The 60,948-nt window shown below is 33.2% G+C and overlaps 3 protein-coding genes across 17 annotated transcripts; 1 reads left to right on the plus strand and 2 right to left on the minus strand.

Moving 5' to 3' along the window:
* Nucleotides 1-18,077: 18,077 nt before the first annotated feature.
* LOC148599197 (choline/ethanolaminephosphotransferase 1-like) lies at nucleotides 18,078-49,097 on the plus strand. Of its 15 annotated transcripts, none has more exons than XR_015918106.1 (12): nucleotides 23,268-23,936; nucleotides 26,484-26,580; nucleotides 28,547-28,761; nucleotides 33,578-33,810; nucleotides 34,900-35,047; nucleotides 42,935-43,076; nucleotides 44,440-44,530; nucleotides 45,752-45,871; nucleotides 46,507-46,662; nucleotides 47,456-47,539; nucleotides 47,934-48,056; nucleotides 48,898-48,913. XR_015918106.1 is itself a non-coding variant. In XM_088559050.1 (12 exons), the coding sequence occupies exons 5-12, from the start codon at nucleotides 33,589-33,591 to the stop codon at nucleotides 49,036-49,038; spliced, it is 1,143 nt and encodes a 380-aa protein (XP_088415176.1). In that variant the 5' UTR covers nucleotides 23,269-23,936; nucleotides 25,534-25,602; nucleotides 26,484-26,580; nucleotides 28,547-28,761; nucleotides 33,578-33,588; the 3' UTR covers nucleotides 49,039-49,097. The 15 variants fall into 15 exon arrangements, 14 of the variants coding, with proteins under 14 accessions (XP_088415175.1, XP_088415179.1, XP_088415180.1 ...); XM_088559050.1 differs by lacking the exon at nucleotides 47,456-47,539 and adding an exon at nucleotides 25,534-25,602 and having other exon boundaries at nucleotides 23,269-23,936; nucleotides 48,898-49,097; XM_088559052.1 differs by lacking the exon at nucleotides 47,456-47,539 and adding an exon at nucleotides 25,534-25,602 and having other exon boundaries at nucleotides 23,269-23,936; nucleotides 28,664-28,761; nucleotides 48,898-49,097.
* Nucleotides 19,219-19,563, minus strand: LOC148599198 (uncharacterized). The gene has a single exon (XM_088557169.1). The coding sequence runs from the start codon at nucleotides 19,561-19,563 to the stop codon at nucleotides 19,219-19,221; it is 345 nt and encodes a 114-aa protein (XP_088413295.1).
* Nucleotides 49,098-54,524: 5,427 nt separating the features above from the next.
* LOC148599199 (uncharacterized) lies at nucleotides 54,525-60,434 on the minus strand. The gene has a single exon (XM_088557170.1). It carries the CDS (start codon nucleotides 60,432-60,434, stop codon nucleotides 54,525-54,527), a length of 5,910 nt encoding a protein of 1,969 aa, XP_088413296.1.
* Nucleotides 60,435-60,948: the final 514 nt, after the last annotated feature.

Raw genomic sequence — 60,948 nt, forward strand, 5'->3', positions numbered from 1 at the left:
CATACTGAAAATTCAGAATATCATTGCCCTGCTACAAACATGAGTTTTCTATTAAAATTCTTATATAGGTACCCTATTCCAGGCATAAGACTAATATCTCAATGTTAGCCAGAAAAGATTACTTTTGATCAAAACCTGCTGCATTGGTCAACCTAAGCAACTTCGTGGTTTATTCTGACATGGTAGATACATCAGCTGTACTATGAGTTCCAAATCATGATTTAATCCCCACTTGTGAGTTCCATATATGGAAATATTAATATCCGAACCTACTTTTTTTGTCTTTAACTCAAGGGAGCCTCTTGTTTAAAGTAAAGTATAATGACCGGTACAACCAACTGTTTTAAACTATAGATATGGTCATTTCAATTATAATAAATCCAGAAAAAAATATACCAATATCATAGTTTTAAAAAATATAGCTTTTCATATGCAGAAAATACTGATTTTAAGCCATTTTGGTACCCCAGGCAGATACAAATGGACCGCAATATGACAGGAAAAGGACTTTTTTCTTTAAAACAGATAGCTATGATGCAAGAAAAATAGTTTACTGGTATAAATATTATAATAACAATTGTCTACTTTAGGTACTTTTTGAAAAAATTCAGTTTTTATATGAAAAAAATACCATTATTTTTCTTGCCGCATTAGAATCTGTCAATTTGAACCACTAAAAAAAGTCCACTACAAAATTGGCTGATGACTTTTGTGACATTTCTGTGTTTAAATCAACCACACAGTTATATGGCAACTCATTTTAGCTATTTATTTAAAAGAAAAACAAAAAATTAAAAAAATATTCATTTTTTCATATATAAGAGGCAATGTATGAAAAATGACTATTTTCAAGTCCTAACCACATACTTAAAATGTGTTGTAACTTGAAAACTATCCTTTATGCAGGAGTATTACTTGCTTTAGGTTACCAGAATATAGATATGCTCATCATAAATAGTCAAGATAATAATTTTATTGAACTGATATCCTACAAATTCATGAAAACAAAATGCATTTCCAAATTTGGTAAAGATTAACCATAAATGCAAAAAACCAGAGCTACCATACAAAATCAGGTTCAAAAGTTGGCTAATTCATCTTAAAAGTGTTACCTGCATTGGGGTACTACTTTTTCAGCTGGTAAAGACCACTTGCTGAATATCCAACTTTACTTGAAAAACTGGCTTACTACTAATAAACATTTCAATATAATCATAAAAGTTGTTGTTTTTCTGCTAGAGTATTCATTTTCATACTGAAAATTCAGAATATCATTGCCCTGCTACAAACATGAGTTTTCTATTAAAATTCTTATATAGGTACCCTATTCCAGGCATAAGACTAATATCTCAATGTTAGCCAGAAAAGATTACTTTTGATCAAAACCTGCTGCATTGGTCAACCTAAGCAACTTCGTGGTTTATTCTGACATGGTAGATACATCAGCTGTACTATGAGTTCCAAATCATGATTTAATCCCCACTTGTGAGTTCCATATATGGAAATATTAATATCCGAACCTACTTTTTTTGTCTTTAACTCAAGGGAGCCTCTTGTTTAAAGTAAAGTATAATGACCGGTACAACCAACTGTTTTAAACTATAGATATGGTCATTTCAATTATAATAAATCCAGAAAAAAATATACCAATATCATAGTTTTAAAAAATATAGCTTTTCATATGCAGAAAATACTGATTTTAAGCCATTTTGGTACCCCAGGCAGATACAAATGGACCTCAATATGACAGGAAAAGGACTTTTTTCTTTAAAACAGATAGCTATGATGCAAGAAAAATAGTTTACTGGTATAAATATTATAATAACAATTGTCTACTTTAGGTACTTTTTGAAAAAATTCAGTTTTTATATGAAAAAAATACCATTATTTTTCTTGCCGCATTAGAATCTGTCCATTTGAACCACTAAAAAAAGTCCACTAAAAAATTGGCTGATGACTTTTGTGACATTTCTGTGTTTAAATCAACCACACAGTTATATGGCAACTCATTTTAGCTAATTATTTAAAAGAAAAACAAAAAATAAAAAAAATATTCATTTTTTCATATATAAGAGGCAATGTATGAAAAATGACTATTTTCAAGTCCTAACCACATACTTAAAATGTGTTGTAACTTGAAAACTATCCTTTATGCAGGAGTATTACTTGCTTTAGGTTACCTGAATATAGATATGCTCATCATAAATAGTCAAGATAATAATTTTATTGAACTGATATCCTACAAATTCATGAAAACAAAATGCATTTCCAAATTTGGTAAAGATTAACCATAAATGCAAAAAACCAGAGCTACCATACAAAATCAGGTTCAAAAGTTGGCTAATTCATCTTAAAAGTGTTACCTGCATTGGGGTACTACTTTTTCAGCTGGTAAAGACCACTTGCTGAATATCCAACTTTACTTGAAAAACTGGCTTACTACTAATAAACATTTCAATATAATCATAAAAGTTGTTGTTTTTCTGCTAGAGTATTCATTTTCATACTGAAAATTCAGAATATCATTGCCCTGCTACAAACATGAGTTTTCTATTAAAATTCTTATATAGGTACCCTATTCCAGGCATAAGACTAATATCTCAATGTTAGCCAGAAAAGATTACTTTTGATCAAAACCTGCTGCATTGGTCAACCTAAGCAACTTCGTGGTTTATTCTGACATGGTAGATACATCAGCTGTACTATGAGTTCCAAATCATGATTTAATCCCCACTTGTGAGTTCCATATATGGAAATATTAATATCCGAACCTACTTTTTTTGTCTTTAACTCAAGGGAGCCTCTTGTTTAAAGTAAAGTATAATGACCGGTACAACCAACTGTTTTAAACTATAGATATGGTCATTTCAATTATAATAAATCCAGAAAAAAATATACCAATATCATAGTTTTAAAAAATATAGCTTTTATATGCAGAAAATACTGATTTTAAGCCATTTTGGTACCCCAGGCAGATACAAATGGACCTCAATATGACAGGAAAAGGACTTTTTTCTTTAAAACAGATAGCTATGATGCAAGAAAAATAGTTTACTGGTATAAATATTATAATAACAATTGTCTACTTTAGGTACTTTTTTACAAAATTCAGTTTTTATATGAAAAAATACCATTATTTTTCTTGCCGCATTAGAATCTGTCCATTTGAACCACTAAAAAAAGTCCACTAAAAAATTGGCTGATGACTTTTGTGACATTTCTGTGTTTAAATCAACCACACAGTTATATGGCAACTCATTTTAGCTATTTATTTAAAAGAAAAACAAAAAATAAAAAAAATATTCATTTTTTCATATATAAGAGGCAATGTATGAAAAATGACTATTTTCAAGTCCTAACCACATACTTAAAATGTGTTGTAACTTGAAAACTATCCTTTATGCAGGAGTATTACTTGCTTTAGGTTACCAGAATATAGATATGCTCATCATAAATAGTCAAGATAATAATTTTATTGAACTGATATCCTACAAATTCATGAAAACAAAATGCATTTCCAAATTTGGTAAAGATTAACCATAAATGCAAAAAACCAGAGCTACCATACAAAATCAGGTTCAAAAGTTGGCTAATTCATCTTAAAAGTGTTACCTGCATTGGGGTACTACTTTTTCAGCTGGTAAAGACCACTTGCTGAATATCCAACTTTACTTGAAAAACTGGCTTACTACTAATAAACATTTCAATATAATCATAAAAGTTGTTGTTTTTCTGCTAGAATATTCATTTTCATACTGAAAATTCAGAATATCATTGCCCTGCTACAAACATGAGTTTTCTATTAAAATTCTTATATAGGTACCCTATTCCAGGCATAAGACTAATATCTCAATGTTAGCCAGAAAAGATTACTTTTGATCAAAACCTGCTGCATTGGTCAACCTAAGCAACTTCGTGGTTTATTCTGACATGGTAGATACATCAGCTGTACTATGAGTTCCAAATCATGATTTAATCCCCACTTGTGAGTTCCATATATGGAAATATTAATATCCGAACCTACTTTTTTTGTCTTTAACTCAAGGGAGCCTCTTGTTTAAAGTAAAGTATAATGACCGGTACAACCAACTGTTTTAAACTATAGATATGGTCATTTCAATTATAATAAATCCAGAAAAAAATATACCAATATCATAGTTTTAAAACATATAGCTTTTCATATGCAGAAAATACTGATTTTAAGCCATTTTGGTACCCCAGGCAGATACAAATGGACCTCAATATGACAGGAAAAGGACTTTTTTCTTTAAAACAGATAGCTATGATGCAAGAAAAATAGTTTACTGGTATAAGTATTATAATAACAATTGAAATTCAGTTTTTATATGAAAAAAATACCATTATTTTTCTTGCCGCATTAGAATCTGTCCATTTGAACCACTAAAAAAAGTCCACTAAAAAATTGGCTGATGACTTTTGTGACATTTCTGTGTTTAAATCAACCACACAGTTATATGGCAACTCATTTTAGCTATTTATTTGAAAGAAAAACAAAAAATAAAAAAAATATTCATTTTTTCATATATAAGAGGCAATGTATGAAAAATGACTATTTTCAAGTCCTAACCACATACTTAAAATGTGTTGTAACTTGAAAACTATCCTTTATGCAGGAGTATTACTTGCTTTAGGTTACCTGAATATAGATATGCTCATCATAAATAGTCAAGATAATAATTTTATTGAACTGATATCCTACAAATTCATGAAAACAAAATGCATTTCCAAATTTGGTAAAGATTAACCATAAATGCAAAAAACCAGAGCTACCATACAAAATCAGGTTCAAAAGTTGGCTAATTCATCTTAAAAGTGTTACCTGCATTGGGGTACTACTTTTTCAGCTGGTAAAGACCACTTGCTGAATATCCAACTTTACTTGAAAAACTGGCTTACTACTAATAAACATTTCAATATAATCATAAAAGTTGTTGTTTTTCTGCTAGAGTATTCATTTTCATACTGAAAATTCAGAATATCATTGCCCTGCTACAAACATGAGTTTTCTATTAAAATTCTTATATAGGTACCCTATTCCAGGCATAAGACTAATATCTCAATGTTAGCCAGAAAAGATTACTTTTGATCAAAACCTGCTGCATTGGTCAACCTAAGCAACTTCGTGGTTTATTCTGACATGGTAGATACATCAGCTGTACTATGAGTTCCAAATCATGATTTAATCCCCACTTGTGAGTTCCATATATGGAAATATTAATATCCGAACCTACTTTTTTTGTCTTTAACTGAAGGGAGCCTCTTGTTTAAAGTAAAGTATAATGACCGGTACAACCAACTGTTTTAAACTATAGATATGGTCATTTCAATTATAATAAATCCAGAAAAAAATATACCAATATCATAGTTTTAAAAAATATAGCTTTTCATATGCAGAAAATACTGATTTTAAGCCATTTTGGTACCCCAGGCAGATACAAATGGACCGCAATATGACAGGAAAAGGACTTTTTTCTTTAAAACAGATAGCTATGATGCAAGAAAAATAGTTTACTGGTATAAATATTATAATAACAATTGTCTACTTTAGGTACTTTTTGAAAAAATTCAGTTTTTATATGAAAAAAATACCATTATTTTTCTTGCCGCATTAGAATCTGTCAATTTGAACCACTAAAAAAAGTCCACTACAAAATTGGCTGATGACTTTTGTGACATTTCTGTGTTTAAATCAACCACACAGTTATATGGCAACTCATTTTAGCTATTTATTTAAAAGAAAAACAAAAAATTAAAAAAATATTCATTTTTTCATATATAAGAGGCAATGTATGAAAAATGACTATTTTCAAGTCCTAACCACATACTTAAAATGTGTTGTAACTTGAAAACTATCCTTTATGCAGGAGTATTACTTGCTTTAGGTTACCAGAATATAGATATGCTCATCATAAATAGTCAAGATAATAATTTTATTGAACTGATATCCTACAAATTCATGAAAACAAAATGCATTTCCAAATTTGGTAAAGATTAACCATAAATGCAAAAAACCAGAGCTACCATACAAAATCAGGTTCAAAAGTTGGCTAATTCATCTTAAAAGTGTTACCTGCATTGGGGTACTACTTTTTCAGCTGGTAAAGACCACTTGCTGAATATCCAACTTTACTTGAAAAACTGGCTTACTACTAATAAACATTTCAATATAATCATAAAAGTTGTTGTTTTTCTGCTAGAGTATTCATTTTCATACTGAAAATTCAGAATATCATTGCCCTGCTACAAACATGAGTTTTCTATTAAAATTCTTATATAGGTACCCTATTCCAGGCATAAGACTAATATCTCAATGTTAGCCAGAAAAGATTACTTTTGATCAAAACCTGCTGCATTGGTCAACCTAAGCAACTTCGTGGTTTATTCTGACATGGTAGATACATCAGCTGTACTATGAGTTCCAAATCATGATTTAATCCCCACTTGTGAGTTCCATATATGGAAATATTAATATCCGAACCTACTTTTTTTGTCTTTAACTCAAGGGAGCCTCTTGTTTAAAGTAAAGTATAATGACCGGTACAACCAACTGTTTTAAACTATAGATATGGTCATTTCAATTATAATAAATCCAGAAAAAAATATACCAATATCATAGTTTTAAAAAATATAGCTTTTCATATGCAGAAAATACTGATTTTAAGCCATTTTGGTACCCCAGGCAGATACAAATGGACCGCAATATGACAGGAAAAGGACTTTTTTCTTTAAAACAGATAGCTATGATGCAAGAAAAATAGTTTACTGGTATAAATATTATAATAACAATTGTCTACTTTAGGTACTTTTTGAAAAAATTCAGTTTTTATATGAAAAAAATACCATTATTTTTCTTGCCGCATTAGAATCTGTCCATTTGAACCACCAAAAAAAGTCCACTACAAAATTGGCTGATGACTTTTGTGACATTTCTGTGTTTAAATCAACCACACAGTTATATGGCAACTCATTTTAGCTATTTATTTAAAAGAAAAACAAAAAATAAAAAAAAATATTCATTTTTTCATATATAAGAGGCAATGTATGAAAAATGACTATTTTCAAGTCCTAACCACATACTTAAAATGTGTTGTAACTTGAAAACTATCCTTTATGCAGGAGTATTACTTGCTTTAGGTTACCAGAATATAGATATGCTCTTCATAAATAGTCAAGATAATAATTTTATTGAACTGATATCCTACAAATTCATGAAAACAAAATGCATTTCCAAATTTGGTAAAGATTAACCATAAATGCAAAAAACCAGAGCTACCATACAAAATCAGGTTCAAAAGTTGGCTAATTCATCTTAAAAGTGTTACCTGCATTGGGGTACTACTTTTTCAGCTGGTAAAGACCACTTGCTGAATATCCAACTTTACTTGAAAAACTGGCTTACTACTAATAAACATTTCAATATAATCATAAAAGTTGTTGTTTTTCTGCTAGAGTATTCATTTTCATACTGAAAATTCAGAATATCATTGCCCTGCTACAAACATGAGTTTTCTATTAAAATTCTTATATAGGTACCCTATTCCAGGCATAAGACTAATATCTCAATGTTAGCCAGAAAAGATTACTTTTGATCAAAACCTGCTGCATTGGTCAACCTAAGCAACTTCGTGGTTTATTCTGACATGGTAGATACATCAGCTGTACTATGAGTTCCAAATCATGATTTAATCCCCACTTGTGAGTTCCATATATGGAAATATTAATATCCGAACCTACTTTTTTTGTCTTTAACTCAAGGGAGCCTCTTGTTTAAAGTAAAGTATAATGACCGGTACAACCAACTGTTTTAAACTATAGATATGGTCATTTCAATTATAATAAATCCAGAAAAAAATATACCAATATCATAGTTTTAAAAAATATAGCTTTTCATATGCAGAAAATACTGATTTTAAGCCATTTTGGTACCCCAGGCAGATACAAATGGACCGCAATATGACAGGAAAAGGACTTTTTTCTTTAAAACAGATAGCTATGATGCAAGAAAAATAGTTTACTGGTATAAATATTATAATAACAATTGTCTACTTTAGGTACTTTTTGAAAAAATTCAGTTTTTATATGAAAAAAATACCATTATTTTTCTTGCCGCATTACAATCTGTCCATTTGAACCACCAAAAAAAGTCCACTACAAAATTGGCTGATGACTTTTGTGACATTTCTGTGTTTAAATCAACCACACAGTTATATGGCAACTCATTTTAGCTATTTATTTAAAAGAAAAACAAAAAATAAAAAAAAATATTCATTTTTTCATATATAAGAGGCAATGTATGAAAAATGACTATTTTCAAGTCCTAACCACATACTTAAAATGTGTTGTAACTTGAAAACTATCCTTTATGCAGGAGTATTACTTGCTTTAGGTTACCAGAATATAGATATGCTCTTCATAAATAGTCAAGATAATAATTTTATTGAACTGATATCCTACAAATTCATGAAAACAAAATGCATTTCCAAATTTGGTAAAGATTAACCATAAATGCAAAAAACCAGAGCTACCATACAAAATCAGGTTCAAAAGTTGGCTAATTCATCTTAAAAGTGTTACCTGCATTGGGGTACTACTTTTTCAGCTGGTAAAGACCACTTGCTGAATATCCAACTTTACTTGAAAAACTGGCTTACTACTAATAAACATTTCAATATAATCATAAAAGTTGTTGTTTTTCTGCTAGAGTATTCATTTTCATACTGAAAATTCAGAATATCATTGCCCTGCTACAAACATGAGTTTTCTATTAAAATTCTTATATAGGTACCCTATTCCAGGCATAAGACTAATATCTCAATGTTAGCCAGAAAAGATTACTTTTGATCAAAACCTGCTGCATTGGTCAACCTAAGCAACTTCGTGGTTTATTCTGACATGGTAGATACATCAGCTGTACTATGAGTTCCAAATCATGATTTAATCCCCACTTGTGAGTTCCATATATGGAAATATTAATATCCGAACCTACTTTTTTTGTCTTTAACTCAAGGGAGCCTCTTGTTTAAAGTAAAGTATAATGACCGGTACAACCAACTGTTTTAAACTATAGATATGGTCATTTCAATTATAATAAATCCAGAAAAAAATATACCAATATCATAGTTTTAAAAAATATAGCTTTTCATATGCAGAAAATACTGATTTTAAGCCATTTTGGTACCCCAGGCAGATACAAATGGACCGCAATATGACAGGAAAAGGACTTTTTTCTTTAAAACAGATAGCTATGATGCAAGAAAAATAGTTTACTGGTATAAATATTATAATAACAATTGTCTACTTTAGGTACTTTTTGAAAAAATTCAGTTTTTATATGAAAAAAATACCATTATTTTTCTTGCCGCATTAGAATCTGTCAATTTGAACCACTAAAAAAAGTCCACTACAAAATTGGCTGATGACTTTTGTGACATTTCTGTGTTTAAATCAACCACACAGTTATATGGCAACTCATTTTAGCTATTTATTTAAAAGAAAAACAAAAAATAAAAAAAATATTCATTTTTTCATATATAAGAGGCAATGTATGAAAAATGACTATTTTCAAGTCCTAACCACATACTTAAAATGTGTTGTAACTTGAAAACTATCCTTTATGCAGGAGTATTACTTGCTTTAGGTTACCAGAATATAGATATGCTCTTCATAAATAGTCAAGATAATAATTTTATTGAACTGATATCCTACAAATTCATGAAAACAAAATGCATTTCCAAATTTGGTAAAGATTAACCATAAATGCAAAAAACCAGAGCTACCATACAAAATCAGGTTCAAAAGTTGGCTAATTCATCTTAAAAGTGTTACCTGCATTGGGGTACTACTTTTTCAGCTGGTAAAGACCACTTGCTGAATATCCAACTTTACTTGAAAAACTGGCTTACTACTAATAAACATTTCAATATAATCATAAAAGTTGTTGTTTTTCTGCTAGAGTATTCATTTTCATACTGAAAATTCAGAATATCATTGCCCTGCTACAAACATGAGTTTTCTATTAAAATTCTTATATAGGTACCCTATTCCAGGCATAAGACTAATATCTCAATGTTAGCCAGAAAAGATTACTTTTGATCAAAACCTGCTGCATTGGTCAACCTAAGCAACTTCGTGGTTTATTCTGACATGGTAGATACATCAGCTGTACTATGAGTTCCAAATCATGATTTAATCCCCACTTGTGAGTTCCATATATGGAAATATTAATATCCGAACCTACTTTTTTTGTCTTTAACTCAAGGGAGCCTCTTGTTTAAAGTAAAGTATAATGACCGGTACAACCAACTGTTTTAAACTATAGATATGGTCATTTCAATTATAATAAATCCAGAAAAAAATATACCAATATCATAGTTTTAAAAAATATAGCTTTTCATATGCAGAAAATACTGATTTTAAGCCATTTTGGTACCCCAGGCAGATACAAATGGACCGCAATATGACAGGAAAAGGACTTTTTTCTTTAAAACAGATAGCTATGATGCAAGAAAAATAGTTTACTGGTATAAATATTATAATAACAATTGTCTACTTTAGGTACTTTTTGAAAAAATTCAGTTTTTATATGAAAAAAATACCATTATTTTTCTTGCCGCATTAGAATCTGTCCATTTGAACCACTAAAAAAAGTCCACTACAAAATTGGCTGATGACTTTTGTGACATTTCTGTGTTTAAATCAACCACACAGTTATATGGCAACTCATTTTAGCTATTTATTTAAAAGAAAAACAAAAAATTAAAAAAATATTCATTTTTTCATATATAAGAGGCAATGTATGAAAAATGACTATTTTCAAGTCCTAACCACATACTTAAAATGTGTTGTAACTTGAAAACTATCCTTTATGCAGGAGTATTACTTGCTTTAGGTTACCAGAATATAGATATGCTCATCATAAATAGTCAAGATAATAATTTTATTGAACTGATATCCTACAAATTCATGAAAACAAAATGCATTTCCAAATTTGGTAAAGATTAACCATAAATGCAAAAAACCAGAGCTACCATACAAAATCAGGTTCAAAAGTTGGCTAATTCATCTTAAAAGTGTTACCTGCATTGGGGTACTACTTTTTCAGCTGGTAAAGACCACTTGCTGAATATCCAACTTTACTTGAAAAACTGGCTTACTACTAATAAACATTTCAATATAATCATAAAAGTTGTTGTTTTTCTGCTAGAGTATTCATTTTCATACTGAAAATTCAGAATATCATTGCCCTGCTACAAACATGAGTTTTCTATTAAAATTCTTATATAGGTACCCTATTCCAGGCATAAGACTAATATCTCAATGTTAGCCAGAAAAGATTACTTTTGATCAAAACCTGCTGCATTGGTCAACCTAAGCAACTTCGTGGTTTATTCTGACATGGTAGATACATCAGCTGTACTATGAGTTCCAAATCATGATTTAATCCCCACTTGTGAGTTCCATATATGGAAATATTAATATCCGAACCTACTTTTTTTGTCTTTAACTCAAGGGAGCCTCTTGTTTAAAGTAAAGTATAATGACCGGTACAACCAACTGTTTTAAACTATAGATATGGTCATTTCAATTATAATAAATCCAGAAAAAAATATACCAATATCATAGTTTTAAAAAATATAGCTTTTCATATGCAGAAAATACTGATTTTAAGCCATTTTGGTACCCCAGGCAGATACAAATGGACCGCAATATGACAGGAAAAGGACTTTTTTCTTTAAAACAGATAGCTATGATGCAAGAAAAATAGTTTACTGGTATAAATATTATAATAACAATTGTCTACTTTAGGTACTTTTTGAAAAAATTCAGTTTTTATATGAAAAAAATACCATTATTTTTCTTGCCGCATTAGAATCTGTCCATTTGAACCACTAAAAAAAGTCCACTACAAAATTGGCTGATGACTTTTGTGACATTTCTGTGTTTAAATCAACCACACAGTTATATGGCAACTCATTTTAGCTATTTATTTAAAAGAAAAACAAAAAATTAAAAAAATATTCATTTTTTCATATATAAGAGGCAATGTATGAAAAATGACTATTTTCAAGTCCTAACCACATACTTAAAATGTGTTGTAACTTGAAAACTATCCTTTATGCAGGAGTATTACTTGCTTTAGGTTACCAGAATATAGATATGCTCATCATAAATAGTCAAGATAATAATTTTATTGAACTGATATCCTACAAATTCATGAAAACAAAATGCATTTCCAAATTTGGTAAAGATTAACCATAAATGCAAAAAACCAGAGCTACCATACAAAATCAGGTTCAAAAGTTGGCTAATTCATCTTAAAAGTGTTACCTGCATTGGGGTACTACTTTTTCAGCTGGTAAAGACCACTTGCTGAATATCCAACTTTACTTGAAAAACTGGCTTACTACTAATAAACATTTCAATATAATCATAAAAGTTGTTGTTTTTCTGCTAGAGTATTCATTTTCATACTGAAAATTCAGAATATCATTGCCCTGCTACAAACATGAGTTTTCTATTAAAATTCTTATATAGGTACCCTATTCCAGGCATAAGACTAATATCTCAATGTTAGCCAGAAAAGATTACTTTTGATCAAAACCTGCTGCATTGGTCAACCTAAGCAACTTCGTGGTTTATTCTGACATGGTAGATACATCAGCTGTACTATGAGTTCCAAATCATGATTTAATCCCCACTTGTGAGTTCCATATATGGAAATATTAATATCCGAACCTACTTTTTTTGTCTTTAACTCAAGGGAGCCTCTTGTTTAAAGTAAAGTATAATGACCGGTACAACCAACTGTTTTAAACTATAGATATGGTCATTTCAATTATAATAAATCCAGAAAAAAATATACCAATATCATAGTTTTAAAAAATATAGCTTTTCATATGCAGAAAATACCGATTTTCAGCCATTTTGGTACCCCAGGCAGATACAAATGGACCTCAATATGACAGGAAAAGGACTTTTTTCTTTAAAGCAGATAGCTATGATGCAAGAAAAATAGTTTACTGGTATAAATATTATAATAACAATTGTCTACTTTAGGTACTTTTTGAAAAAATTCAGTTTTTATATGAAAAAAATACCATTATTTTTCTTGCCGCATTAGAATCTGTCCATTTGAACCACTAAAAAAAGTCCACTAAAAAATTGGCTGATGACTTTTGTGACATTTCTGTGTTTAAATCAACCACACAGTTATATGGCAACTCATTTTAGCTAATTATTTAAAAGAAAAACAAAAAATAAAAAAAATATTCATTTTTTCATATATAAGAGGCAATGTATGAAAAATGACTATTTTCAAGTCCTAACCACATACTTAAAATGTGTTGTAACTTGAAAACTATCCTTTATGCAGGAGTATTACTTGCTTTAGGTTACCTGAATATAGATATGCTCATCATAAATAGTCAAGATAATAATTTTATTGAACTGATATCCTACAAATTCATGAAAACAAAATGCATTTCCAAATTTGGTAAAGATTAACCATAAATGCAAAAAACCAGAGCTACCATACAAAATCAGGTTCAAAAGTTGGCTAATTCATCTTAAAAGTGTTACCTGCATTGGGGTACTACTTTTTCAGCTGGTAAAGACCACTTGCTGAATATCCAACTTTACTTGAAAAACTGGCTTACTACTAATAAACATTTCAATATAATCATAAAAGTTGTTGTTTTTCTGCTAGAGTATTCATTTTCATACTGAAAATTCAGAATATCATTGCCCTGCTACAAACATGAGTTTTCTATTAAAATTCTTATATAGGTACCCTATTCCAGGCATAAGACTAATATCTCAATGTTAGCCAGAAAAGATTACTTTTGATCAAAACCTGCTGCATTAGTCAACCTAAGCAACTTCGTGGTTTATTCTGACATGGTAGATACATCAGCTGTACTATGAGTTCCAAATCATGATTTAATCCCCACTTGTGAGTTCCATATATGGAAATATTAATATCCGAATCTACTTTTTTTGTCTTTAACTCAAGGGAGCCTCTTGTTTAAAGTAAAGTATAATGACCGGTACAACCAACTGTTTTAAACTATAGATATGGTCATTTCAATTATAATAAATCCAGAAAAAAATATACCAATATCATAGTTTTAAAAAATATAGCTTTTCATATGCAGAAAATACCGATTTTAAGCCATTTTGGTACCCCAGGCAGATACAAATGGACCTCAATATGACAGGAAAAGGACTTTTTTCTTTAAAACAGATAGCTATGATGCAAGAAAAATAGTTCACTGGTATAAATATTATAATAACAATTGTCTACTTTAGGTACTTTTTGAAAAAATTCAGTTTTTATATGAAAAAAATACCATTATTTTTCTTGCCGCATTAGAATCTGTCCATTTGAACCACTAAAAAAAGTCCACTAAAAAATTGGCTGATGACTTTTGTGACATTTCTGTGTTTAAATCAACCACACAGTTATATGGCAACTCATTTTAGCTAATTATTTAAAAGAAAAACAAAAAATAAAAAAAATATTCATTTTTTCATATATAAGAGGCAATGTATGAAAAATGACTATTTTCAAGTCCTAACTACATACTTAAAATGTGTTGTAACTTGAAAACTATCCTTTATGCAGGAGTATTACTTGCTTTAGGTTACCTGAATATAGATATGCTCATCATAAATAGTCAAGATAATAATTTTATTGAACTGATATCCTACAAATTCATGAAAACAAAATGCATTTCCAAATTTGGTAAAGATTAACCATAAATGCAAAAAACCAGAGCTATCATACAAAATCAGGTTCAAAAGTTGGCTAATTCATCTTAAAAGTGTTACCTGCATTGGGGTACTACTTTTTCAGCTGTTACAGAGCACTTGCTGAATATCCAACTTTACTTGAAAAGCTGGCTTACTACTAATAAACATTTCAATATAATCATAAAAGTTGTTGTTTTTCTGCTAGAGTATTCATTTTCATACTGAAAATTCAGAATATCATTGCCCTGCTACAAACATGAGTTTTCTATTAAAATTCTTATATAGGTACCCTATTCCAGGCATAAGACTAATATCTCAATGTTAGCCAGAAAAGATTACTTTTGATCAAAACCAGCTGCATTAGTCAACCTAAGCAACTTCGTGGTTTATTTTAACATGGTAGATACATGAGCTGTACTATGAGTTCCAAATCATGATTTAATCCCCACTTGTGAGTTCCATATATGGAAATATTAATATCCGAACCTACTTTTTTGTCTTTAACTCGAGGGAGCCTCTTGTTTAAAGTAAAGTATAATGACCGGTACAACCAACTGTTTTAAACTATAGATACGGTCATTTCAATTATAATAAATCCAGAAAAAAATATACCAATATCATAGTTTTAAAAAACATAGCTTTTCATATGCAGAAAATACCGATTTTAAGCCATTTTGGTACCACAGGCAGATACAAATGGACCTCAATATGACAGGAAAAGGACTTTTTTCTTTAAAACAGATAGCTATGATGCAAGAAAAATAGTTTACTGGTATAAATATTATAATAACAATTGTCTACTTTAGGTACTTTTTGAAAAAATTCAGTTTTTATATGAAAAAAATACCATTATTTTTCTTGCCGCATTAGAATCTGTCCATTTGAACCACTAAAAAAAGTCCACTAAAAAATTGGCTGATGACTTTTGTGACATTTCTGTGTTTAAATCAACCACACAGTTATATGGCAACTCATTTTAGCTAATTATTTAAAAGAAAAACAAAAAATAAAAAAAATATTCATTTTTTCATATATAAGAGGCAATGTATGAAAAATGACTATTTTCAAGTCCTAACTACATACATAAAATGTGTTGTAACTTGAAAACTATCCTTTATGCAGGAGTATTACTTGCTTTAGGTTACCTGAATATAGATATGCTCATCATAAATAGTCAAGATAATAATTTTATTGAACTGATATCCTACAAATTCATGAAAACAAAATGCATTTCCAAATTTGGTAAAGATTAACCATAAATGCAAAAAACCAGAGCTATCATACAAAATCAGGTTCAAAAGTTGGCTAATTCATCTTAAAAGTGTTACCTGCATTGGGGTACTACTTTTTCAGCTGTTACAGAGCACTTGCTGAATATCCAACTTTACTTGAAAAGCTGGCTTACTACTAATAAACATTTCAATATAATCATAAAAGTTGTTGTTTTTCTGCTAGAGTATTCATTTTCATACTGAAAATTCAGAATATCATTGCCCTGCTACAAACATGAGTTTTCTATTAAAATTCTTATATAGGTACCCTATTCCAGGCATAAGACTAATATCTCAATGTTAGCCAGAAAAGATTACTTTTGATCAAAACCAGCTGCATTAGTCAACCTAAGCAACTTCGTGGTTTATTCTAACATGGTAGATACATGAGCTGTACTATGAGTTCCAAATCATGATTTAATCCCCACTTGTGAGTTCCATATATGGAAATATTAATATCCGAACCTACTTTTTTGTCTTTAACTCGAGGGAGCCTCTTGTTTAAAGTAAAGTATAATGACCGGTACAACCAACTGTTTTAAACTATAGATACGGTCATTTCAATTATAATAAATCCAGAAAAAAATATACCAATATCATAGTTTTAAAAAATATAGCTTTTCATATGCAGAAAATACTGATTTTAAGCCATTTTGGTACCCCAGGCAGATACAAATGGACCGCAATATGACAGGAAAAGGACTTTTTTCTTTAAAACAGATAGCTATGATGCAAGAAAAATAGTTTACTGGTATAAATATTATAATAACAATTGTCTACTTTAGGTACATTTTGAAATAATTCAGTTTTTATATGAAAAAAATACCATTATTTTTCTTGCCGCATTAGAATCTGTCCATTTGAACCACTAAAAAAAGTCCACTAAAAAATTGGCTGATGACTTTTGGGACATTTCTGTGTTTAAATCAACCACACAGTTATATGGCAACTCATTTTAGCTAATTATTTAAAAGAAAAACAAAAAATAAAAAAAATATTCATTTTTTCATATATAAGAGGCAATGTATGAAAAATGACTATTTTCAAGTCCTAACCACATACTTAAAATGTGTTGTAACTTGAAAACTATCCTTTATGCAGGAGTATTACTTGCTTTAGATTACCTGAATATAGATATGCTCATCATAAATAGTCAAGATAATAATTTTATTGAACTGATATCCTACAAATTCATGAAAACAAAATGCATTTCCAAATTTGGTAAAGATTAACCATAAATGCAAAAAACCAGAGCTACCATACAAAATCAGGTTCAAAAGTTGGCTAATTCATCTTAAAAGTGTTACCTGCATTGGGGTACTACTTTTTCAGCTGGTAAAGACCACTTGCTGAATATCCAACTTTACTTGAAAAACTGGCTTACTAGGTCTCAGTATCGTATTAATTTTCCCATAGACTTCTATAGTCAAGTGCATATTTTTAGGATTTTTTAAAAAATATGTTAATTGATTCAATAAAACTTTCACTTATGTAGCATTTCTAAGGACATGTGAAAAAATAATTTTCCGCAAAGAAAATAGGGTGAGTCCACGAAGATTGGACAGAAAATTAGTCTTGGACTATAAATAACCATTTTCCCAACTTTCACTTTCGTTTTGCACTCACCAAACCAACCTTTTGAGGGGAACATTTTTATGATATTATGTTAGATTTTCTTTTAAAAAAGTTCTTCATCTTACAGCGTGATGTTTGCTCTATTCTTTAAGTCATTGTTCATATCTTTTGACAAAATATTAGTTTGTAGAGAGGCAAAAAGAAAATGCTCTATATTTTTATAGCATCTATGTTTTGAAGTACACATGCTCAGGGATATGCAATACGATACTGGTACGAAATTTGATCTTTATCATTCCAGCGCTTGATTAATAAAATTTCTAGTATGTCAAAAAATGTGTCTGATCAAGCGCAGGTGTGATTCAGACTTGAGAATTAATCAATAGATCGATCTAGTAAATACCGGCACGAGACCGCAATTAATTTTCAAGTGCATTTCAATATACACAGTTGAGCAGATTAAGCAGATTAAAAAAAATTCCACCGGCGCAAACTGAATAAAACTTCTCTGATTTGGAGGATTGATGGTAAATATTTCTGTAGGAGTATTACTGTAAAATCTGGAATAAAATCTCATACATTTAATTTAATTTTCTGTGAATGTGCCATTGGCTCTAATATTTCTACTGGTGATAAAATCAACTAATTCATCCAATGTATTAAGTTCCAACCATTGTAACAAGAGGAAAAGAGAACCATTCATTAATTGACACCACTGATTTAAATTCTGCTTATTAAATGATGTTGTATCTTGAGCATGAGGAACTGTGTGAAGATAAGTTAAACTATTTTTACTGCAAGCTTGTGCCTCACATGACCAATACACCGTAGTTGGTGACCAAAACCATGGGACATGTGTCCTAAAAATGTGCCTCTTGATATGCAATTTCTTAGGTATGTCACAAATTGGACAAAACTTCATGTTGCTTGGTAGCAGTTCTTTTGGAATTCTTTCATAAGACGATAAACCTTTAGGTAAACTATTGTCTGAAGGAAATGTGACATGAAATTTAGTCTGGGAGGTAGATGGCGCCTCTTCACGATCTCCAGTTTGCTTTTTCAATGTCTGTAGGGTTTCCGAGTCTAATGTCGGACTTAAGGCGTACAACGTTAACAGTCCTGGTCCACTCATCTTTATTTACTGTAACTTCAAATCCATCGAAATGACTAGCAGACTCATCATCATCCTTCTCATGTGTCTCTGACATACTTTCTCCCACTTCATCAACCACTAGCTAATCTTCACCTTCCATAAAATCCTCTATATCTGAGATTTCATCTGCTGTCGCATTGGCTTCTACTATTAGAAACGGCCCTTTCCAGGGTGCTTTAAGTTTTTGCTATGACCAACTTAAGTCGATGAATCATAAAGATACACTATATCTCCAACATTGTTTCTACGTTCAACAAGTCTCAAATCATAATCCCGCTTTTTCCTCAGCTGTGCTGTTTTCAATTTTTCTCTTGCAAAATGGTGGATTTTACTCATATTTGCAGCTAGTTCAATAACCTAAGGGTCTTTTTCTTTGCCCCTTTTAACATCTGGTGATAAACCAAAGAGTAAATGTATTGGCTGTCTTGTCTCTCTTCCTAACATTAGTTAATTTGCTGTAAACCCAGTATTTCTATTCACTGTCAAATGTATTGCCATTGCATGTACTGGTAAATCTCTATCCCACAATCTATTTTTCTTTTCAATATAACATCGGATCATTGCTAATACCACGGTATTGTATCTTTCAATTTGTCTATTTGATGAAGGTCTATAGGGTGTTGTTTTTGTTTTGGCTATTTCCAAAAGGTCACATAAGGTTGCAAATAATTTGCTTTCAAAGTTCCTAGCTTGGTCAGTGTGTATTTCTAGAGGACATCCAAAGGTAGTGATGAAATGAATTAGTACCTTTTTAGCAGTTAGTAATGCAGACTGTTCCGGAAGTGCAGCCATTTCTATCTATTTTGTAAACTGGTCTATCATCATGAGAACATAGCGATTACCATCTTCACTTTCATTGAACGGGCCAAGTATGTCTAAATGCAATCTTTCCATTGGTGTCCCAGCATGGAAGGAACCTAATCCAAATTTTGGGTTTATATTTGTCTTTTTATTGCTATTACAGATATTACATGTCAGAACATAGTATGTGATGACACTCCCATGCGATGCCAAATAAATGACTGTTTGATGCGTTGTAAGGTTTTTTCTACCCCTAAATGACCTGCTACTTTCATTATGACAGTGGTGTAATATTTCTTTCTTTAAATCTGACGGAACTACTAAACATAAGCTTTTTTTTCTATCTTTTCTAAATATCTGTAATACAGAACATGATTATGGAATTCTAAGCAAAATCTACTTAGCCACATATATCTAGTAGCTGGACTGTTAAGTCTCAGGGTTGCTTGTGTTGGTTGTTCACCTGTTTCTAACCACTGAATCACAGGTGATATGTCATTATCATTTTCTTGCATTTCCCTAAGCTTTGAACTGGAATATTCTAGTGCCCAGTTACTATTTGGTGTTTCTAAGTTTTCTTCTGAGTATGACAAAGTTTCATTAGGGTCAACTGAATGATTTATTTGCAATGGTTCACCATCTATATATGGCAATGTCATATCTAAATCTTGATCACTGGGTGTTGAAAGGGCGTCAAGCCCTACAGGTTTGATTTTGCTATCCTAATTTCTGCTTGTGGTTCTTTAATTTCTTTCTTTGACAAAGCAATGACATCATCCACATCACTTTCAAATCTGCGTCATTGGTTATCTGCTCTTGTACAGTACTTACATCCTCCGCATGGCAAATTTTTTAGCTGTTCACCTGCAATGTAACAATTGCATTCTGAAAGTTCATTTGGAATTCGACTCATCCCATCACCATTTGTGTGGTTTTTACCTGGCCTATGTATAATTTCCAACTGTGCTAGCTCCTCTAACCATCTGTCTAGTTGTCCTTCAATATGTTTAAACCGTAAGAGCCAAACTAAACTGTTGTAATAAGTTCTAAGAGTGAAGCGTCTTCCTAATAAATAATGTCTAAAATGTCTACAAAATTTTACAACAGCTAACAATTCTTTCCTTGTTGTGCAATATTTCCTTTGGGGTTTTAAAAGTACAGGACTTGCATAGCAAATGTCTTTTTCTTGTCTATCCTGTACTTGTAAAAGCACCGCTCCTATGGTGTTATAAGAAGCGTCTGTGTCTAATATCAATTCATCGTTTGGCGTTGGATATGCCAAAACAAGGTGCTGATGTTAATGCCTTCTTTATCTTTTGAAAGCCTCCTCGTGGCGTTTAAGCCATAAAAATCCTTCGGCATGTGCTAGTTCATATAGATAGTATGTTAGATCTGCAAATTTATTGATATCATCTCTATGATAATTTGTAAAACCTAAAAAATGACATTAGGTCTTTTAGGTTTGTTGGTCTAGGCCACTTTATTACTGCTTTTATCTTGAATGGTGCGACAGAAATACCATTTGCATTGACAAATTTGCCTATAAACACTTCTTTTTGGGAAAGCTCACATTTTCGTGGTTTTAATTTCAAGTTATGCTCTCTGAACCTTTCAAATACATTTTTCAGATTTTGTAATGCATCCTCAAAGTTTTTCCCTATTACAACTACATCATCAATATATACCAATACTTCTGTCCATATCAAACCTCTAAGAACTAGTTGCATGGTTCTCTGGAATGTAGCTGGAGCATTGCATAACCCCATACCCATGCGAGTATGCTCAAATAATCCATATTCGGTTATGAATGCTGTTTTCTTACAGTCTTTGTCTGCTATTTTGATCTGATAATAACCCGAGGCTAAGTCCAAAATTCCAAAATACTTGTTCCCTTGCAACGCGTCTAAACATTCTTCTATTATCGACAATGAAAAACAATCTTTGACGGTCTTACTATTTAAAAGACGATAATCTAAGCACCAGCGTACTGAGTTGTCTTTCTTTTTAATTAATACAGGTACTGATGCCCAGTCAGAGATACTTGGTCTTATCATACCTGCCTCTAACATTTTATTAAGTTGTTTTTGTTCTGCCTCGTGGAAGCCTAATGGTGTTCTACGCATGTTAAGCTTTACTGATGACAAATTTCCAGTATCTATCTTGTGTTGAACTATAGTAAAACACCCTAACTCTAAGTCATGTTTAGTGTTTCTTTTAATTTCAATTTTTTGTCCGATCAACAGCTACTTTGGATTGCCGTACTTGCATTGCCTTTTTTTTAATCTTTCTTAACTGTCTCATCAACAGATTCTGCTTGCCCTATACATTTACCTCGATGTAACTTTGCTGAGAAGTTGGAATCATTAATAACATTTACTCTGCCTATTTCACCATTGCAAAGTGCAGCTGATATTAAAATGTTTTTATTGACTACGTATGGCTCTATTATATAATCTTCCGTAGGAGGCGTGTCAACCTCAACATGAATGATCATGACTGTATCAGCTGGTATAGTTGTGGTGTTAGGAACTATAACTCTCGACACTTTAACTTCAGAGTTGGTGTTTACCAGTTTTAAAGGAATTTCTTCTTGTGCAAATGATACTGTATTTTTATGCAGGTTTAATACAGCTCTCTGTGATGATAGCATCGACCTTTGTTTCGGTGTCATAGATATTGACCTCTGACATTGATTTATTATTACTTTCATAGAATTGCAAGCTATTTCTCTGATCTTGCATTAGCATATCATTAATTACTAATTTTGTCTCTACTGTTTCAACAAGTTTACTAATGTCTGACCTAACTTCTTGTCTAAACTGATCATGAGACATTTCTAGCCTAGTAACCCTATCTTCTAATAAGAGCAAGAGATTCACGGGTCCAATCTCATTTCTTTTCTTGATAAGACGTCTTGCCTTAGTTAAGTCGAGTTCCTCTAAATTTTTAAACTGAGTCTCGGTTGCGATTTGAACATTTAATGTTGGAAGCCATTTTTCAATTTTATTGTCTTTAATAAAGTCTTTATGTCAGGAATTATATTTGATATTTGATAGCGTACGCCATTACATTATTCTAAACAATTGGTACAAGTTGATAGTAATAGTCTGATGAAATAGTTCTTGCAATTCTAAATTTTGTGTGCTTTATCTATTTTTATAATTTAATATTCATGTAAAGTAATTATTTTCATTTTCTGTCTGTTGATAATTTACTATGCTGGGTACAAGGCGTTTAACCTAAATACTAGCATTCATATATAGTGCCCGACATGATTTACTCTGATTTTCCTTTTTTATTTTTTGTCTCATGCACTTCTCCATTGTTTTCTTTTTTCACTGCAACAATCATTTCAATAATACATGATAGATGTATAACATTTTAATTATCATGTGTATTTGTAGTAAACAGACAATCATTCATTTAATAATAAAGCGTAACGCCTAAAAACTATAGCACACGTTGTTTGTTTCAATTCATTTTTACACTTCCGATTTATTTTTGTTTACAACTTTTATAAATAGCTCATCGTAAAAATAGAATGGCGACCTCGACCTGTTACAATCTGATGCTCTCTGAAAGACGCTTGACGAAGGAAGAAATGTTGACGATACATTCCAAGGAAGAACTATTTATATGAATAAAAGGTGACTCATGACATGGAAGTGTATTTATTTTGTCACATATGCATTCATTTTTCAATGTGTAAGGAACGCATATCTAGAGCATGACAAAGTCCGAGATACGAAACACGTGGTAAACAATTCACTAAAATGAAAGTAAAAATATCACTACAAACGATTAATTATGACCGCTTGTCGACGACGCCAATTGTCGTAAGCGTGGACGATAAAGGGGCGAGGTTTAATGAACCTACCAAACCCGAATAATTACTAAGTAATTTATTACATATGTGTACCTGTTGAAGTCTGAAGTGAATCTGCTGAGTTGTTGCTAAAGTGTCCCGAAGTCTCATCTGAAGCTCCTAATTGGTCCCCGAATAGATGTTATTCGTTCTTCGTTTATCTCCGGAGGTTGCTGGTGTATTGAGGTTACCATTGGGGGAATAACTAATGACCCGTGTATACGACAAAAAGTTGTACAGAGCTTGTATTTCCTATTTGATTTATCGACTTTAAATAAGGTTTACTTGACTTGATCACCTGCCTGTACTGTCATTACACATTCAAATCGTCTCGGGTAGCTACTTCAGAAATACTACCGGAATTTATGTCTGCACCGGAAAGGGAAGACAACTCTAGATGAAAATTCCTGCGTTGGTCTTCCTCATGTTTCACGTGCAGGACATAATCGTATGATTCAGTTGTGGAATAATTTTGTTAGGTTGACATTTTGAATTGGAGGTAAGAAGTAGATCAAATATAAAGCTATAACAGATGCATACATTAACCAAGGATATCAAATACGCGCAATTGCCTTTTTTTTCTTGAACAGGTTTTCTTCTCTTTTGCAAATATTTTTTTTGTAATATGCGCTGGCACTCAACGGCACTTCCAACAGACGATAATTTTTGTAAAAAAAATCCCGACTGAGTGTTTCATCAAAATATACTATTATGTGAATACGTGTGAAAACTGGATTTGGGAAATATGAGGTTAAGAGTTAAATCCCTTGGTTATAGTTTTTTTTTCTCTATGTATTGTTAAAAACTTTTTTTTTTATAAAAATCATCAAAATAAAAAAACTATATAAATATTTTTTACATACACTTGAAAACATTACATATACAAATTGAACACAAAGTAAAGGGGGGGAATTGGAAAATCACATCAATATATTAAATAACAGTTGACAACTAGCATAAGTATACATTTTCACTGAAACATACATTGGCATGTTAAATGAATGCTGCTTTACAGAGTGTAGGTTATTTATTCAATAGAGGGGGTTTCAACTGGGATTGCCTTTCCTTTGTTACATTGCTTCCCTTGTTATTAGCAAAAATTATTAGAAATAAGTTATTTAAATTGTATATAAAGAAGATTACTAGTAAACTTTTATAAGAGTCATTTTTTACAGATAATCATGCTTCTAGTTATACCTTCATGACAATCTGGTTTTTCAATTATATCTGAAGTTTTGAAAATATTTCGAAAAAATATAGTAAACACATATTACCTTAATGATAACATACTACATGGTTGATTTAATTGGATATCCATTGTGCACATCAACTACATATGATACATGTAGACTATAGAAATTATTTTTTATCAACAATTATACCTTTTTTTCCATAGATGTCAAACTGATGTGAAATAAACATAATTATATAATATTACGGTCAATACATAGTGAAATTTTAAAAATGAATATTCATTTTCAATTAAAGTAAGTATCAGGGATCTCCATGGATCAAAATGAACACATGGCTCAATCTCTGGTTGGACACATTTTCATTGTGGCGCATGTCCTTTAACACAGAAAATAAATTGCCAAAGAAAGTATAATAGGTTGAAGAGACGTATTTAATAGCACAAACTTCAACATAAAAATTCATAAACAACAATTATGGTAAATCTTTCTATCTGCACTGTCCAACTCAGTTATACTAAGGTGAAGTTTTCCCTTCCCTATAGGCTTGACAACAGGTCTACAGCTCTAGAGGAATTAAAGTAGGTGTGGTCATTGTGTTGTTGCCATTATTAAAGTTTTTTTTTATAATTAAACCACAATAACTTATGACAGGTATAGGTAATTAATAAGTAAGCGTAATTGGGAAATACATTGTCGATTTGTAATGTGTGACGCAAATTGTTGAATACATGGCGCACGTCAAATGAACACATCGCGCTTGTTTTGAATTCATGGCGCAAGGAAAGTAATATATGGCGACATACAAAAAGAGGTCATGAAGAACCCTTAGTATGTATATATACAAATTATCATCAATATTAAGTATGGCTCTTTTTCTCAGCGAAACAATCTTTTATTTTTCAGAAATACTTCACATTACATAGTATACGGAGATTCTACTTGAAAATGTTTGCTTTATAGTCACTTCGTAAGGTTAAACATTTTGAAGTTATCTGAAAATTGAGATTAAAGAATCCAAATAATGTGTCTGGTTGGGTTGCCTACCTGTGGGCTGTTTCTTCTTTGGTCTAGCACAAAAACAATCAGGCTCAGCTTCTCACACTTTTGTTTCATTGACCAATTAATAATGATTTTGTATGTCAATTACATTCTAAATTTTGAATATATTTCTGTTGTTGTGCATAGATAGTTTAATCAATATAGCAAAAGTTTACCACAGATTGCAACAAAATACTTTTGAGCTTTAATTTATAGCAAAAATAGAAATCTAATATAGTCTCACATAATCTATTTTGGGTTTACCATAAATATTTCAGATTTCCTTTGGAAAAGGAAGATAACTCTAAAGCCTATTAACTTGATGGAAACTCATAACAGTGCCTTATATAATAACCTAATTTTAGAAATACTAAAAATTTCAGCATTTATTAAAAAATCATCTACATATTAAAACATTTTACAAATTAACAAAAAAAGGAAAAACTGACCAAAAAAAAAAAAACATGAATTTTACTGAGTAATCTCCCTTTATAAATGTAACTTTCTTTTGAATTTTAACATCCATTCATTTCTTTTCTTCTATACATTTTGGGTCAAAGTTCTATTAATTTCAATAAAAACAATTTATGTTTTAATTTGTGTAATGTTAAACCTTATTTTGACAACTAAAACAACTTTAATACATGTACAACTGAATTCATTTTGTTTGACAAGTTTTAAAGTGATAAATTTCATGATGCAGCCAATAAATCTATCATGCATGATATATTTTTTTTTTATTTCATATGAAAACAGTACAACATAGTATTTTTCTCCTTTCCATTGGTGATGTTTTATTACATTCTTTATTCTAGATTGATACATTTCCTGTATAACACGATACATTTCCTGTATTACACGATACATTTCCTGTATAACACGATACATTTCCTGTATAACAGGCCTTACTTGGTATGTACTTATTTAGTATTATTAGAAACATTGTGCAGTTGCTTGGGCTAACATATAAAGAGCTCTCTTCTTTATGTCCTAGACTAGTTATGAAAACAATCATTCTCTAAAACCATTTATTAATTCCATCTGTCGTCTTTGGCTTTAATTTTATCCAAACATTATAGATTTTAAACTAGAATATTGACGAAAATATATAACTTTACATAGATTTATAGAAAATTTGATGAGATGTTAATTTTACAGAAAATGGCAAGATGTCAATATAGAACACAATTATTGGAAATGCCACAATGCAATGATGCAAGAATAGCGTTACTATATAGATTTGTCTGCAGAGAAAACATTGATGTTTTCCCAGACTTCAATGTTGCAGGGGAACTTGCTGAACCATGCACATACCCATGTGACTGTAATTGTTGCCATTGCAGGGCAAATGCAAGGGTTATAGTCGCTCCAGAAACAGTGCATTCATCTGATTCCCTGTTTATCTAAGTGACACGTAGTCAGATGATTCATCCACTGTTGATGTCACATGCTGTACATCAGATGAAGGCAGTATGACAATTTCAGAATCAGATTCCAGTAGCTTTAATCTAGAATCACAAACACAATCAAATTTGTTTGATGGTTATGACAGTCAACTGTGGTCTGATTCTGAATATGCTGTCAAACATGTAGCGGAATTACCTGGCATTTGTTTCAGTGACAGTCACTGTGCATCTCAGCCTCCAAACTGTTTATATAACCAACAGGAGGAAGTATCTTTCATTGATACTGAAACCCAAATGCCACCTGATCTTCTTGCATGTTCATCAGGTGTAAGTTTCAGTGATGCAGAAACTCAGCCTCCTTTTAGTTATGAAAATAATAATTTTTCTAACTACATTGAAGTGAGTTCTAGTGACAGTCCATACTTCAACTTCTAGAAAATGATATTATCAACTGCATTCTTTTGGCACTGAGAATTATAAATACTAAAATTACAGCTCCTTATTTTTCAATAGCATCAAAGGATTTACCCATACTTGAAATGGGTCCTATATTTAATACATTTGTTGAAGAACTGGAAAAAATTACCAAAACTCCAGAAATTATTTTGAACAATGATTATGATTTATTTAATGATGAGAAATATGATACACCGGTATATCAGATGGCACTTTTAAAGGAAGAATGCAGCTCAATTGTTTTTGAAGTCATTAAAGATGTTACTGGAGCTATGTTGTTAAAATGTCGGAAGTTTTTTTTCAAATTGTTTACCAAATGGAAAATATTATCAACCAACCCTGAAAAAATTACATGAAAGTGGAAGCTGCTTTGCAACTAACATAACCATGGAACGGATGTTTGAACAACTCGATAGACAAAAAACTGTTTCCACCAATATCAATGTAACATCTATAAATGCCAAACTTATGCTGCGTAATTATAAAACTTTAGACTGGCTAAAGACAAAACATGACAAAGCAAGAATTATCCAAATAGCAAGAAGAAATGGTGAAAAATTGAGGCGAAAAGATATAAGGGAGTTTTTGACCTTACAGTTAGAGAGCGGTTCAATTTTGAAAACGAGAATTGAGGAAAAAGAAGCCAAATTGAAAAAAAAATGTCCAAACTTGTTTACTCCATCAGGCAATTTCAAAAATGGATGGCAAATGGAAGTCAGAAAGCGAAGTAGAAGATTTTTTGAATACATTTACTTATAAAAAGGACAAAATTTTATCTGTTAAACAACAAATTACGTACAGAAAAGACATAGAGAAGCAAAACAAAGTCGATGACAAACTTATTTTTCGAAAAGGGGCTGATTTAAACCAATTGGTAAAAAATTTAAAATAGCTAATTTTACTTGAAAACTCGGAACTCAACATAAAAAACAATTGTCAGTCAAGTGAATTAATGGAGATCCAACCACCTGTTTCATCACATCATTCATTAAAAATATCATGCAATTCATCATCAGCTTCAGATTATCCACCATCATCAATAGAACCTCCATCAAAACCATTGGCTCATCCTGTATCAGAACCATCTTCCTCAGACTCTGTCAACGAACATAAACCACCTACTTTTTATAAAGGAAAATATATCACACATGTATGGGATGATGAGGAAAATAACCCAATTGTTTACCACGGAAAAGTACTACAGAACCTGAAATCTCGGAAGATATTCAAGGTAAAAACTACCTCTCCTTGATTCTATGGTGTGCATGTTGGTCCAAACCATTCTAAGAACTATACATTTTATTGAAGGTTTTTGTTTTCATTTCTGTCAAAGTAAACCTTTCCATAACATGAAATATGTATATGAATTTCACTTATATTTCATATAATTTGTATTGAAACCAAATTTGAAGGAATTAAATATAATCAAATAAGTTGACTGCTAGGATGTTCAATAACTGTTTTTTAACAGCACTATTTTAGGTTTCATAATGACTGAAAATTTTAATATTGCAAAATATCAACTGAAAATTAATTTCAACATCGTTATAAGGTAGTCATGGCCAGTTTGTTATGATGTTGAAATAATTAAATAAAGATGTTTGCAATATTTGAGTTTCACAAGTTATAAACGTTTCTTCTCTGAGATTTTTGTTAATTAATATTTTTTCTGTTTGGCTTTGGTAGGAATTATAGAATCCAATTTTACACGCAAACATACAAAAGTAAAAACATGGCTTTCAAGTGAATCATATTTTGTTAACGATGAGACCAAATCAAAACTGGAATTTCATCTGAATAAAATTGTCAATTGTGTGGTACATATGTTGCATAAGACATCATAAAAGAAGATGAACCACTAAATCATAGAGAATCGTCATTTCATCCTTCAACACTTTTGAGAATGAGTGTCCTTGGTGTTGTTAATGCCACTAAATGTGACAACAATAATATTTTAACTACTGAAGATATAAAAACTTTTAACAATAAATACATGTGAAATCAAAGACTTTATTCTTTATTTAAAAGTTTGCTTATTTATTAACACAAAGCTATATAGTTTGCTTTAACTTAATGGGAGGAGCATTATTATAAACTTTTGTGTGCTTTTTCAATTATTTCAGAATGGATTTGGTTAAAGCGTTGTTTTAGTCTGAAAAGTCCCAACGATGTTAGAACTGTCAAATTTGCGATGCAAATTTTTGGTCGTTCCCTCAGCGGGACTCGAACTCGTACCGCTGTGACATATGTATATTTATATATATATAGGTCTGAAAAATTCCCAACGATTTTAGAACTGTCAAATTTGCAATGCATCTGGCAATAGATGTCACAGCGGTACGAGTTCGAGTCCCGCGGAGGGAACGCCCAAAAAATTTGCATCGCAAATTTGACAGTTCTAACATCGTTGGGAATTTTTCAGACCTTTCTATACGTTTACATATCTTCCCTGTATCAATTTGATCCGATGGAGCAATGTAGTGAATAGAGTCGTCACATTCTGAGACGTTGTATAATATTGATTTGTTGTGACATGCATCATTAATTTGATCCTCTATCCTACAATAATAACATCTAAATGAACTGTCCCGTACTAACATAAATCGTGTACGAAGTTACAGCCCTAGATTAATCCTACGAGGAGGAATGACCCGGCCAGCGAAAGCTATATTTTTTTATAGCCAAGCTGGCCGAGTGGTCTAGGGCGCTGGACTTTGTGCAGGCGGTATTGCCATAGATGTCACAGCGGTACGAGTTCGAGTCCCGCGGAGGGAACGCCCAAAATGTTTGCAACGCAAATTTGACAGTTCTAACATCGTTGGGAATTTTTCAGACCCTTTTATAAGTTTACGTTATCTTCCCTTTATAAATTTGATCCGATGGAGAAGTGTAGCGAATAGAGTCGTTTATATATATATATGATTGGCTGGGAAAGGAACGGCTTATATCCGAATTTAAATTTAGAATTATAGCGTCAATATACATAGAAACATAGCGTCAATTTATTTTAAAATATATATTTTAAAATAGAAACAAGGCTTCAATATTCTTTGCGTCACGTAATCATAATACCGAATGAACAATGAAGACTCTTACGCCATATGTAATATAATGTTTTATGGCATGTTTGAAAAAAAAATATTGACCATCTAACTAAGTAAGCGTCTGGTGTATGTTTTCTATGTTAAAAGCTTCTTAAAGGTGACTTAGAGCTTGTGTTTACTGACGAAAGATGTTCAACTTCGAAATAAAGGTTGAATTTTGCTTTTAGATATGTTTAACTTACAAATGAGTTGATTATAACACATAGTTTTTATCAGCGTGATAATATCTGATTCACCACTACTTACAAAAATATCGTGTGTACAATCGACAAGATAACAGCAAACGTTTCGAAGTACCCAATGAAGGATCGCAGAATGGATATTATCAAACCCATATTTTTATTTTTGTTTTACCGGATCTAATTTTAACAGATATTCATTACGTATTTACGAGCATATATTTTAATTTAATTTTTTTTTATTTTCATTTTTAAATGAATACATTAATGATTTCATGTGAATCACTCTCAGGATGGCTTGGGCTCTTCACGAAACATGAATCGTTCTTTTTTTCTTTTTTTAGAATAAGTCGACTGATTCGCAGTCCGAAATTCTTTATAAAGCGAACGCTCTCTGTATAAAAAAACTAGAATGTCGTTTTACAATGTATCCCCAGTCGAACCGTCTTTTACCATAAGTTCCAACGGACATTGTGATATATTGTTGTAACATCAGCTCGGTCGAACCGTCTTTTACCGTACGTTTCAACGGACATTGTGATACAATGTAACACCAGCTCAGTCGAACCGTCTTTTACCGTAAGTTTCAACGGACATTGTAATACATGGTTGTAACACTAGCTCAGCCGAACCGTCTTGTACCGTCGGTTTCAGTGGACATTGTGATACAATGTAAATCCAGCTCAGTCGAACCGTCTTTTTCCGTTAGTTTCAACGGACATTGTGATACATTGTTGTAACACCAGCTCAGTCGAACCGTCTTTTACCGTAAGTTTCAACGGACATTGTGATATCTATATTATACATTTCTTATGTCAAATGCATTACAATTTTCTATATTACTCTATCTTAAGTGTAAATTAAACTAACTTTTTTTTTAAATAAAATAATGTTAAACTCGGATGTATTTTCAATGAGCAATTAGTTATTGAATAGATCCAACACAAAATATATTCCAAAACAATAGTATTTGAAAAAAAAATGTTTGACATAAACCTATATATCAAGTCCCAAACATCGTCTGACGTTTGACATTTGACAAGACGCTGCAACTAGCCCTCTCAGAAAATGCAAGAATCTAGCAAAGTCAGGAAAAAAATGAATGGTTTTACGCGACGTTATCCGGTTGTCAAACCACATTTGATTTGAATGATGTCCGAGAATTCCAACGACTTGTCTGCAACGGTTAGTAAGAAAGGAAACGAACATCTGCCGCGGTGTTGAACATGCCTATATATGTGTAGGACGGTTTATTTACTATTTACTAAATTTATTTTAAAATACTTATAAGTTGCATTCCACAATAAATGTGTTTTAAAATTGCTAAAAATTGCTATAATATGTTATCTATGAGGTTTACTTGATTTCACAGGTTTTTAAAAATGCGATTTTTCTACTTTCGATATATTCCACTATGCCTCATAATACATATGATTTAGTTTATGGTAACTTTTTGAATTGAGGAAGTTTGTGTAATTCATGGTTATTTTCAGGGATGGGATATAAGTGTGCTTAATATATTTGTGCTGGTGTAGTTGATCATAGGGTTCTATGAATGGTATTTGCTTTACATATATTAGCTCCGTGTTCTGTCTGCAGATACCTGAAAGAGTAATCAAGGGAACCAAGGTTATAGCGGTAATCAAAAGAATGTAATCCAGGGACAAACACCAGCCATGGAAAACCGACACACACAACAAAGAACATAAAATAACTAAAATCATACATACAAAGTAACAAAAACAAATGAGCAAATGAAGTCTTATTTGTCGAATATAGTTGTTAGGGCTGTGACAACACCGAACCCCAAATTTCATCGTATTCCTATATATCTGTACATGTCTACTGCATTCCTGTAACTTTCGTACGTAATATTTTTACATTTGTAAAAGTGTATTGAGGTACCAGCATCATTTACAGTTGCGATCACTTCTAACCTCTCCTAAATTCTGTAAGAATCTGTTAGTAAAATTGTTCTATGTCAGCAGATTGAAAACAAATCTGACAGGATCTGACAGATGCTGTCGTGGGTCTTGGGTCTTGACACACTTTGTTCTATACCATGACAGATCATGACAGAACCTATCCTGGGTCTTGACAAATTGAAAAAGGATAAGCCGTTCTAAACTGTCATACCACTGGAGAGTTCCTGACACTACTCCACGTGACTTTATTTAAAATAGAAAGTCCGATTAAAAATGAAAACTGTTCGAAATAGAAGTTTAGAGAAGTAAATCTTTTTTGCGTGAAGAGAAAAAGAAATATCAAGTCCGACTGAAAAATACCAATTTAATATAAAAAATGAAAATTAACCGAATGATTTGTAATGGTAGTACAGAAGAATAATATCATACTCTGTCTGGACTTGTCAGGAACTGTTCTCTGTAGAAACTCTTAAGAATGACGTGAAATAGAGTATAGGTCTATCTAGAAATGTCCTGATAGAGAGTGTCACGACCCATGATAGATTATGACAGAGTTTGTCCAAACCATGACAGTCTGACAAGGTGTGTCATTGGTTTGGACAGTTTCTGACAGTATAACAGCAAACCCTGACAGACTAGAATAGAGGTTAGAAGTGATCATAACTGTACATGATACTCCGTTTAAGATTTCAACTGCTCTGTATAAGAACAGTGTATATCTCTCACTAATATAGTTGCCAAAATGGTGTACCTAAGGTTCCCAACAGCACTGATCCCGTGCGAGGGCGGCCGTTTTTCAAATTCGTTAATTGTATAATGAATCTCTATTACAATTACAGCTAACACCAAGATGTACAAGGTAACAAAAGAACAAAAAGAGAGTTGTAAGAACTATCAGTACAAGGGCGTTAACTGCAGTATACACGAAAGGGTTATGAAACCGATCTGGGATTTAGTCGAACCACATATTCCAGCAAACATTTGTGCGACAACAATTACAACAATTGGGCTAATTGCCAATCTAGTACCCTGCATTTTCCTGATGTTTGCTGCTCCTTCTGCAACTGAAGATGTAAGATGAATAAAATGTCGTTTGAAACAGCGTATCGTACAAGTCTAACTATTTGACCTTGGAAATTGTATTTGCACCATAACACGATTTTGTTTAGAAACAGTGGAACGGTAGATATATTTAATGTAATATATGAACATAAACGAAGGCTACAAACGACTATCACTTTCCATATAGGCTCTTATACAAAATTTAATGGATTGAGGAACCTTTACGTTAAGTGTAACATGCAGAAGACTATATATCACCAAATAGCTCTGAAAATATCCCAGGAGGTTACGTAGCTTCCATTGCGACCCCGAATCCCAGAAATCAATACAATAAAAATCCTGGGATTTCTCTTAGTCTTCTTTAATAATCAAATATATGTTGTGGTATGTTATTATTATTGTTATATGGACAGAAGTGTACGTTTCTTTAAATGCTGTAATATGAATTGTGTAGATATTAAAGAGTAATGAACGGAATTAAGATTCTAGCGGAAATCAAACGAATTAATCTAGGGACAAAGACCAGACATGGAATAATGTTTTGATGTGCCCGATTTATAGATTGCCTAGATATTATTGTTTCTTTCCGACTACTAGAAATATGTGTTAAATACATTTTACAGCTAAATATTGTAATTTTGACTCTTGAGACTTTTATACCAAACTGATCTTTCTTATGCCATTATTCTGTATTTGAAACCTCTAAAATACTGAGCATTACAGAGAACGCTTGCTATACCGATGCACCTGATCAATGCCCCACATTTGTAGTGGGGTCCTAGTTGCTCATTTTGTTTTATCTTATTTATTTATTTATTTATTTATTTATTTATTTATTTATTCATTTATTTTATTTATTTATTTATTTATTTATTTATTTATTTATTCCTTTTTGTACGTGTTATCTTGGTTATTTCATGTTCTTTGTTGTGTATGTCTTTGTTCCCTGTCGTGTCTTTATCCTTGGATAATGTTACTTTTTATTTCTGTAAGAATCTTGGTTCCCTTGTTGGTCTGTCTGTTTGTTTGTTTTTATTTTTGTTCATTTTTATGAAGATTACACCTTGAAATGTGTACAACATTCAATTTCATAATATAGGTACCAACATGGCTACTGATTGCTTGCATTGTTGGTATGCTAGTCCACCAGAACCTGGACAACTTGGACGGACGCCAGGCTAGACGGTTCGGTGTGGAGAATCCGATATCAGATTTTTTCGACCATTGTGCTGATGGGATCGCTGCAGGTAGGTGATTTGTAGTGTTATTATATTTTTGTTTCATTTTTTATTTATTAATATCAATGTTATTATTGTTATGGTTGTAAAAATCATACTTATTGCTGTGCTTATTATTTTTTTATAATTGTTACTTTAATAGTATCATTATTATAATTATTATTATTATTATTATTGTTATTATTGTTTTAATCAATTATTATCATCATAATTTTTATTATTATTTTATAAATATTATTACTATTATTATTATTATTATTATTATTGTCATTATTTATTTTATTATCAAAACTGCTTGCTAGATTCACTGTCAAAAGTTATATCGTAAATTTGATACCTATTAACAACAGTTTTTTATTAACAAAATATTCATTTAAACAAGTATTAAAACATGAATTAGTCGGTGCCATATTGATGTGTACCTGTGGTGGGGGGGAGTTCAGCCGTTAAACAATGACAGAACTCTCGCTTCGAAATTATCAGCACGTGAAATTCATATTTAAAAAAATACGCATATGGTCGAGCTTTTTTTTCAATTTATTTTGTTATTTTGTCTTTTTTTTTACCCTACATTTTTGTATGAACTTCTAATGTTATCTGCTCGTATGTCTGAACCACTAATGTTAACTGCACGCATGTCTGAACCACTAATTTGAACTACAAGTATGTCTGAACCACAAATGTTATCTGCTTGTATATCTGAACTACTAATGTTAATGCACATATGTCCGAACCACTTATGTTAAACACATGTATGTCTAAACCAATAATGTTCAGTGCATGTATGTCTGAACCAATAATAATAACTGCTTGTTTGCCTGAACCACTAGTGTTACATGCAACTACACGTTTGTCTGAACCAATAATGTTAAGTGCGCGTATTCCCGAACCACTAGTGTTAACTGCACGTTAACCCAACCACTAATGTTAGTAGTATATGTATTGAAAACAATTATTATTTTTCGGTGGTGAATAGTGGTGCAACTTCAATGCGCATGACGTCACATCCGGCAGTCGTGAACCGGAAGTGACCAGTAGAGGAGGGGCCCAGAAGTGGACTTTTGGTATGACCGGAAGTGGACCTTGGTGACCGGAAGTGGACTTGGATGAAGTACTCAAGGCCGATAAAGGAAACATGGGGACCTATTGTTGTGTTTAGGAGGGAGGAACGACCACCATAGATATACTCATTAATTGTCCTTATTAGTGTCATTATGTAGTATGATGTTCTATAAACAGGTAAGTATAAAAAGGGGAGGGTATTATTACTAGAGTTATCTTTTTTTTAAATTTGTTTATATTGCTTTTGAATTATGTTCGTAAATTATCTGTTTGTAATCTCATTGTCATTGAGTAATAATGTCAAATTGATTGGGCATTTGAAAAAATGTTTTCACGGTGTACACCAGATATCCTCCTATAGGGATATTTTAAAGTATTGATTTAAGTGGCTTTGTGTATGAATACATTTATGATGTAACTCAGATGTTTATTTTTTTTATTTTTTATTTTTTTTTTTTTTTTTTTTTTTTTGGGGGGGGGGCGTTCAATTGGTTGTGTAATTCATTTCAATAGATGTCTCACGGATTAGATAGATGTTTAATTAAAACTTCTCATTTTACTGGTGATTTCAATTGCACATGTATTGATTTTGTAATCTTTTTTATTATACAGGTGTAAGAAGATTATAACTTGTGCAATGCTTACCTCTGGGATATTAATTTTATCATTGTCATCACACGTCTTAAGATAATACTGACAACTGTAAAGTTTACACGTTGTACAATTGATGTTTACATTTGGAACGTTAAGAGCTTTTGAATGGCGCATTGCCTTTCATTTTTATTATAATTGGATTTTTTATTGTCGACCATCTAATCGCTTATTCAATGTTTACAGACGCACTCAGCCTTTTCGTCGATTTTATCCGTGATGTGGGCTTTAGTGGGTCAACCCATATCGTTTTTCGATGTATGTTTTCATTGTGTATCCCATATAGCTCCTGCTAATTTGATGAAACATCCTATCATTATATAAGGTCCTGATATCGTGGATCAATATGATTCAGCTAGTTTAACTTTTGTAACTTTCTTGATTAATTAAGGTCATTGTTTTTTTATACAAGGCTGCACGATACTCCGCTCTGGTTTCCACTTGTATTTGATATTTTGACTCTGTGCCCCTTTTTATACGTTCTTAATATATCTGCTCGATCTTTGTTTTGAAGTTATCTCTATACAGTTCCATTTATAGGTGTCACATCTGTTTTCTTGTTGGCTTTTGTTCTTTCCTCCAGCTGGTCTACCACGTCACGAGGTCTTTCTGGGGCCTCCCGGTCTTTTGTCAGTCCTTGCCTTGACTTGCAAAGTGCACATTCTTTCATCCATTGCACGTGTACGGCATTACGACTCGTGACCTTTTCTAAATGAATCCCTCGACAGGGGACTATCTTGTCAATCTTTATTGCTCCGGGTGCGTCCATCTCCTTTGCCAGTCGGCCAAGAAGTGACCACATATCCTTTTATCTCTTTTAATACGTTTCCTCATCCAAGAACACATCCTGAATTTTCCATGAGAAAATATTGCTTCTCAATCTCAATTTGTCGGAAGTACCCTGTTTCATGTCGATCAATAAATATCCGTGGGGTTTGGCGGTGGCATACCCGTTTTAATAAAGTAGTTTGTCTTTGGGGGGATCGTTTTTTGGGTCAATGCCTAAGCTGTGATACGTGTCTGGGATTTTTAAAGAGGACCAAGTAATGGGCATTCAGACCGATGGTCCTGTGACAGTTGCTTTTGTTGAACAGAATCTCAAGCAAATACATAGGGTTAGAATTGATAGGGTTAGGGATAGATTAGGGTTAAAGTCAGGTTTAGGATTAGGTGGTGATAATAAAATATGAATCTGAACAGTACAGATTAGCAGAACACTAGAGACTGAATTAGGGTTGGTGCTCAAACAATAGAAAAACAGCCAGAACAAACATAAGGGGTAGGGCTTGGGTTAGAGTTAGAGTTAGGGTTAGTGCTAGAATAAGGGTAAGAGTGAGGGTTAGAGTCAGGGTTAGGGTTATGGTGGGTTTAATAGAAAATGAATCGGAACAATACGGAAAAGACTAACAGAACACTATAAAATAGGATTAGTGCAAAGATTAGGGTTAGGATTAGGGTAAGGGTTAGGATTAGTGTAAGACTTGGTGTTATCGTTAAGGTTATAGTTAGGGTTAGGGTTAAAATAATAGAAAAATGAATCAGAATGATAGGGATCCGATTTACAGAACACTGGAGACGTGGGATTAGGTTAATTGTTCAGACAATAGAAAACCAGAATAAAGATGGTACGAGTAAAATTCAGGGTTAGGGCTAGTGTTAAAATAACAGAAAAACAAACAGAACAAGGATTAAGGTTAGTGTTAGGTCAAGGTTGGGATTAGTGTTAAAACAATAGAAAAAAACAAAACCAACAAGAATTAAGGTTAGGGTTAGGTTCAGGGTTAAGATTAGTGTTGAAAGAACAGAAAAAAAACAACACAATCAAGGTTTAAGGTTAGGCTAAGAGTCAGGGATAGGGTTGGAGTAAGCTTGGAGTAAGAGTTAACACAATAGAAAACAGTTAACACAATGATACGGAATAGACCTAAATAGCACAATTATAAATATTCACATGACTTAGGGTTATGGTTGAGGAGGTCTAAGGATTTACATAGAAAAGTCAGACCTAAATAAAGTTAGAGTTTGCAATAGAAAAAGTGTCAGAAGTGAGGAGTAGACCTACAAAACAAACTAAAAATAGTCACAATGTTTGAGGCGTTTGATTAAGTTAGGTCTAGAGTTTTATGGAGTACGAGTAAGATACAGGCATTTGTTTCGGTTATGGGTTATGTTTATGGTTAGTCTTCAGAATAGAGTTAAATAGTTTGCATTAAGGTGAAGGAAACTCTCGTGATAAGTCAGAGCTAGAGTTAGGGTCTGAATTTCAGATAAGATCTAGTCCCAAGAAAGTTGTAAGAGTCAACCGTTAGAGCTACGGTCAGGTGTATGGTAAGGGTTAAGTTTATGGTTAAGTGTAGAGTTAGGCTTAGGGTTATGTTTAGGGGTCAGATGTTGATATCTGTCTAAGGTTATGGTTAAGTCTAGAGTTAGGTCTATTTTAGGTCTTAGAGTTTATTGAGGTCAAACCTAGAGTTTGTTATTAGGGTAGGGTCAGGTCTTGTTACTTGTTTAGGTTCGAGGTTATGACTTGGATCAGAGTTAAGAAAACAGTAAGAAAGTTAGCGTACGGGTCAAAGAACTAAGGTTATGGTTAGAGTTTCAGATAAGGGTCAGTGTCAAGAAAGTTGTTAGAGTTAAACGTTAGATCTAGATTCGGGTTAGGGGTATGGTTAAGTAAAGGGTTAGGCTTATGTTTATGTTAAGGGTTGGGTTCAAGCTATGGTATTTGTGCAGAGTAAGGGTTATGGCTGTGGCCGATAAATTTGAGAAAAAGTTAATCGGTTAAGTAACGTTTTGATAAGGAGATGCACTTTGAGGTCGAATAAAGTTAGATGAAAGGAAATGGCTAGGGATAGAGTCAGGGTTGAATCTTCAGAATTGTGCCGGTAACTTGCGTAATAGAGTTAAATTCAATCAACGGGTTTATGGTTAGGAGGAGTGAAGAGCAAATTGTAGGTGACTAGAATCAGTAGAGTAGAGTCAACAGTCAATAGTTGGAGTAGATAGTCGAGAGTAAGAGTCAAGAGTCGGAGTAAAGAGTCAAGTGTCGGAGTAGATAGTCAGGAGTAAGAGTCAAGAGTCGAAGTCAAGAGTCAAGAGTCGGAGTAAAGAGTCAGGAGTAATGATCAAGAGTCAGGAGTAAGAGTCAAGAGTCGGAGTCTAGAGTCGGAGTCTAGAGTCTGAGTAAGGAGTCAAGAGTCAATATTAAGGGTAAAAAGAAAGAAAGGGAGAGTAAAGAGGGATGTAGGATTATGGAAGGAATATCAGCGAGAAGACATGCAAAACATAGTATTAAAGGTAAAAGTAGAATAGAATTGTAATCATTTTAATCTCAGTTGTCGTCGTTTACAAGATATGTCCACGACCTATCCAGAATGCAAGATGATATTTACAGGGAGGTAGAATATGAAACGTAATTTTAGAAAAAAAACTCATGGATACGAAACTTCAATTGATCTACCCTATAGGAGTGAAACCGGGTGTTTTATTCTTATTCTAGAACATCACAAGGATCACCGCGTCTATCACGCTACAACAACCATGCAAACAAACCACTACAGTCCACATACGCATCCTGTCCTTTAAAAGATAACCTTAGAAAGACAGAATCCATGCAAACTGGTTTATCGGACTACGATACTCTGTTGACATACTTATACCAATATGCTTTGAAGAAAGACAAAACTAAGATAATTTGATGAATGGACTACACCAATCGATACAGATTGAAATTCAAGAAAACTTACACAAGACCCCAACTGACGAAAACATTCCCATACACCCGACAGACGATCCACTTGTTTTTGACGTACCAAAGAGGTACCTGGACGACCATTTCATGCCGTTGGCTCATCCTTTAACCAGCGTCACAGCATGACCCACCGGAAGTGGAAACACGATGTTTAAAAGCCGATTCGTTCAAATCGTGAAACACATGATGATGCCAAGTCCTGGTCGGATAACGTAGGGCTATGACGTGTACCAGAACCCTGGAAGGTGTCGACTTTGTACAAGGACTCCCTGATCTTGACTCCTTGGATCCCAGAGGGAGACACTTGATAGATGATAATATGGATGAAGTAGATTTATCTATTCGCATCTCTTCACGAAATATCCTTACTATAAACATATAAGTGTTATGTTGTTGGTTCAGAATCTGTTCACCAAAAACAAGTACAACATGACCATCAGTCTGAATGCCCAATACTTGGTCCTCTTTAATAAAATTCCAGAGACGTATCACAGGCCATGACAATGTCCCAACAAATGTTCCCCAAAAAGACAAACTACTTTATTAAATCGTACGAGTATACCACTGCCAAACCCCATGGATATTTATTGATCGACATGAAACAGGGTACTCCCGACAAATTGAGATTGAGAAGTAACATTTTTAATAGAGATAAAAAAAAAAAAAAAGGATATGTGGTCATTTCTTGGCCGACTCGCAAAGGCGATGGACGCACCAGGAGCAATAAAGATTGACAAGATCGTCCCCTGTCGAGGGATTTATTTAGAAGAGGTCACGAGTCGTGATGCCGTAAACGTGCAATGGACGAAAGAATGTGCACTATGCAAACCAAGGAATGAACTGACAAAAGAACGTGAGGCCCCAAAAGACCTCATGGTAGACCGATTGGAGGGAAGAAAAAAGCCGACCAGATAACAGATGTGGCACCTATAAATGGAACTGTATAGAGAGGATTTCGGAACAAAGATCGTGCAGATGTATTAAGAACGTATAGAAAGGTGATACAACGTCAGAATATCAAATGCATGTGGAAACCAGAGCGGAATAGCGAGCATCCTATTCATATAAGAAACAACGACATTAATTAATCAAGATAGTTATAAAAGCTCAACTAGCTGAATCATATTGACCTACGATACCAGTACCTTATATAATGAGAGGATGTTTCTTCAAATTAGCAGGAGCTATATCGGGTATACAATGAAAACCTTGTCGAAGGTCAACAAGTCATGTTACCGAGGAACAAGAGGAAGTGAAGGTCAAATTGAGTGGAAAAAAACAGCCTTGACGCAAACGATACTCGGACGGCAAGAAGACTCATATTGAAGCGGAATTTTAAGGACTGTGAAATTACTGAATAGGGAAGAATAAAGAATTTGTTTATGGAACAGACCATGAAGCAGGGCCACGATTTGAGAAAATCAATTTGACATAATTACACAATGACAATGAGATTACACTTACAAAAATTAAATACAATTAAAGATCAAGAAAATGTAGAAATAAAAAAATCAATATAAACAAGATAAAGATAACTATAGTCATAATACTCCTCCCTTTTTTATAACGACCTGTTGATAGATCATCATGCTACATAATGACACTAATTAGGACACCTAAGGAAGAAACCTATGGAAGTCTCCCTCCTAACCTGTAAGCCCTACTTTCCTTCATCAAAAGGTCCCAATGTTCCCTTTATTAGTCATTGATCGCTCCCCCCCCCAAATCTTAGTTTACTTCATGTCACCCAAGGTCCATTTCCGGTCATACCCAAGGTCCACTTCCGGTCCTCCCCAACTGGTCACTTTCGACCCACAAGTTACCGGAAGAATAATAATCGTTTGCAATATATATACTACTAATGTTAACTGCACGTTTCTCTGAACCACTTATGTTAACTGCACGTATGTCTGAACCACTAGTATTAACTACACGTATATCTGAATTACTAATGTTAACTGCACGTATGTCTGAACCACTAATGTTACCTGTACGTTTGTTTGTACCACTAACCTTAACGGCACGTATGTCTGAACCACCAATGTTACCTGCATGTTTGTTTGTACCACTAACGTTAACGGCACGTATGTCTGAATCACTAATGTTAACTGCACGTATGTCTGAACCACTGATGTTAACTAAATGTATGTGTGAACCACTAATGTTACATGCACGTATGTCTGAATCTCTAACGTTAACTGCACGTAAGTCTGAACCGCTTATGTTACCTGCACGTATGTCTGAACCACTAATGTTAATTACACGTATGTCTGAACCAGTAATGTTAATTACATGTATGTCTGAACCACTAATGTTAAGACATCACTACCGTTGGATATATAAATTAAGTGAATCCCAGCCAAAACCCTCTTGATCATTTACATGAATCTAATTTTCTTCTTGTCAAACTAGAAATTTTCTTCTTTTTTTAGGAATAACTCTAGTAAATATGTCTATCGCGATGAAACTTGGTATACACGCCGGATGGATGGTACTTATAGTTTTATCATATATGGTGGCCTTTTATTCTTTTCATTGGCAGGAAAATGTGACATCAGTTGCTAGATTTGAAAAGTGAGTCGTGAATTAATTTCTTTTTATTTTACCCATGCGAATAAAACCTATGTAAATGTTGAAGTAGCACTCATTATTACTTTCAGACAGGAGACGAGCTATGCAAGAAAAAAGGACATATTCACTTTTATTTCTAATTAAGTAACAGTAACAAACTTCAAAACCAGTCATTGTCAATGAGTGTTGCAGTCCTGAGATAAAAGTATATAAATTGTGTATGAAATTGGCACTTCGTAAGAGATGGTTGATTTTAGTGGTGGAGATGAATATACGGTTTTCTCCAAAACACATATTTTAAAAAGAGTGATCAAGGAAATCAAGATTCGAACGGAAATCAAAACAATGTAATCCAGGGATAGAAACCGGACAATACAGGAATAACTATAATATAATATATTATATGTAGGAAGAAAAAGCATCATTTGTTCGGTGATATTTCTTTGACATGAAGTATAAGCACATAGAGTACAAGATTTGAACAAGGTGCACGTCGCAAGGAATTTAAAGAGAACTAATAACTTGATAATTATACTTTACAATCACGGAATGCGAGCCATTTTCATAAGTTTTTCAAAGAAGCGCCACCACCAAAACGCGACAATCTTGCCTTCTAATTAGAAAAGAACCTTTGTATGGAAACTTAAACTATTTATTTCGATTATTACCGATGTTGCTTGAAATACCGTAAATTGTTTTGGCGTGGTGTTATTTTCGCAATTCTCCACCAAAATATCCCTGTTTTAGTTTGGTGCGTGTGATTTTTGTGCATTTCAGGTGATAAGTGTTTTATTTTGGAGTTTGCTTAGCTCATATTCCTATCTTTGAAAACAATTTGGCTAATCTGACCATTATTGTTTTTACTCAATAATATAGTAATCGGGTAACTGCAAAACAGTTTTCATCTTACCTGCTTTTGTCCACACCTACCAGCACACCAATACTTTTTAGCTGTCTATAAATGTTCGCAAATATCATATTTTTGTTTGTTTAATTTTGGCACTTTTCAACGGGAGGCCAAATAAACCGAAATTAAACTATCACCATAATATCCCAATTTACGGTGAGTTTTTTTTAGTTTAAAAGTCTCAAAGTACTTAACACAGCTCCAATAACTTGAATATCTGACTTTGAAGTATACTGCTGTCCATTACTGAAATGGGATAGTAGTCTGTCAGGTTGGAAAGCTACTTCCATTTGCTAGAATTAAAAAGAAACGGGTATATGCAGTATTGTTTCTGAAAGAAAACGCACAAAATACTTAAACCTTAGAAAATATTTGGCAACAATTACTTAAAATACCTTATGTGTAAGTTCACTTTACCAGTAAATGACCCTTCAATGTTTTAAATGTATTATTGAACAGAATAGATGTAATGGAAGCGCTGGATGCCGGTATGATTGTTATATTAATATCTGCTGTTTTTGGACAGGATACGTGGACTGGAGATTTACGAGTAAGTCATAATGCATACAATGTATATGCTATAGACTTCCTTTGACTACTTACTCTGACAAAGTAAGCATTTGCTGTAACGTTAAATTTCGTTTGCATTTGATTATTTTCCAAGATTTTAATTATTTTTTTAGATAACAGTCGCATTAGAATGGAGATATCCTTTTATATTTGAAAATTTGTCAGTATTACGACTTTTGTCACCGGCGAGTAATAACGGGTTAGGAGAAAGAGGATACTCCAAACAAAATACACAAGACGTTTCTCGCTGACACATTAAGGGGGTTTCCATGCAAAAAACTAGGAAGTTGGTGGCACATCAAATATTTTGAAAAAAAGAAATCATCCTTCTCATATCATAGTCGCATTCTTTTAAAGGTTAAATGTTAGTTAATGATTGACTGCAATGATTAAAAACAAATAATTACATAGAAAACATTAAAATGTATTGAATAGGGTAGATAACTCGTTATTGTGTGCAAAACTTGGTTGCTTTGATAAGAAACTTAAAATCATTTTCTGAACCGTCAATTATCGGGTGTTTCTAGAAAAGCAGAGGACGCTTACCCTACCGGTGCACCTGGTCCATGGTTCAAGTTTTTAGTCCGAGTTGCTCATTTGCTTTTGTTACTTTGTATGCATGATTTTAGTTATTTTATTTTCTTTGTTGTGTATGTCTGTTTTCCATGCCTGGTCTTTGTACCTGGATTACATTCTGTTGATTACTGCTATAACCTTGGTTTCCTTGATTACTCTAAAAAAGGAACGTTTACTATTTTACATACAAATGGTAAAGAAACTATATTAGAATAAAGAATTAGTAGGGAAATATGTGTTGCTACCAACATCATAGGATTTGCCTGATTGTTTTACATGCATCTTACGACGTTACGTTGTTCATAAATGGATGTATTTTATAGGAATATCTACACAATTCATTGCTGTACATGTTTATATCAAATCAGACTATCCGAGATTATTTGTTGCTTTACTGTACTTAAAATAGTTACAATAAAGCGGATTCATCTGTATACTTGTTGTTTGGGTCAAATACCATGCAAAACTCATAACCGTTTTAAAATGACAATGACTGAACGTTTTCTAAACTACAATGTAACTTCCGAGAATTGACCGTTAATTTTTAAAACAATTCATTAAGCATTTCACCCCGTTACATATTGTTTTATCATACACTTACGTGAAATATTTTATTTAATTACAGCTATTTGATGTCAGCTTTGATAAGAGATTGATTGTAATCTTCATAATGCTTTCTCTTAGCGTCTTCAACTTTATGAAAAATTTTCTAAGGATATATACTGCTGGGAGGAAAAATGAAATTGTGAGTACAGCCCGGTTTCATAAAAAATATTACATTGAGATTTCTTCAATTGTTTCCTAATCTTAAATTCCGACCAATCAGATCACTTGAAATTAAAGATTTGAGGAAAAATTCAAGATTAGGTGCAATTTCCAACTTGATATTTTTTTTTTCATGAAACCCTAGTCGGATAATCATACGATTGATGAAATCTATTATAGGATGTACATAGTTTATTTTATCGATTTGCACAATTTTGTCCTGGTTGTTATTCTGGACATCGAAAACCAGAAAAAGTTTCCTGATTCCATTTTTTCCTAAATTCTGCACTCTGCATGAAATTATATGTTTTCCATAAAGGGGGTATTAATCTATGCGAATCTGCACAAATGTGAACCCATGTAATCTTTTGATGTTTTGCTTTTCTCATTTTAAACTACTACAAACATGTATCCAATCATTTTGTCTGAATTTGATAGATAAATCACGGAACATTCCTCTGAATGTAACTTCCTGTGAGACTGAAATTTGACTCTCGGTGCTTCTAACGTTAATCTTAAGTTCGTGTTTATGACCGTTATTAGGATTATCCGAAGCCAATCATATTTGGCATATCTGAAATTGTATGTTTGGACACTTTCTTATTTCCTTTACAGCTATCAAAAGCACTATATCCTAGCGTAACAATTGTGTGGCATATCACGACTCTCGGTGTCGGTTTCCTGATTAATCCTGAAATGTATTCAGATGTTCCAGTTATGGCCTTTGTTATTATAAACATCACCATCTGCAGAGGAACGTATGAAGTTATGGTAATATATATTTTAATAAGATAATTTAAATCGTATTTATTGATAAATAGAATGTAGTTTATATATTGACGAATTCAAAAATAAAATAAAATAAAAAATAATGTGATGATGTAAATATTTCATTAGAAATATGCAGTGGGGGTTCTAGCGGAGTGAATATCTTTCTTTGGGAACTGGGGAATTATTAAGGGTAAACGGAGATAGGACGATGAGGAATTGAGGTATGGTATATGGTTAAATGGAAAAATCTTAAAAGATATTAAATATACTTTTTACGCGAGCACTTGTCAAAACAGTTGAGATAGTGGAAAATTGTAATTGAAGCGATATGTCATTTGATAATACGAAACGGAGTCTATTAATTTTCTCCTTATTTGGTCTATGAGGCGTAACATTACTATGTACGTTAGGATTTAGTAGTCTCAACCTATTGAAGATGTATTTTGAATTTTAAAACATATTATAACCTATCTCCCATAAGCATAATTTTCTGATGTAATTTACATAAGTACTTATATCAACTATACTCGGAGGTAGAGAATACCGCACCAATCACATTTATTTCTTGTGAAATAATAACTGAAATAAATTAAAAAGGGAAGAAAAACCACAGAGTAAAACTTTGTTAGCAGATCTAAATTTGAATATTAGTATGTTTAAGTAAGTCAATTTTTAATCTGATTCTGTGGTCATGCTATTCATATCCTTTCTTCAGCTAATTGTATTACTTTTGAATTGCACTCGAATCTTGGTTCCTTTTATTACTCTTTTCAACATTCACATTTAAAATTAGGTCATATTGATTGCTTCTTGGAGACCAACATCCACCTTTACGCACTCTTACTGAGCATTGGTAGAAAGAATAACCAAATTAACGGTATTACATGGATGCTATATGTTGTTTTGAACAATGTTCAATTATGTGAGATTGGGAGTGAAAATATGGCTATTACATGCATACAATATGTAGTTGAGAAAATGTTTAGTTGTGTGAAATCATATGGAGTACAATATGCATTTAGTGGATAAAATTCATAAAAATCTTTCTTTCCTTTTTATTTTCAATATCATTACATTTATGAATAACAGTGTTTATTTGTATTTCAAAATGCAATATTTCAAGCTATGTCGTTCAATAAGGGAACAATTATTAACATTTGCCTTATTAAATTCACTCTCTAGTATTGTAGTTTATCGAACGCATCCTTTGTATAGATGATATATCGCAACAACATGATAATAACTACAATATTTGTATATTTATTTATCAGATTTCATATTATACACAATCATCAACACCTCTGATTACAGTAAATAAGGTAATGAGTTTAGTCTTCTTCATCGAATCTGCTACAAGAATAATAGACACTCGTAGCTTCCTGTTGTTGTTTATGGTAAGTTAAGACATAAAGAAAAGCTTACAGTAGATACTATTTTCTTTATTCTTTGTTTCTTATCAAACAAGGTATCTAAACATGACAATTATCAAAATCTGTCATTTATTTATAGACATTTCATTTTCTTCCTTTTTATTTTTTTTCACAAATAAACATTAATTTTTCAATCAAAAGTGAAATAAAAGGGGGAGAGTCAACAAAACAGTTAAAACAAATAACTTTGTAATTATTGTTGATTGTATAAGTGGTATAAAATTACAGTATTTGATTATCTCCAAATTGACTGTGAAATATTCTAATCAATATTGTGATTTCAAATACTTAGCGATGGTTATTTTTGCAAAATTTCTTTTAAAAATGCCTTGAATTAGTTTTTATCTAACCGCATTTTCGAATGAAGTTAAAGTGATTACGAGATAATAAAAAACATATTTTATCCATTAGTCGTCACTGTGTATGTGTGTGTGTGTGTGTGTGTGCGTGTGTGTGGTTTTTATTTCGTAATATTAAACGATTCATGTCCGTTAATCACAGTAAACACAGTTCTGGGTACAGTTTCTTAAATAAACTTATATTGAAGTTTTCCTTAAATCCTTCTTCAACTCAAATTTTGACCAATCAAAAAGTTTTATATTGAAGATTTGACTGAAAAAAACTCAAGGATTTTAAATTCCAATTTTAGTTTCTTCATAAAACCCAGCCCTGACCACCTATAATCCATATTATACTAAACAAAAAGGAAACAATAATTACATTCAAATCCCACTTTTCTCATTAAGGAAGGGGCACGCACATCAATTACTGTTATTGTACACTTTCATTATATATCGTTTTACAGATTTCAAGCGCTGCCGATTTATTATTCTATTTCTATTGTATGGTATGTGAAATGAATGAATCTCTTGGTTTCAAATGGTTCGGTTTAACATATGGTAAAACTGACAAGTGGAAGACGACTGAAAATGGAAAACTACATTGACACTTGATTCTCGTCAGACTGAAAATTATAGAACATTAAACCTATGTATAAAATCTAAATTGTTACAATCAATCTGTTTTTACATGTCAATGATAGGACGATTCTGAGAGATCAATAGCAAGGATACACTTCTTTTTTCCGACGCAGTCAGTATAGTTTAGCTTTTTACCCTTTGACTTTAAGGACGCTCTTCTATGGAAATGCAAGTCACCTGATCGCAATTTTGTTTCCCAATTGGCGAAATACTGATAACTTCGTGGCGTTCGAAAAAATGTATCGAAACTTTGTAATTGCGTGCCATGTGTTATTTTCTTGAACGAAATAAACTAAAAATGGAAAATTTTACCGCGTCGGCTATCGTTTTTGTTAAAGATAGTACTTGTTTGAAATTTATCAACAACAAAATATGAAAAGTAAAACACTTTTGTTGCAACCTACGTTCTTATACCAATATTGGCGAGAATATCTTTCCTTAGCAATTCCTAATCCACATAGTATCCCCAAATTTCAAAAGCATAGTTCGACATAAGTGAAACGCTCGTACAATACAAACAATGACAAAAATGTTTCTGTATTAATAAATCAATATTTAACATCAAAAATACTCCCAATGAAATAAAATAAGCATATAAGTATTTATTTCAACACCGTTAACATAAAAGGTACACTTTTTAAAATAACTTAGTTACATTAAAATAAAAGGCTCTGACAACCCATCTTCATATTCAACACATGCACCTGAAAGTGAATATATTTTTTTCTTTACTAACATGCAACATTTTGCTAGTCTCGACCATAAATTGAACTATCTATACCCAAACGCTTTTATGTAAGCTAAAAGGTAACAGTAATGCAATGAATCACTACACAACAATTTCAATAGGCCGAGTGAAAACCATAACCTGCATCGTGAGTTTCATGTCTGAAATCAAACTGCCCATCCGTTACCATTCCATTTTAACGCTTCATTCATACAGGTGCATATCAATGGTAGTCGTAAACAGCTTCATGCGTGAGACGACAGGGAAATTTACTCTAACAGTAGTTACCTTGTTCACTTATCTTGCCTATTTAAGCACTGGTACAATATTGCTTCTAACTGAAGCTCAGTATATTACCCTGGGTTGAAGAGTTCACATATATTGTAATATCAGTGGAAGAATTTCTTTGCTTTCTAATATGAACTCGTTAATAACGGGGATAGAAGGCTGTCTGAGTGTGTGAGGAAAAAAGGATTGTCGGCATTATGACTTTATGGCATTGGCATTATGATCACCATTATCGGTCGTGATCTCAAAGTTCATCGTCTCATAAATGACGTACGGATGGTCGTTGGTAGTTTTGATATGAATTTGAATTTGAATACTGTATTTGTATATGTCTTTGTATGTTTACAAAAATCACACAAAACAATATGCTTAACATTTCCCTACGTGTAACTCTCAATTACATCAGTTAAAAGTTGGTTCTAAATACTTGGAGCTTCAACACAATCAGATGTAATATTGTATAGTTGTCGCATCAGATCTTTTAATTGATTCGTACTTTCACCATTCCATCGTTTGGCATCGTTACAAAATGTACCTGTACATCGGCATCTGAAAAAACATTCGATTTCCATTTTTCAAATAAATGCCCATTGTCCTCTTGTAGCACTGGTTATAGGCCGATTAGAATGGAGTACAGGTAAGGGCATTTTTACATGCATACTCCATGTAAACGCTTAATTGAAACGTTTAAGGGCAATACTGGCGGTATAGCCACACCCATTGCCACTGTCAAGTGAGAGAAAAGATCCAGATCTGGTCGATCACAGATTAAAGAATAATCACAGGAACAAAGATTATAACGGAAATAAAGAGAAGGTAATCCCGGAAAAAAGACAAGACAGGAAAAACAGACACACACACAGAGAACACGAAATGAGCAAAATAAGACGTGTGATGGAACAAAAGAAAATGAGCGGCGACCCGAGCTTAAATGTGTTAACTTGATCGTGTAAGGAAGGATAATTAGCACAAATTTCGTTGTTTATCTACAATGTCAGCAAAATGTTAACAAATAAATTAAAGATGTCTGTCAAAATATTGACATTTGCAAAGGATGGATAATAATGCCTGTTGTTTTAAGTAAGTAAAAAGAGGAAGTTATGTAAAATTTAAGTCGAATCATTGTAAGGCGTATTACATAAAGAATAATGTCAAACCTATATTTTTAGCATGGAAAAACTTTGGTGTGTTAAATACCGAAAGAGGTTATTTTTCCTTTTCATTTTAGAGCGATTTCCTCTTTTCCATACTCTATAATTTGAATATCGAGATGCCCTCCACCACAAGCCTGGCAGGCCTGCGAGAAGCACAAATTAGCCAATCGACCTTGAATCTGGCCATCAGTTAAAAAGCTCCACGGAGCTTACGTTAATTGTTGAATTGTGCACTCATGTATATTAACCTTTACCTTTGATACTAGGTGAATGATCACAATATAAAAACACGTCTTAAAAATCTTCCATAAAAAGTATTGGGATATATCCCATTGCAGTCCAATAAACCGCATCAAGCGGTATTTGTAAACAATTATAAATGAAATACTTGAGCCTTATTAACAATCACCTCAATATTCGACGGATAACCTACAAAAAAAATCAAACGGAACATACGTTAAAAGTATATAGATAAATGCATAAGAACATAAGATGGGCACCGCATTGTCAAGTATTTCGGGGAAAATTAGGATGTCGAGTGCACATGACATTTCATTAAGGTCATGAAATAAGGTCTTTTGAAGTTAAAATTTAACATTTGGTTGAAAGAGTTTTAATCTCAGTTTCCGCTATATAGATGACGTATTATCTTTAAACAATCCTAATTTCGGGGATTGGATGCATCGCATCTACCCAAAAGAACTTGAGATAAAGGATACTACAGACACTGTGAAGTCAGCCTCATATCTTGACCTACACTTAGAAATCGATGGTAAAGGAAAAGTATTGACCAAACTTTACGACAAACGTGATGACTTTTCATTCAGAATTGTCAACTTTCCTTTCATCTGTGGCAACATCCCTTCGGCTCCTGCGTATGGAGTGTTCATATCACAACTCATACGTTATGCCAGAGCTTGCTGAAACTACGCATACTTTTTGTATCGCGCTAGAAGTCTAACAAACAGGCTTCTGGAACAGGGTTATGTTGCTACAAGATTGAAGTCATCACTACAGAAGTTTTATGGTCGTCAACATGAACTCGTGGATTGTTATGATGTATCCATCAGCACCATGAAAACTGATTTATTCAACAGGTCATAGTTTACCTTTCCTCGTTTGTCTACCCCGGACTTTACTTTTTATGAGCAACTCGGCGGGTGTTTCTAGAAAAGCAGAGGACACTTACCCTACCGGTGCACCTGGTCCATGCTCCCATGTTTTCCATGTCTGGTCTTTGTCCCTGGATTACATTCTTTTGCTTACCGCTATAACCTTGGTTCCCTTGATTACTCTTTCACACAACTAAACATTTTCTCAACTACATATAGTATGCATGGAATAGCCATATTTTCACTCCCAATCTCACATAATTAAACATTGTTCAAAACAAAATATAGCTAACAAGGTTTTACTCGATTATTTTTCTTCCTTTTTTAATTCATTTCAGTTATTTCAAAAGAAATAAATGTGACCGGTGCGGTCTTCTCTACCGTCGAGTATAGTTGGTATAAATACTTATGTAAATTACATCAGAAAGTTATGCTGATGGGAGAGGGTTATAATATGGTTTAAAATTCAAAATATTATTAAATGATCTATCGCTTCAATTACAATTTTCCACTATCACAACTGTTTTGACAAGTGCTCGCGTATAAATTATCTTTAATCTCTTTTAAGATTTTTCCAATTAACCATATACCATACCTCAATTCCTCATCGTCCTATCTCCATTCACCCTTAAAAATTCCCCAGTTCCCAAAAGAAAGATATTCACTCCGTTAGAACCCCCACTGCATATTTCTAATGAAATATTTACATCATCAAATTATTTTTTATTTTATTTTATTTTTGAATTCGTCAATATATAAACTACATTCTATTTATCAATAAATACGATTTAAATTATCTTATTAAAATATATATTACCATAACTTCATACGTTCCTCTGCAGATGGTGATGTTTATAATAACAAAGGCCATAACTGGAACATCTGAATACATTTCAGGATTAATCAGGAAACCGACACCGAGAGTCCTGATATGCCACACAATTGTTACGCTAGGATATAGTGCTTTTGATAGCTGTAAAGGAAATAAGAAAGTGTCCAAACATACAATTTCAGATATGCCAAATATGATTGGCTTCGGATAATCCTGATAACGGTCATAAACACGAACTTAAGATTAACATTAGAAGCACCGAAAGTCTAATTTCAGTCTCACAGGAAGTTACATTCAGAGGAACTTTCCGTGATTTATCTATCAAGTTCAGACAAAATGATTGGATACATGTTTGTAGTAGTTTAAAATGAGAAAAGCAAAACATCAAAAGATGACATGGGTTCACATTTGTGCAGATTCGCAAAGCTGACATCAAATAGCTGTAATTAAATTAAATATTTCAAGTAAGTGTATTGTGTTGGCTAGCAAATGGGCGTGGAAATATATAAGTAAATGCGTAACATCTTTAATGACAACAACCAGAGAGTCCAGAGATTCCAGAGAGTACATTTCATTAGCTGAACAAAAAATATAGATGATGTTGACGATGTTGACGATATTGACGATTTACTGAAAATAGAAAAACGAAATACAATGTACCTATGTCGTCAACCAAGAAAATAACCAATCAAAACAAAAAATACAAACACAATAGTAATACAATATCAATAGAAAATCAATAGAAAATGACACAAAAGCATGAAAATACAATATGTAAAAAGAACTTAATTAAGATTTAATTAATTAAATCGCTATTAAGCTTCACTGAGAAAATAATTTATCGATCGGCACCCAACATACAGTGAAAAATTGCGGTGCACTCGAAAATCAATCTGCCTAACATTAAAATTAAAGTCAATAAACCTACAAAAATTATATCTAATTATCAAAATGTATGTAATTAACCATCGGAAGTATATTTATACAAAGATAAAGTAAAAAACTCACCAAATTAATCATATTTCCACCAAATCAACACAGAAAAACAATCGTGAAATTACAACGGAAGTACTCGAAATAGTAAACAATAACACTGGATGGAAAAGTGATAATCGAAAATGATGATTAATGATATTTGGTTTAACGGTGGAAATGAACTCTACATACCAGCCCCTTAATTGTGAAGCATAGCGAGCAATTACAATAAAACAAAAAAATATAAACCATAAAAAAAATACAAGAAATACCCTCACAAAATAATCAAAGTGAAAATGTCAAAATAACAAATGAAACATATCTCAAAATGTCCCTACTAGGTAAGTATACATAATACCCTAAACTAGTCTAACTCTAAAATTGTACACAGTTTGTCAATCGGACGGGTAAGTATGGTTGAACCAATCTTAACTTTGACTTGACGAACTAGTCCATTACGATCAGGAATCAATGCATGTACAAGTCCCATAGGCCAAGAATTTCTTGGAGAGTTCGAATCAACTACTAGAACTACATCTCCAACGTGTAAATTTCTCTTAACATTGTTCCATTTTTGCCGTTCTTGAAGAATTGGTAGGTATTCACATAACCATCGACTCCAGAATAAATTGGACATGTACTGAATTTGACGCCACCTACGTCTGCAGTAATTGTCAGTCGTAGAAAATAATCCAGGAGGAAGAACCGGCTTGCATTTCATCAGAAGCAAATGGTTTGGCGTTAATGCTTCTAAATCGTTCGGATTGTCAGAGTTCATAGTAATAGGTCTGCTATTCAGTATAGCTTCCACTTCACACATCAGTGTATGTAGACCGTCATCGTCTAGAACTTGTTCCTTGATCACACTTGAAATTACTCTCCTGATACTACGAATCAACCTTTCCCAAATACCTCCGAAATGGGAACCACTAGGAGGGTTGAATTTCCATTCAACACTGTTTTGAAGCATCGAACTTTCAATCTGATGTAAATTCCATTCGTCAATAGCTTGTTTCATTTCCCGTTCCGCACCAATGAAATTAGTTCCGTTGTCAGATCTTATGAGTGAAACTTGTCCTCGTCGAGAAACGAATCGTCTTAGAACGTTAATATACGAATCAGTGTCCAATGATGAAGCGATTTCCAAATGAACTGCCCGACTGGCCAAACACGTAAATATCACTCCGTGACGTTTAACTCTAGATCTGCGTTGTTTAACATCAAAAGGTGCAAAATAATCCACACCGACTCTAGTAAAAGGCGGATCGTCCGGTAACACACGATCTTCTGGCAATTCTGCCATTTTTTGCTCTCCAACTTTAGCACTTACACGACGACAATTTACGCACTTGGAAATTATCTTTCTGATGGCGGAAGGAGCACTAATTATCCAGTATCTTTGCCTCAACGCTGACAACATATGATTACGACCACTGTGTTTCAAAAGAATATGAAAATGATGAAGTATCAAATTCGACACGTGATTGTTCTTTGGCAGTATAACTGGATGTTTACTGTTTTCTGGTAAGCTTGAAGAATGTAAGCGTCCTCCGACACGCAATAAATTTCCATCAAGAAAAGGATCAAGAGTTCTTATGCGACTGTCCTTGTGAATTTTCGGATTTCCTGACTTCAAAGCACCAATTTCCTTTCGGAATGCTTCTTGCTGCACAATACTTATAATAGTGTTTTCGGATTCTTCAAGATCTTTTAAAGTCAGTTTATGCCTAATCCTGTGATCTGCTCTTGTCTGTAGTTTACGCACACGCTTCAGTAATTGCTCTTTCACTTTTATTATCCAAGCTACGGCACGTTTTAACTTATACCATGAGGAATAATGCTCGAAAAGTTTTAACATAATGTCAATGTTTGTGTTGTTTAGTCTTAACACAACTGTAGCAACTTTCGCACGCTTTATTTCTCGATCTTCCGTGTCGATGTTCCCGAGATCTTCTGTAGGTAGACTAGGCCATTCATCCGGATGCCGATTCAAGAACGCCGGTGCATCGATCCAATGTTTTTCTAGCAAATCGTTAGCAGATGCACCTCGAGACGATATGTCTGCAGGATTCATCTTCGTATTAATGTACCTCCAATCACTAACATTCGATCCCTCGTGAATAACTGAAAGTCTATTCGCTACGAATGTTTGAAATCTAGCGGTTGTGTTGTTGATATACCGAAGAACGGACATACTATCAGTCCAGAAATACGAATGGTCTATCGGAATTTCGAGTTCACTTATAATCATCTTGTTAGTCCTAACAGCGACCGTCGCTGCCGTAAGTTCCAACCGGGGAATAGTAACTTGTTTCAATGGCGTAACTCTAGCCTTGCCCATTACGAATGAACAGTGAATTTCGTGGTCGACATTTTCAAGTCTGAGATAACTTAATACACCGTAACCCGATTCGCTGGCATCGGCAAAATGGTGAAGATGAGCAGATAACACGTTTCCGAAATCGGGTGGTTTGAAGCAACGAGGCACACTGAAGCTAGAAAGTCTCGACAAATCGTTGTACCAAATCTCCCAGTTCTGTAATAGTACGTCGGGTACCGGATCGTCCCATGCCAATCTCAACTTACATAGTTCCTGAAGAATAATTTTTGGTCTCAAAGTAAGCGGAGCCAAAAATCCCAACGGATCGTACACACTACTGACCATTGATAAGATTCCTCGTCTGGTTTTCGGTTTGTCTTGAAGAGATATCTTAAACTGAAAAGTATCGGTTTCAACACACCATTGAACGCCTAACGCTCTGTCGATCGGCAAAATCTCTTGATCTAAATCAATGTCCTTCACTTCTTTGGCTCTATCTGATATCGGTATCGATCGCATCACATCTCGACTACTGCTAATCCATTTAGCTATCCTGAATCCACCTCTCCGAAGAAGCGCTTGTAAATCCTGAACTAACGTAATAGCACCGTCAACTGTTTCCACCGATTTAAGACAATCGTCCACGTAAAAGTTTCTCAATACCGTATCTATCACTTTATCATTGAAATGACCTCTGCCTTCTTCTGCAGTTTGTCTGAGCGCATAATTGACACAGCTCGGTGACGACGTGGCACCAAAAAGGTGAACGTTCATTTGATACTCGATCGGTTTCGAGTTAGTGTGTCCATCTTTCCACCATAGGAATCTTAAGTAATTTCCATCTTCAGTAGGCACGCGCACTTGATGGAACATGGAATCAATGTCACCCATTATTGCAATGTCATCTTGCCGAAATCTAATCAATGTTCCAACGAGACTGTTCGTAAGATTAGGACCTTGAAGTAAGCGTTCGTTTAATGACGTACCTTGGAATCTTGCCGCACAATCGAAAACCACTCTGATCTTGTTCTTACGTGGGTGATACACACCGTGATGTGGTAGATACCATACATGACCATCGTCCTTTAACAAATCTTCTGATGATACCTCCGACGCATATCCTTCACCTAAAACTTTTTTCATGAACGTTACATACTCATCTTGAAAGTGTTTGTCTTTTTCAAAACGCTTAGCCAGTAACATCAACCTCTGTTCTGCCTGCTTACGATTATTCGGCATCGCGTTTTCGCTCGACTTAAACGGAAGGTCTATAATATAGTGTCCATTTTCGAGAGTTATCGATCTTGAAACATTATCTAGAAATTTACGATCTTCTACGGAAGGCGAATTGACATCATCAATAGTCCTTTCACAAAAGTCAAAGTCAAACTGATTGCGAATTTGATCTTCCAGCGAAACGTCTACACGATTCTCGGACACAACTGACGCACTGATGCGATTGGCTCTGACGAAATTACAAGAAGTATTTTCATCTCTAGAAACATTCAACGGACCGTTTATTACCCAGCCAAGCACAGTCTCAACCGCGAAAGGTCCACCATTAGCACACGGTACCACACTCCACGGCTCCATTGCACGAGGAACATTAACTCCGATTAAGAGTCCAACGTGATCGTTACTAATCCTTTGTAATGGAATATCACGCAAATGTGGCCAATTTGAAATGTCACTTACTGAAACGATATCACTACTAGTAACTGGTAATTTCTCCTGTGAAAAAATAGTCGGTAAGGATATAACATTATTACCGTTTAAGTCACTGATTTCCAAACCACTAACTACGTAACAGTCTTTCACATCCGTTTCCGTCTGTGTCATTGTAAGCAAACCGAGTTTCGTTTTCTTTCCTTCGACATTCAATTCGCGCATGATAGTTTCTGAGCAAAACGTTGCGGTACTGCCACAGTCAAGAAAAGCGTACGTTTCAACAAACTTGTCACTTTTCGCACATTTAATTCTTACTGGTAATATTGGAAGTGCCTGCTGGACGACATCTCCAGCCCCTGTAGACGTTGCAGAACTAGTAACATCTCTAACCGAATTGTCATTACAAGTTTCATTTACTTTCTGTTTACGTGAATCGACGTGAAGAATTGACGGATGACCCTTTTTACACACGGAACACGTTGCCTTCTGACTACATACAACCTTCTGATGACCGTATTTCAGACAACCGAAACAGAAACCTTTAGACTTGAGAAAATCGTATCTGTCTTTAAGAGACTTACTTGTAATCTTGTCGCACATCTTCAGTGAATGACTTGAGTTTCCACAGTAAACACATGGTTTCGAAAATGCATTAGGTTTTGAGTCCGTACTATCGTTACGATCATTTTGAGAGTTAGATTCAACTGACGTGGCCAACGTTTTACGATTACCATAAGACGAGGATTTCGATTCTTGAATTTTCTTTACCGACGAGGGTGTACGCATAACGTCTTTACCGTAAATAGGGTCATTAGCCTTTTTTGCTTCTCTCTTAACGAAATCTACAAGTTGACTAAATAACAAAGTTCTTCGCTGTGACTTTGTTTCATACACTATATTACGCCACTTGTCTTGTAAATTGAACGGAAGTTTTCGAACTAGAGTTTTCATATTGTCCGAGTATTCTAACACCCTGACCTCATCGACGTTCTGAACAGCATACAAACACTCGGTAAGAAATATCGAAAAGTCATCTAACGCTTTGGGGTTATCTTGCTTAACCACGGGCCAATCTAAAGCCTTTCTAACGAACGAATTAGCTATCACATCCGGCTCACCGTACCTGTCCTGAAGTTCATTCATTGACGCTGTATAGCCTGTTTCCGCATCCAAGTGAGAAAATCCTTTTACAATACGATGTGGCTCTCCAAGGGTAAACTGTAACAAGTAAGTTAAACGTTCATCATAGGAAACCGTATTCGATTCAATTCTAGCTTGAAATTGTCTCTTAAATCCATTGAACAACATAGGATTGCCATCAAATTTCTGTATGTCGATTTGAGGCTTATTCAGCTCGCGGACTATTGAAATACTTTCTGACGGAACGACAGGTGTGTTTCTATTTACTAAGTCGTAGTTCTTCACCCTAGGCGTAGACTTACTTGGAATCCATTCAGATGCTTGCGGATTTAAACGTGACGTTTCTTCCTGTACATACGTTTTCATACGTGTTGCCTCTGATTGTCTAGGTTTCTGATTGTAAGATACTTCAGTTAGATTTTCATGTCTATTGAGTTTAAATTCTAACAAATCGTCGTCTCTCATACTTTTCTCCAGTTCCTCTATCACCTTTGATTTAGCGTCACTAACTTTAAGCTCCGTTTTTATTTCCAATTCTTCTTCCTGAATTTTAAGTTTTAATTTAGCTTCCTCGAGTTGTTTCTTCTCACTTAACGCTTCGGCTCTTGCTAGCAATTCTACCTTACGTTGTTCTTCCATTAACTTGGCTTTGGATATATGACTTGCATTACTAGATCTCGCACTTCTGTGTGACCTTGCACCTGAACTCCTGTGCGATCTTACGCTCCCGGATCTGTGTGATCTCTGATCATCTTGAACTATATGTTGCGGCGATATTGTTTTCGCTTTATTCAATATAAACCAGTCCTTTGCTGATTGATTTGTTGATAGAAAGACTCGATTTTTATCCTGGAACGAAGCATTGTCTACTTGTTTATCGTTCAAGTCAGTAAAAATTGCTTGGTACTTATCATGTGTCTCTAGTAATTCCTCGTATATACCTATCCACTTAGAATACACTGGTCGGACCAAATCAACGTCTCCTGGTTGCGATATCAATCGTTCAAGTTCACCACTTAGGATTGTCAATGATTTTATAAGACGAGTACGTTGGTTTCTATAAAGACTCATGGAATACATCAATCCCTTTTCCGTAAGCTTTCTTTCTCTACTAGCTTCTACTAAGTCTTCCGTATTGTCATCCATTGTCACTTGATAAATTATTAATTTGTAAATAATGTGTTGGCTAGCAAATGGGCGTGGAAATATATAAGTAAATGCGTAACATCTTTAATGACAACAACCAGAGAGTCCAGAGATTCCAGAGAGTACATTTCATTAGCTGAACAAAAAATATAGATGATGTTGACGATGTTGACGATATTGACGATTTACTGAAAATAGAAAAACGAAATACAATGTACCTATGTCGTCAACCAAGAAAATAACCAATCAAAACAAAAAATACAAACACAATAGTAATACAATATCAATAGAAAATCAATAGAAAATGACACAAAAGCATGAAAATACAATATGTAAAAAGAACTTAATTAAGATTTAATTAATTAAATCGCTATTAAGCTTCACTGAGAAAATAATTTATCGATCGGCACCCAACATACAGTGAAAAATTGCGGTGCACTCGAAAATCAATCTGCCTAACATTAAAATTAAAGTCAATAAACCTACAAAAATTATATCTAATTATCAAAATGTA

The sequence above is a fragment of the Perna viridis genome, chromosome 13 (genome assembly GCF_037379345.1).
Source record: "Perna viridis isolate PV_CMFRI_1.1 ecotype Kerala chromosome 13, ASM3737934v1, whole genome shotgun sequence".
NCBI lineage: Eukaryota > Metazoa > Mollusca > Bivalvia > Mytilida > Mytilidae > Perna > Perna viridis.

Coding starts and splice junctions, on each gene's coding strand:
- LOC148599198 (XM_088557169.1), bottom strand. CDS start 19,563: ATGGCTGCACTTCCGGAACAGTCTGCATTACTAACTGCTAAAAAGGTA.
- LOC148599197 (XM_088559049.1), top strand. CDS start 33,589: ATGTACAAGGTAACAAAAGAACAAAAAGAGAGTTGTAAGAACTATCAG. Junction 44,531..45,751: donor CGTGGACTGGAGATTTACGA/GTAAGTCATAAT, acceptor ATTTAATTACAG/CTATTTGATGTCAGCTTTGA. Junction 48,057..48,897: donor GCTTCCTGTTGTTGTTTATG/GTAAGTTAAGAC, acceptor ATCGTTTTACAG/ATTTCAAGCGCTGCCGATTT.
- LOC148599199 (XM_088557170.1), bottom strand. CDS start 60,434: ATGGATGACAATACGGAAGACTTAGTAGAAGCTAGTAGAGAAAGAAAG.